Below are 72089 nucleotides of genomic sequence, written 5' to 3'. Positions count from 1 at the left end.
AAATACCATTTGAACCAGCAATCCTATTTCTGGGTATATACCCAAAGTATTATATATCACTCTACTATAAAGACACATGCACACGTATGTTTATTGCAGCACTATTCACAATAGAAAAAACTTGGAACCAACCCAAATGCTCATTAGTGACAGACTAAAGAAAATGTGGCACATATACACCATGGAATACTATGCAGCCATAAAAAAGGATGAGTTCATGTGCTTTGCAGGGACATGAATAAAGCTGGAAACCATCTTTCTCAGCAAACTAACATGGGGACAGAAAACCAAACACCACATGTTCTCATTCAAAAGTGGCAGTTGAACAATTTGAGAACACATGGACCCAGGGAGGAGAACACCACACACTGGGGCCTGTTGGGGGGTGGAGGGCTAGGGGAGGGATAGCATTAGGACAAATACCTAATGTAGGTGACAGGTTGATGGGTGCAGCAAACCACCATGGCACGTGTATACCTATGTAACACATTCTGCATATATATCCCAGAACTTAAAGTATAATAAAAATAAAAAAAGAAAAGAAAAATGCAACCTGTGTAAGCAGAGAAATTTCATAAAGGAATAGCTAAATGTGTGCCACATCTGTGTTTTAGGGAGGTTGGTTGCTTTTAAAAATAATTTGGAATCAATACTTTAAACCCTGTTTTATTATTTACCATTCTTTATCACAATCAATATATTACATATATACTTGTTTATTTGCTTTCTGTTATCTTCACTTCACTGGGATATAAGTTCCATGAAATGAAGAACTTTGGACTTGTTCACTGCTAAATCTGCAGCACATAGAACAGTGCCAACGTATAGAGGGATCTTAGAATATATTTGTTGAATGCATGAATAAGTGAACAAGTAAATTTCATTTGGCATCTTTTTTTCTTTTTACTTATCATGTTTTGAGGATTTCTCCATGTTACTAAAAAGTAAAATACCTTTTTAAGAAAGAAATCATGGTATACCTACTGATATACTTTGGCAGTGTCCCCACCCAAATTTCATCTCAAATTGTAATCACCATAATCCACATATGTAGAGAAAGGAACCCAGTGGGAGGTGACTAGATCGTGGAGGTGGTTTCCCTCATGCTGTTCTTGCGATAGTGAGTTCTCATGAGATCTGATGGTTTTATAAGAGGCTCTTCCCCATTTGCTCCTCACTCTTCTCTCTCCTGCCACCTTGTGAAGAAGGAGGTGTTTGCTTCCACTTCTGCCATGATTGTATGTTTCCTGAGGCCTCTCCAGGCATGTGAAACTGTGAGTCAATTAAACTTCTTTCCTCCATTAAAACAACAACAACAACAAGATGCTCCAAACAACTGGGGACTGTTAGGGAAAATATTCCAAGAGAAAGAAGGGTCCAAGGTGATTATTGTATTTGCCTTTTAGAAGGATAATTGGAAGCCCACTGAAATTATTTTCTATTGAAGCTGCTTTTGACTTACAAACAACTTGACTGAAAACTCAAGTTTGCAAAAAGAAAATGGCAGTTAATGTTAAGATGACTGCAAGTCTAATTCGTAGAATGACTTGAGAAAAAAGTGAGTTTTTGATATGAGTTACTGAAATGTATCTCTGGATATTATTTGGGGCTCCTTGGATTAACGGAGGGAAATGATGTAGAAATAAAACTATAGGGTTTGGCCATGAGGCTGCCTTATAGCACCTGCGTCAATTACATTTATTAATTTTATCCATCCTTCTACTTATATTCATTCATTAATTCATTCGTTTGCAAGTGTTTCAATGTGTCCTGAGAAGTATGACCATTGCAAAAACTACAATAACAAAAATAAAGTCATGAACTGTGTTTTCTTTTAATGGAAGTAAGTAATAACCATGTTTATTACAATAGGTCTCCTTGAGTTGCACTGAGTAGTTAATATTTTTAAAGTCAAATAATTCTGTTGCCATGACCTGTTTTTTCCCTCCAGATCGCTAAGAAAGCAGAAATGTGTAAATTAAATGTACCAGTATCCAAAGTTATAGTATTTATATTTTTTGAAAAGAGTAATATTATTTGTTAGAGATCTTGTTCAGTCATTTATAAATAGTCACCTTTGTAAAGCAAGAAATAACCTTGTTTAAAAAACCACTGACATTGTTGTTCTATTGTCACCTGCTGGTAATTGAAAATGTGTTTCTGTCAGTTCTACCTAAGATGGAATGTAATTCCTTCTAAGATCTTGATCTTAAATTGGTAGCAAGAAAGCCAAAAAGGAAAAGCAAGAAACCTTTGCTTGTTCTTTGCATGAGTAATTTTGTACTGCCCTTTCTGATAATGGGAGTTATTATTTTTACTGACTCTTGGAAGGCAGCAGTAAGTTTCCATTTTTTTTTTTTTTTTTTTACAGCTCTGTTTTACTCAATTGATATGGAAGTGGGTCTCTGCCTGGCATTGGAACACACATTTGTAATGTTTATTTTAAAATAAAATCCAGATTGCTTTGTTAGAACAAGCATCTATACACAGTAAATAGCTGAAGTCTTGCCACAGTCTCCTCAGCTTCGCTGCTCCCCAGGGACCACAAGCTTGTCCTGGAACATGTGTAACCTAATAGCCCAGAGTATAACAATGATGACAGGGAATCAGTCTTAGTCTCAAAATATATGGATCCAGGATAATCTTAACTGTTACCAGCCTCGATTAGATAACTACCCAAATCGAATATTTCAGAATGATCACAGTCTGCCATGCTTATCTATATTTCAAGGAATGCAAACAGAATTTTAATTACATTTGTAACACTGCCTGAGGTAATCATATCACAGAAAATACTGAAGAGCTCTTCTAAAATTCATATTTTTTTCCTGTTGGAGGAAATACAGAGGACAGCTGGAAGTTAGAGTAAAATTCTTTCTTAATCATCGGAGAATTTGAAAAATAAACAAACAAGCTGATTTGGGAGAGATGATATCTTCTCATCAACCAAGTACAAGGAGCAACTTATTCTTGGATTTGGGATAAGTTTATGAGGTCACATAGGCAATTTTTTTCACTAGAGCTCCGATTCCATCTGTATTATTTTGAATAGAGGTCGCCCTGACTCTCACCACTTCTAGAGACTGGGAATTTACTATTTAGCAATGTGGTCTGGCCCATCCCATTTCTAAAGCACTCTAAATGTTAAGACAGTTCCTTATATTGAGGCAAAAAATCAGCTTCCTCTGGAACTTCTTTTTATTGTTCTTTGTGCTGTCCTGTGGAATTAACCGAGTCCATCTAATTAACTCCTGTTTCACATGACAGTCTTTCAAATATTTGAAGATACCTACCCTGACCAGTGTTTGGTCCAGTGGTGTTAATTTTCTTTCCTTTGATTTCCTGCACGCGGCAGGGATCTAGGAATGGGGTTAACTTCTTTCTCCTTTTTTTTTTTTTTTTTTAAATCACCATAAAGGTGTTTTTCAAAAAGGCTACTCTTGCATTGCCTTTATATAGGATCTTAGCTAAATTAAGTACCATGCCTACTTTAGCCCTTCAATATATATGATATTTGATATCAAAGTGCTTATGTATTTTGATGTTTAAAATTTCTGGTCATTAGGCATATAAGCATTTGAATTTTTAAACAAAGGATCATCTTGATGATACCACTTATGAAATTAGCACACGGATTACAGTGAAGTTTAAAAATTAGAATCTTGTATGCCATAGTTTGTTGACTTATTTAAAATTAATTCATGTGGCATACAGATGTTAGAAATACAGATCTGAAGCTGAACCATCATATGTTCAACTGCTTCAAGATATTGTGATAAATAGGAAGCAGCACTTAGCGAACTCAATCTATCTGTTAGTAGAGGCAAGACAGGTAGGTGGGTGTCAGACATGTGGTATGTTTTTCCCAAGGATGAAAATAAACTTACGGTGCATGTCTGGGAAGTTTTCCTGATAAGCTCATTTGCTGAGACATTCTGACATCCACATGTTGTTGTGGATGACTACATGAATTAACTGAGCCTGCAGATGCTTCTCTGAAGCCAGAAACCCCATGCTATGCACTGATGCATCATGAAGTGGGAGAGCAGTGGCATGAACTGGGAAATGTCAAAAGGAAACTTTCCAAGTTCTAGATCTTGATGGAGGATGGACTTTCATGAGACTAACTGAATTATGGATTGCACTGTATGTAAACCGGATCTCACATGGAAAATATAGAAACCGTATCAAATAAATTGTATAGGGAACTTTCTGAAACCACACTATAATATCCAGATGTGGCTTTGTATCTTTGCAAGTGAATCCTTGCAATGTGGTTTTTCAAATGCTGGTATCTAAAGACCAAATTCTCAAAACTTTAGGAACAAGGAAAGGAGGAAACTTTAATTTATCATGGGCCTTCCACACATTCAGAGGATAAAACTTGATTCTGTGGCTGCAGTGGTGCATAAATCCCATAAAGCCAGTCAGCCATTGGCTAGTATTCTAAAATCTCTAAAGCACCAGTTAGAGCGGGAGAAAGAAGTCCCATTTAACTGGGCATCTAAGATGCTTTACTGATAAAGCAGGACCAACAACTCTATCTGAGGCGTTGCAGCAGCGAGTTCCCCTGAAACTAATGGGATCATCGTACTTTATTAGCCTTTCTTACAAAGCATCCGTTTAATGAAGCTTTGATAGGAATTAACTTTTTTTTTCCTTTATCTAGTTAAGGTCACTCCACTTAAAAGCATTTTTTCTCATTACTCAAATGAATCAACAAAATAGAAGTCTCAACTTCTTGCCTCAATAGGATGGTCCGGTCCCAAATGGGAGCACGGGACAAACAATACATGAAGAGCACATAGAAAATAGCAGAACTTTGAGTTTCCCGAAGCAACTGTAAATACAGTTTCATAAAGATGAATGATTCATAAAGATGAATGATTATGGAAAATGTTCAGTCAGATAAAGCAGGAAGCTCAAGGATGACAATTCTCATTCATACAACATTGTACATAAGTCTATAATGTTCTCTTTTTAAGTGGTATTTAAAAATGGAGTAAAAACCATATGAGCATTTCATGTTTTTAAAGGTTTACCTCAATCAGAATTTTGGAATGCATGATGAAATATTAATTTAAAACCATGATAAGTTTGGTTAATTTCAATTAACTTAAAACCATTATTATTTGTAGCTAGATGTTTTATATGGCCTCCACCTACATTTTGGAGCTAAAAAGCTAAGAAATTAAGAAATATCAAATATCAATAAAGTATCAGTCATCAAATGTGCATGTAATTGTGCAAAATAGGAAAGAAATAGTTGACAAGTTTCTTACTTCAAAGCTATTATAATCTGGTTAGGAGAATAAAATGAACACACACAGCCAACATCTAAATGATAATGAGAGAGGCATACAGTTTAATGCTAGGGGGACATAAAAGCTAAGAAGTGATGCGTCTGCATGGGCTACAGTTGTCATGGGCCATGTAATGTAGATAAGGCTCTTCAGGACCTGCAGCATGGAAAATTGGAATTGATGGGGAAGAGGAAAAAGAGCACTTTTCTATTTTCTAGATAGCTTTTTGGAATGGCAGTGATTGGGTGGGACTTGTTGATGCAGAAGAACAGGGGGAGCTATTGATAGGTTAGAGAAGAAATGTGATGGAGGCCCTAAGTGCCTCCATCCAATCCAATGTGAGAAGTAACAGACAACTTTGAGATACATTGAGCAAGGAGCAAATGGGATCGCAGTGGGTGGAGGAGGCTGGGTAGCACAGGGAAACCAGCCTGACCTACCCCTCAATCCCCAGAGTCCAGGTAGAGCTCAGTGTCTGCATATCATGACCAGGATTCCACAGGACCAGCCACATAACCCTTCCACATTGAGCAATGTGGAAAAAAAATGCAGTTGCATTTGAAGAACTAGAAACCATTACTCACATATAAGATGCTCGTGTTTTCATATGATGCTGGGAGTAGTGTTGACAGAAATAAAGGTTGCGAGGAGGTTGTTCAAAGCACTCATGTGTAAGCAGATGAGGAACAGGACCACATTTATTAATGACTCAGGATGAAACTGAGGACTTAAATATAGAAATTGGAATTACTGGGTCCTGCTGTATTCTCACTTCTGGTTTCCATCCAATGAGATAAACATCTTTCCTGCTTTATTAGTCTCAAAATATACTTCAGGTCATAAACTTGTGACTTTCCATCAGTTGGTATGTTATGTAAATGCCATTTGTTATAATTTGCTCAATTATTGCCTAGCAAAATACCACACAACTAACATTCAACAAAATGCTAATTGATAACAACTGCGATTATGTCTAAAAATAAACATTCGAATAAGGTTCTTACCATTAAAATGAGCTAAAATACCCCCCTTAATAGTAGTGAGTTAATAACACTCTAATTTTTTTGAATTTTCATTTGAGGGAGGAAAGTGAGAGATGTTTCAAATCTATGTTGCTCATCAGGCCTTGCCTAGGAAGACAGGAAGTACATTTTAAGGTTCACTTTTGCCTGATCGGCCAAGAGAATGGAGATGATAATGATAAAGCCTTATAAAAAGAAAGTGAACATTTTATCCCTAAAAGAAAACCAGCCAAGACAACTTTTTAAAAATTCCATTAGGGAAGGAAGATAAGCAAAGTCTTGTTTCAAATCTATATAAACTGCAGTCCGGCTGATAGTTGGGAGTATAATTTGATGGCCTCTGTATATTTGCACACATACTGTTAGCAGCAAAGAAAAAAAAAATCAGGTGTGTATATTTTCTGTTTATTTCAGAGAACTCTATGAATTTAAGGCTGGGAAAATCTATCACACGAGCTTGTGATAGCAATAAGAGATAAGAACACAAGTAAAGGAAGGCCTTCCTGTAAAAAGTGCCTTCGAAATTTCTCATCACACACAACTGATAAAAACTCAACATGCAGAGCACACTAAGAATGCCAAGGTCTAAAATGAGATTGCTCTGCAAGTAGAACAATATCGGGTAGAGTCAGTTTGCAACAAAGGATGAGGTGGGGTGAGTGAACAGAATAACAGGGAAATGCCCTTAGTGAAAAAAAAGACACACCGACAACAAATACCTCAGTGTCAGTGATGCGGCCCCCTCCTAGAACAGTACTGAGATGTAAACCCACTGGCAGGCCTCCTCTCTAAGCAGGACCCCAACATTTCTGTTCAAGAACCTTCCCAAGTGTCTGTTCAGCACTTCTTGGCACTTTTTCTTATGCCAACTGTATGGGTCTCATGTTGTCCCCCTGAAAGATATGTTGAGGTTTGAACCCCCGGTACCTGTGACTGTGACTTTATTTGGAAACAAAGGCTTTATTCAGCTGGGATCATATTGGAGTGGTGCAGGCCTTAATCCAATCTGACTGGGATTCTCATCAGAAGAGAAGAGATAGGGCGAGAACGCCGCGTGTCGATAAAAGCAGAGATTGATGTGGCTAGACATCAAGCATTGCCAGGACTCCAGAAGAAACGAAGAGAAGGATATGAAACAGATTCTTCCCTAGGTACTTCATTCAGAGAGAGCGTGGCTGTGCCCACACCTTTATTTCAGATGTCTTCCAGCCTCCAGAACAGCGAGAAAAGACATTTCTATTGTTTTTAGCCACCAGTTTGTAGTACTTTGTTACAGCAGCACAGCAAATGAATATACCAACCATGATTCATTATTAATAGTCTAGTGTAAAAAATCTTATTTTCTACAGTGAGATGGCAACCTCCATGAAGGCAGCATCCATGTACTATACACTTCTTCTCTGAAGCATTTAGTTCACTGTTACAATAGATACCAAGCCCTTCAGTGTAACCACTAATGCCATGCGGTGTTCTGGAGTACAAAGTTAAGACTGCTGAACAGGTGGCAAATGGGTGCTAAAACCTGCTGGATGCTAATTGCTAACTGGATGAAGCCTCTGGAGTGGATTTGTCCTAAAGCAAATTGCTGTATATTTTACTTCGTAATTGTTTTCTAATGATTTCTATGTTGCCTGCTTCCATAAAATATTTTACTTGAGTGACACGACTAACAAGCATAAAACAGGACAATTAAAACAAAATGGAAAACGTTGGGGGGAAAAAAGAAGGATCAGAAAAGACGTAGTTTCAGCAATGCAATCGTTACTACAACTGAGTGTTAACTGTACCTCTGAGCTTACTGGCAGCCAAGGAAAAAAGGTTTTATGGTTGGTTTTGGATCAAAGGGAAAACATTTAACTTCACCTGAAAAGATGAATTTTCTATTTCTCATAAAACCTGTGAAAACTTGTATGTGAAGTCTTAAAGTAAATTTTTATGGAAACAATGTATATTCAAGAAACTAAATTGTTAGTTTCTTTGACAATTATTTGTCAGAAGACTTTGATGCATTTTGCAAATGGACATGTCTTAAGTAACTCCTGGAAGGACATAGAGGATGTTTATGGATTTAGTCATTTATTCATCCCACAAACATTTTTAAGTAACTAAAATGTGTGAGGTGTAAGGTGTTAAGATCTAGGTGCAATCCCTGTCCTCAACGAACTTTTGGATTGGTGAAAATACAGTTCATAAGGTAGACATTGTAATGAAACATGGAATTACAATAACAAAAAAAATGAACAAGGCATTTAGCAACACAGAACCTCGCTCAGGCCATAGCGCTAGGATGTTATTTAAGGTAAGATTCAATGGGAGATAAAATTACACAGTCCAGTTGCATTTTGTCCCAGTAGCTGGCAGGACTATTATCATGTACTATTTTTCTTTCTGTGCCTAACTTATTTCACTAGCATAATGTTCTCCAGTTCCTTCTATGTTGTCATCGATTACAGATTGCCTTCATTTTTATGGCTGAATAATATTCCCATGTGTGTATGTACCACATTTTCTTTATCCTTCATCTGTTAATGGTCAGTTAGGTTGAATCCATAACTTGGCTATTGTAAATAGAGCTGAAATTAATTTTTTAAAGTTACATTTCTGGCTTCTTTGGAAATAGGGAAATCTGAACCATATAGCAACAATTTGCTTCATGATTTGGTCATCTAAGTTTTGGAAACCACTACCCTGGACGGTCTCCCACAATAACCAGTTGACTTGTGGTGTGTTTGTGGAGCAGGTTCACATAATTGATATGTTCTCTATGAGCTCCAGTGTTAACACTCTTGTTTCCCAAAAGTAACTTACGTCGATAGATAGAGACATTCAATTCCAGTTACATGGTTATCATTCTGTTGCAAAAATGAAAGACTAGGCTTTTATTGTAACCTGAGTGTAATGCTAAGCTACTGTCAACCACAGTGAGTTCAGAGGTACCGGAAAAATATGCATGCATTATTTTTCTCTCGAAAGAAGAGGATCAATCTGTTCTAACAACTGTTATGTTGGTGCAAAAGTAATTGCGGTTTTTGCCATTTCTTTCAGTGGCAAACCCGCTATTACTTTTGCACCAATCTTAATAAATGAACAAGTACTTCAAATTCCAAAGCTAGGCAACACCTGGCACGGCAAGTTACATAAAGTGTAGTCATGACAAAAACCACCATTTATGGAGCATATATAGTGCATCAGGCATTGCATTTCATGCTTTATCTACATTTCCTTATTTAATCTCCACAATAAACATACGTGGCCTAAGTTATTACTGTCACTCAACCAACAAAAACCCGAGGCTCCGGCAGAGATTTGGCAACTTGCCTGAGGTTTCCAAACTGGTCAACGGGCAAAGCTGGAATTCAAATCTAAGTCTGTCCGACACCAGAATCTGAGTTCTCAATTACTGGACTATTCCATTTCCAAAATCAAAGGTCTCAACACAAAACTACACTACACACAAACAAACTATACACGTACACATGCATACACTCATCTACTGTTGACTCTTGAATAATGTGAGGCTTAGGGACGCTGCTTCCCGGCTCCCACAGTGAAAAATGCCAGTCTAACTTTTGACATCCCCATAAACTTAACTACTAATTGCCTAATATTGACCAGAAATCTTACCCACACCATAAAACAGTCAATTAACACATATTTTGTATGTTATATGTATTACATTCTGTATTCCCATAAGAAAGTAAGCTAGAGAAAAGAAAATGTTATTAAGCAAATTATAAGGAAGAGAAAATATATTTACCATTCACTAAGTGGAAGTGGATTATCATAAAGGTCTTCATCCTCATCATCTTCACGTTGAGTTGGGAGAGGAGGGGTGAGAGAAGGGGTTCATCTTGCTGTCTCAGTGGTGCCACAGGTGGAAGAAAATCCATGTCTAAGTGGACCTCTGCAGTTCAAACCCATTTTGCTCAAGCATAAACTGTATATACATACTACACACACACACACACACACACACACAATAGGTACTGTGTGCCCAATATTTTAACAATTATGACAAACACATATTGTGTGAAATCTTTTTTAGAGCTGTGTTTGATGAGATATTGTGAACTAAGTGGATTTACTGGATTTTAGCTACAAAGAGCTTGACAATCTATAGGACCATCATAATGGGAAAAGGTCAAATTGTTTAGAAGACCGTATTGAGAAAGCTGATTCATTTTATTGAGAATAATAAAAATACCTATAGAAATGCAGATTAAAATAACAATGATACACTTAACAGATATTCTATTGGCAATATTAGAAAGCTGGAAAAAGCCAAGTGTTGGTAAATATGTGGAAATACAGCAGCGGTTCTCAGTCTTATTTGCATATTAGAATCTCCTGGGGAACTGTAAATAATACTGCTGTGTCTATTCTGCTCCCAGAAAGTCTGGCTTAATGAGCCCGGCTTATAGCCTAGGTGACTGGATTTTTAAAATCTCCCCAAGTGAGCCTAACATACAGCCAGGCTTTAGCACCACCAAGATAGAAAAGCTGTCATGGTTCCCAGTGCCCTTGTAGCCATTCTCGAGAACAACTGCTGTACTGGAATTATATTTACGTATACCACGTGATCCAACAATCTTGATCCTGAAGATACATCCCAGAGAAATTCTCACGATGGTCCCAAAAATACATGTATATTCAAGGATGTTCATCCTATTGTTATTCATAGTAATAGGACTGCAGACAATCTGTTTGTCCATCAAGGGGTGAATAAATGACCAGGCAGGAGACTGGATACAAGAGCCTGGCATATAGGGGAGAAGTCTGGGTATGAGTTAGAGGGTCACCAACCTATAGATGACATTTTAAGTCACAAGACCTAATGAGATCACTTAGAATGTAGATGGGTAGATGAGGCAAAGGCCAAACCTTAGATACTCCTATATTTAGGGATATGGTATAGAAAGAAGGAGCCAGCAGAGGAGATGAAGGTGGAGTGGCTGGTGAAGAGGAGGAAGACACGTAGAAATGTGGTGTCAGGAGAACCCTGAGAAGCAAGGAGTGGTCATCCATGTCACCTGATGCTGAGAAGTCAAGCAAACTCTGACTCTGATGAGAAATAGTTTTTGGTGATGTTGATAAGAGCTGTTTCAGTTTCTTGGTGGGGACAAGGGCCAATTAAAATAGATTTTTGAAGAGAATGGGAGGTAGGGAAGAGAAAGGAGTGAGTGTAGTGAGTGTTTTTGGGGAATTTTATATGAGCATAAAAGAAAAGTGGGATGATATCCAAAAATCTAGAGGGAGATGTGGGGCAGGGTGAGTGTTGCTTTAAAGGATGGTTACTATGAAGATGTGGCTGACCATCCTGGGGAAGGATCTAGTAAAGATGATTTGATTGATATTGCAGTAGAAAAAGGAAGCAAGGTCATGGGGGCGGTGCAAGGAGATGGATTCCAGGCACACATTTAGGGCAGGGAACCTGGCAGAAGATGCAAGTCTGTTGGTGGAAGTGGGGATGAGAAATGTTTGTTTCTTTTTTTCCGTAAGTATGAAATACAGCCATCAGCTGAAAATGAGAGGTGTAGGAGATGTTGGAGATTGGATAAGAGAAGACGTTGTGAAACAGTCACTTGATTTACAAGAGAACTGTTGTTGTCGGCTGGATCATTGCTGTTGTGACTGACGTCAGTTTAGATGCTATTTTCTTAAGAAATATCTTAGCTGCCCTAATAGTCAGAACGTCCCCTATTCAAGCCCTTACACATCCTGTTGTCATGGATGTTTATTAGCCTCTGTGTTCTTTCTTATCACTTCCTATGACAGAGTTTGGGTTTAGAGTTAGAAACCCAGTGCCTGGCACAATGTTCTCCACATATATTTAATTGGTAAATGAATTGTTGTTCATGTATGGAAAGATTATGTGTCAACAGAGTGATACCTATTTTAAAGCATACAGGATTATTTGCAGTGAAGTCTGAAAGTGTTCTCTTGGGGATGCAAGTAAATCAAGGCTAAGTATTTAATAATCAACAATACTACCATCTTGATTCAAGATTTAAGTATCATTCCTCCTAGAATTATCCCACATATTGTTTTCAAATAAGTGTAGCAATAATTGCACATAAACAGACACATACCGTTAAAATTCAGAAAGCTAGTATTGGGGAAATGACTCACAAGGATGCAATCTTCCCAGTCCAAATTTTGTAGGATAAAATCTCAGCAAAACCGATGCCTCTTAGCATTTTAAGTCAATGAGATCATATTGAGAGTGAAATGTGTTCAGAAATATATTACCTCGTCCTAAACCTCTATGGGCTCCATATACTCTTGATTTAGACTGCAATTTTTTCCAATAAGCTATATCCGGATTTGGAGGAATAAATTTTCATTATATGTACCAGCTAATCCTTTAATAACTGAAACCAGTGTGGGTAGCTGACACTTAGATGCCCTCAAAATTACTTTGCTCAAATGTTGGCTGTAAAACTATGTAGCTCTATGCATGAGATACACAGGAAAAAATGTTTTTACAAACCTGGATCTGTCATAAACAGTATCTTCAGGCTCTACTCTCTTCACACCAGAGATAATTTTTTAGCTATTGAAAAATATTCCAAATCACTTTCTAGGTAAAGAAGATACAATAAATAAAACATTTGTCTTTTGGGGCTTAGAATCATGTGATTATAACTAAAAAGGCCCGACTTCTTTGAGTTAAAACATGGTTGTCTTCCCTTCCTTCCTCTCTTCCTCCTTCAATCTTTCCCTGTCTGCCTCCCTCCCTCTCTTCTTTCCTTCATTTCTCCTTTCCTTCCTTTCTCTGTCCCTCCCTCTCTTTCTTGCTCTCTTTCCCTATCCTCTCTTCCTCTCCTCTTTTCTTCCTTAGTATCTTTATTTATTTATTTTAATTTTGTGTGTGTGTGTGTAGTTTTGTTTGTTTGTTTGTTTTTGTTTTTGTTTTTGTGATGCAGTCTCGCTCTGTCTCCCAGGCTAGAGTGCGGTGGAGTTATCTTGGTTCATTGCAACCTTCACCTCCCCGGTTAAAGCGATTCTCACGCCTGAGCCTCCCAGGTAGCTGGGATTACAGGCTGCTGCACCACGCCTGGCTAATTTTTGTATTTTGGTAGAACTATGTTGGCCAGGCTAGTCTCCAACTCCTGACCTCAAGTGATCCGCCCTCCTCGGCCTCCCAAAGCATTGGGATTAGGGGTGTGAGCCACCATACCTGGCCTTATTATCTTTCTTTTAAACAACTATGTATCAAGGGTCTACTCTGCACCAGGAACTGGGGATATAAAAACAAAAAAGGAGCCGGGCGCGGTGGCTAACGCCTGTAATCCCAGCACTTTGGGAGGCCGAGGCGGGCGGATCATGAGGTCAGGAGATCGAGACCATCCTGGCTAACACAGTGAAACCCCATCTCTACTAAAAATACAAAAAAATTAGCCGGGCAAGGTGGTGGGCGCCTGTAGTCCCAGCTACTCGGGAGGCTGAGGCAGGAGAATGGCGTGAACCCGGGAGGCGGAGCTTGCAGTGAGCCCAGATCGCGCCACTGCACTCCAGCCTGTGCGACAGAGCGAGACTCCATCTCAAAAATAAAAATAACAATAATTATAAAGGACTTGATGGTTACATATTCTATGCAGGTAACAAAATATCACATGTACCCCGTAAATATGTACAATATTACGTATCAAAAAAATTACAAAAATAAATGAAAGGCACTGCAGTGGGAGCAAAATTACACGAATGAACAAAACACTGAGTGATACGTGCCAAAAGAGAGAAATAAAGTTTCTCTAAGAGAACAACAGGTTAAGGAATTCATGTTTTTGAGAATAAAGACCAAGAGCTTAGTAGTACGTCAGAAAAGTCTTTAAGGAGAGAGTCACATTTGAGTCAGACTAGTGGATAGGTAAACTAGATTACAAAAGTTGGTTTAAAGAATTTCAAGGAAAATTTTCATGGATACAGTTGTGTTGTTTATTTTCCAAATATGTGAAGTTTTTGAAGATATTTTATCATTATCAATTTCTAATTTAATTCTATTATGGTTAGAGATCTTGAAATGTATTAAAACTTGCTTTACAGTCCAGCATATGGTCTATCTTGGTGAAAGTACATGTTCACCTGTAAATAAAGTGTAGCATGAAGTTGTTGGATGTATTGTACTGTAAAAGTCAATTAATTCATTGTGGTTCGTAGTGACTTTCAGATCTTCTGAAATTTTTTTCTCAATTGTCAATTACCTAGAGAGGTGGTGTTTAAAATCTCCCTCCATGACTGTTGATGTTTCTTCTTGTTCCTTTAGTTCTGTCAACTTTTACTTTATATATTTTGAAGCTCTGTTATTAAACACATATACTTATGATTGTTTTGTCTTCCTTATGAATCATTTTGAAATGTCTTTTATCTGTTTTTAAATATCTCTCTTATCTTTGAGAACAATTTTTTTCATGAAGTGTACTTTATCTCATATTAATATGTCCATGGCATCTTCTTCACAATGATTCCATAGTGTATGTTTTTCACCCTTTTACTATCAACCTGTTTCTGTCTTTATATTTAAAGTACTTTTGCTGTAAATGAAAGGATTGTATTCTTTTGTTATGGCTGAATAGTATTTCATTGTATGTATATATCAAAGTTTCTTTATCTATTCATCTGTTGTTGGACACCTAGATTGATTCCATATCTTGGCTATTGTGAACAGTGCCACAATAAACATGGGGTGAAGATGACTCTTCAACACGCTGATGTCCTTTTTTTGGGGAAAAATTCCTAGTAGTGGAATTGCTGGATCATATAGTAGTTCTATTTGTAGATTTTTGAAGAACCTCCATACTGTTGTCCACAGTGGCACTACTAGTTTACATCCCCAACAACAGCCTTTATTGTGCTGGGGCACTTTCCTTCTATATCCAATTTATTAAGATTTGTTATAAAGGAATATTAAATTTTGTCAAATGCTTTTTCTGTGCCTATTGATATAATCATTTGGTTTTTGTCCTTCGTTCTGTTAATGTATTATGTCTATTGACATGCCTGTGCTGAATCATTCTTGTATTCCTGGGATAAATCCCATTCAATCCTAGTATATTAACTTTTTGACTGCTGTCAAATTTGGTTTGCTAGTATTTTGTTGAGGATTTGTGTATCTATATTCATCAGGAATATTTGCTTATAGTTTCCTTTTTGTGTTGTGTGCTTGTCTGGTTTTGGTATCAGTGTTACTCTGGCCCTGTAAAATGAGTTTGAAAACATTCCTTTGACTTCAATTTTTGGAATATTCTGAGAAGAATTGGTATTAATTCCTTTTTAAAGGTTTGGTAGAATTCGGTGGTGAAGCCATTGGTCCCGAATTTTCCTTTGTTGGGAGACATTGTATTAATGATTTAATCTAGTGACTTGTTATTAGTCTGGTTAGGTTTTATGTTTCTTTCTGATTCAATCTTAGTGGGTTGTATTTCTCCAGAAATTCATATATTTTCTCCAGGTTTTTCAAAGTTACTGTTGTATAGTTGTTCATAATAGTCTCTAATAATCTTTTGTGTTTCTGCGGTATCTGTTGTGACGTCTGCTTTATTATTTCTCATTTTATTTATTTGGTCTTGGAAATGCATAAATTCATTTATTCCCTGTCACTATCCTTTTTGTTAGGTTGGCACGTTTATTACATTTATGCATAAATATCATATTTCAATGCTATAGTTTTTAAGTAAGTCATATATTTTAAAGAGATTAAGAGGAAAAGTTGTAATTAACATTTACTTATTGGTTTATCGTTTCTAGCACTCTTCATTTTTCCCCCAAATATAATTTTCCTTCTCTTCACTTCAGACTGAGTCACTTTATTTTCCATTTGTTTGTAGTTCAGGCTGTCACTGATGAATTCTCCTAATCCTAATTTATCTTAAAATGTCTTTATTTTTCTTTCATTCATAAAGGACTTTTTGGGGCATACAATTTTGGGTTGACAGCCTCTCCTCTACTTGCCCCAGCATTGTGGATCTAAAGTGGTATTTCTCTGTGGCTTTAGTTTGTGTTTTCCTAGTAACAAATGATGTTGAGCATCTTTTTTGTTTAAATTTCTATTCCAAATTTTTAATTTTTACCCATTTTAAGTTGGGTTGTCTTATTATTGAAGTGTAAGAGTTATTGATATATTCTGGATACAAGTCTCTTCTCAGATACATAAGTTGCAAATATTTCTCCCAATCTGTGGCTTTCTTTTCTTTCTTCATAGTACTTTTTAAAGAGCAAAAGTTTTTTTATTTTTATTTTTATTTTACTTTAAGTTCCTGGATACAAGTGCAGAATGTGCAGGTTTGTTACATAGGTATACCTGTACCATAGTGGTTTGCTGCACCTATCAACCCATCATCTAGGTTTTAAGCCCCGCATGCATTGGCTATTTCTCCTAATGCTCTCCTTCCCCTCTCTCCCCACATCCTGACTGGCCCTGCTGTGTATTGTTCCCCTCCCTGTGTCCCTGTGTTCTCATTGTTCAATGAGAGTGAGTTGAACTCTCTCTCTTATGAGTGAGAACATGTGGTGTTTGGTTTTCTGTTCCGATGTTAGTTTCCTGAGGATGATCGCTTCCAGCTTATCCATGTCCCTGCAAAGGACATGATCTCATTTCTTTTTATGGTTGCATAGTATTCCATGGAGTATATGTACCAAATTTTCTTTATCCAGTCTATCATTGATGGGCATTTGGGTTGGTTCCAAGTCTTTGCTATTGTAAATAGCACTGCAATAAAGATATGTGGCCTGTGTCTTTATGGTAGAATGATTTATATTCCTTTGGGTATATACCCAGTAATGAGATTGCTGGGTCAAATTGTATTTCTGGTTCTAGATCTTTGAGAAATAACCACACTGTCTTCCACTAATTTACATTCTCACAAACAATGTAAAAGCCTTCCTATTTCTCCATAGCTTCACCAGTATCTGTTGTTTCTTGACTTTTTAATAATCACCATACTGACTGGCATGAGATGGTATCTCCATACGATTTTGATTTGCATTTACCTAATGATCAGTGATTTTGAGCTTTTTTATGTTTGTTGGCTGCATAAATGTCTTCTTTTGAGAAGTATCTGTTCATATCCTTTGCCCACTTTTTGATGGCATTGTTTGTTTTTTCTTGTAAATTTGTTTAAGTTCCTTGTAGATTCTGGATATTAGACCTTTGTCAGATGGGTAGATTGCAAAAATTTTTCTCCCATTCTATATGTTGTCTGTTCTCTGACCATAGTTTTTTTTGCTGTGCAGAAGCTCTTTAGTTTAATTAGATCTCATTTGTCAATTTTGGTTCTGTTGCAATTGCTTTTGGCATTTTCGTCATGAAGTATTTGCCAAGGCCTATGTCCTGAATGGTTCTGCCTAGGTTTTATTCTAGGGTTTTTCTGGTTTTGGGTTTTATATTTAAGTGTTTAATCCATCTTGAGTCAATTTTCGTATAAGGTGTAAGGAAGGGGTCCAGTTTCTGTTTTCTACATACGGCTAGCCAGTTTTCCCAGCACCAATTATTAAATAGGGAATCCTTTCCCCATTGCTTGTTTTTGTCAGGTTTGCCGAAGATCAGATGGTTGCAGATGTGTGGTGTTATTTCTGAGGTCTCTGTTGTGTTCCATTGATCTATGTGTCTGTTTTGGTAGTAGTACCATGCTGTTTTGCTTACTGTGGCCTTGTAATATAGTTTGAAGTCAGGTAGTGTGGTGCCTCCAGCTTTGTTCTTTTTGCTTAGCATTTTCTTGGCTATACAGGCTATTTTTTGGTTCCATATGAAATTTGAAGTAGTTTTTTCTAGTTCTATGAAGAATGTCAATGGTAGTTTGATGGGAATAGCATTGAATCTACAAATTACTTTGGACAGTATTGCCATTTTCATGATGTCAATTCTTCCTATCCATGAGGATAGAATGTTTTCCATTTGTTTGTATCCTCTTTTATTTCCTTGAGCAGTGGTTTGTAGTTCTCCTTGAAGATGTCCTTCACATCCCTCGTCAGCTGTATTCCTATGTATTTTACTCTCTTTGTAGCAATTGTGAATGGAAGTCCATTCATGATTTGACTCTCTGCTTGTCTTATTGTTGCTGTATAGAAATGCTGGTGATTTAAAAAATGCAAAAGTTTTAATGTGTGATTTAGCAATAGTTTTCTTTTATTGGTTGCAATTTGGGTGTCATATCTAAGATATTTTGCCTAACTCTAGGTTATGAAGATTTACCCTCTTTTTTTCCTAAGAGTCTGAGTTCTCATATTTAGTTATATGATCCATTTAATTTAATTTGTGTGTAATGCATTAGGTAAGGCTCTAAAATTTTTTTTGTTTGCATGCATATACATATCCAATTGTCTCAGTATAATTTGTTGAAAAGACTATCCTTTCTTCATTGAATTGCCTTGGTATATTTGTTGAAAGTCAATTGACCATAAAAGTAAGGGTTTATTCCTGAACACTAAATTCTATTCCATTGGCGTAGATGTTCATTCTCATGTCAGTAATACACTCTTTTGATTATTTTAACTTTTTAGTAAGTCTTGAAATCAGGAACAGACTTAAAGTCCTCCAAATTTGTTCTTTTTTTGGTTCTTTAAAAAAAAAAAAAGCTTCTATTCCTCTCCTGGTATTTCCTATTTGTTTATCATGATTGTATTTTTCTTTATGTTCTTGAGCATAATTATATTAGCTGCTTTAAAACTCTTGTCTGCTAATTCCAGCATCTCCATGTTGGTCTACATGATTTCCTTTTCTCTTGTGTATAAGTCCCATTTTCTGTTTCTTTGTATGTTAGCTAATTTTGAACTATAGTCTAGACTTTGTGCATGCTATATTGTAGAGACTCTGGATCCTGTTATTATTGTTCAGTTTCAAAGATTATCTTGCAATAAGTGGAGAAATAATGATGAAATTAGATGATCACTTCTTAAAATTCCTAATAAGCAATTGATTTAGGTACCAATCACCAATGGATGATATATCAATTGAAACTGGATAGTTGTTTGTGTATAGCTATTTAAAAACATACAATAGATTGTTGCTAATTATAATCACTCTATAGCTCTATAGAGGACTATAACTTATTCCTTCTATCTGGCTGTGCTTTGCCTCCATTAACCAAACTTTGGCTATCTTCTCCTCCTAAAATAAAGTTTTAAAGCAAAATAATAACATGAAATTTGCATAGAGAAGATTACATGATGTTAGAGTTTTTAAAAATGTTACCAAGTGTGATAATGTTCATTTTTTATAGAGAAAGGTGCTTTTTTTAAGGAGATGCTGACTGAAGAATGTAGAAGTGAAATGTCCTAATTCCTATAACCCACTTTCAAGTTTTAGGTTCAGGAAAACAGAGATTAGACATCTACATAAATAAATCATATGTGATCATGAGAATGCATGCTGAATCTAGGTGATGAGTACATACGTGCTCATCGTATTATTTCAATTTTACTATATGTTTGAAAATTTTCATAATAAAATATCAACAAAAAAATCTCTTTCAGCATTTTCCCATCCAATAGCTATCGGGTTTCTGGGTAAGAACTGATCCCAACACACTTTTGCTATTCTGTCTCCTACCAGGGCTTTGTCACTTATTTTCCCCTGGAAAGAATGCAAGACAATTTCTAGGCCAGTATCTGCCTCTATCACTCATACCTGAGAAGTAATTCTTTCTTTATTCAGGTATAACATTGGACAAAAGAAAAGAAACTGAGACCAGAGGAAAGAAGTTTCTGTTGTCTCTGAGGCCTTCCATAAGAGCGAATGATGAACTGACCTTATTTCTCAGATCTGGATGTAAACATGCCATCTTTCTGCCTGCTGCATCTGTGACCTCACCATGCCCAGCATAAGCTTATGCTGACCCCAGAGTGTGGCAGTATTATTCCAACTCAGTGGTTTGAGGAGAGCTTCCTTTGAGGGTATTCTGTCAATGATTCCATCTTTCCACTACCCAGGAAGGTCCTTCTCCACCCCCACCTCTTCATTCCTGAAATAAAAGCCATTGAATAGTTCAATCAGCTTCATTAGTTGGCTAGTGTCAAGGGCCATTACAATCTCTCCTGTGATTTGATGATATCTCTTCACTTTGTTATTTTTCAGCTCCTAATTGCACCCTATACTTTTGACATCTCTATTGGACTGATGTTAATGTCAAGTTGTTCTGATTTATGTGCTTCATTGAAATCTGGTACTGAGGCAGCTGATACATGAATTGGTTGAGGACTTTTTGAAGTGCTCTAGCTACAAGCCTTTCTTTTTGACTTCTGTAGCACCTAGAAGTAGTTTTATTTTTGAGAAAAGAATAAATGCATATGAGTTTGAAATTGCACATGATGTTAAAAGTGCATCAACTTATGTTCAAATTAGAAAGGGAAGATATTAATAATACTTAATATTATGCAATTTTTTGGAAAAATTAAAATAACTTAAAAAAAAGCTTTATAAAAGCAATACATGCTCATGGCCAGAAAACACACACATACACGTTCCCCGAATCCAAAATACAGAAGATCAAAGAAGAAAATAAAAATTAACCACAAACACGTTCACATTCCTTAGATTTTTGCTGTACAATTTGAGTTTTTCTTTGTGTAAAAATATCCACTTATTCATTTTTTATTAAAAAATGCAAGAGACAATGGACATTTGATTCAAACCTGTGTTCTATATACTGTATGCCGCAGACTTGTTTTCATGCCAGTAAATATAGATATTTATAATTTTTACAGTTTTGTTACATTTCATTCATCAGTAATTAAACAATTTCATTTGTATGAACATTTATATCATTTGAAAACTTTTCCTTATCGTGTATATGAAACTATCTTGATCCCCACCTAAACCAACCACACAGTCAGTCATTTTTCTAGTCCTGCTTTGTGAGAGTCCAGCCCATTTCCTACCAAAATGATTTCTATGACAAATCCTTCAACACGTAAATTTGGGAAACACTAATAACAAAGTCAAGCAGTCTTAATTACTCATGGGATTCTTGGGGTTCTTAATACTATACTAATCCCTGTGAGTCAACAAGAGGGAGATACGGCAATCATCATTTCCCAAATCCATTTCCTCACAGAGCATGTCAAGGACTTAATGTTCCATGGAAAACAATTTTAGAAATAGTATTCTGATGCCATGTCATCCTTGTTTATATTCCTTTCTATTTGGGTGTCTCGATGCCAACTGAAGTTCAAACTTTCCTTTTATAATAGATTTATCATTTTTTAAATTACTAAATAATGAAAAAAGTTCACTTCAATTAAAGATGCATTTATTGGGTATATACTTTGTGCCATGTATTGTGTAAAGTAGTGGAGATAAAAAGCATTCATAAGAAACTAAATTTATATAATAGAGGAGCTCCTAGTGGAGCCTAATGATTCCTTAAGAACTTTAGTAGGTTTGGATTTGTGTCCCCATCCGTGTCTCATGTTGAAATGTAATCTCCGGTGCTGCTGAAGGGGCCTGGTGGGAGATGATTGGATCATGAGGGTGGTTTAGCACCATCCCCCTAGTGCTATTCTTGTGATAGAGTTCTCATGAGATCTGGTTGTTTAAAAGTGTGTAGTACCTTCCCACTCTCTCTCTTTCTCTGCTCCCAGCCATGTGAAGTGCCAACTCCCCTTTCACCTTCCATGATGATTCTAAGTATCCTGAGGCCTCCCCAGAAGCCTAGCAGATACCAGAATAATGTTTCCTGTACAGCCTGCAGAACCATAGGTGAATTAAACCTCTTTTCTTTCTAAATTACCCAGTCCCAGGTATTTCTTTTTTGCAATGCAAGAACAAACTAATACAGTGGACATTTAGTGTTTTGATGTCCCAGGTCTGGCCAATCAGACAGTCATAGTGTCTTGTACACAGAGACTCAAAGTCAATCAGATGTAACTGGGGCTGTTGTTGTCACTGCCGATAAAGAGATACACACTTTTTCCTCTGTATTTGAACCTGGGAGAAGCTGGCTAAGGGCTTGCTGACAGTGATTGTGTCCCAACCCAAAGACTGAGAGTCAAGTCAAATGGACAAGCGCTGAACCAAAAGATGGAGGGTGAGCCCTGATGAGTTCAATCCAACTGGTTTTGATTCATGTGGAATTCAGTTACATGAGCCAATTTTGGTTGGGTTTTCTGTGACTTGCATCCAAGACAGTCCTCACTAATATAATACTATTTCTTTGCTTGCTAAAAATCATTCAAAATGTGTTAGGAAATTTTGTTGGCTGAGGATGAATATAATTAGGTATAAAGTCAAGTCCTTTTTGATGATTTAGAAAAATGTAGTGTGAATTCTAAAAGTTTTTTTTTAACTCAATCTTTGATCTCAGCTTGTTTTCTTACAACTGACCTATTTTTTCCTAAAAGTGGAAGCACAATGAATTATGATGAAAGGTTTTGTTTAGGTTTGATTTTAGTTGACAGAAACTTTACTGTATATAACCATCTCAGTAAATGACCAAATAACCTAGATAAGTTTAAGTAATATTTACTCATTTCTCTTAAATTGAGAAAGTATTGTTACATGATCCCACATGAGCCAGGTTTCACCAAAGCCTGAAGGTGTCCACTTCAAAAAGGGTTTACACAAGAGAAGTCTCTGATTCTGAGCTCCCCACATATTCTACATTAAACTAGAGCCCCTCAATAACCCTAACTTACTAGATTTTTATTAACCATTTATTCTATGCATCACATTTTGAGGGTCCTTCTGAATGAGAACCCACTTCCCCCTGTCAACTCTGCCAAATTTCCATCTGAGTAGTTGACTGTATTTTTAATCTCATTTGTGGTGTGAGTTTTTCCGCCTCCCTGCTGAAGGCTGAAACCCTCAGGCTTTATCTCCCAAGTTCTAACTCAGTATCTCTAGCGCCAACGTACCATTTGTCCATTGAAGCCTGGAGTGGTCTTTTGCAGGCAGATTGGTGTAGAAAGTTTTCAATAATAAATAATGATAAGTTGTGCTATTTGTCATCTCAAGTGAAACTGCCCTGCAAGTTTTAATTGTATTATTCAAATAACTGGAATAAATACATAATTACATGATCTAACTCTATAATACTAGCTGGATAGGTCACATCTTTCTAGATACAACAAACAGGTGGGACTGCACTTCCTGGTGACTATCAATGACTTCCCCTGGAATGTGCCAGGAGAGGGTCTCAATGCCAAGTGTATTTTTCTGAGACAGGGTCTCACTCTGTCACCCAGGCTGGAGTCCTGTGGTGTGATCATGGCTCACTGTAGCCTTAACCTCCCGGGCTCAGATGATCCTCCTACCTCCACCTCCCCAGTAGCTGGGACTACAGGCGCTCGCCACCATGTCTGGCTAATTTTTTTGTAGAGACAGGGTTTTTCTATGTTGTCTAGGCTGGTCTTGAACTCCTGGCCTCAAGCAATCTGCCCACCTCAGCCTCTCAAAGTGCTGGGATTACAGACATGAGCCACCATACCCAGAGCAAAGTGTATTTTTCTTTATACTTAGTGGGCTATTCCTCGAAGGCAGAATTTCCCAAGGTACACTGTATGTGATATTAGCTTTTGGTCTGGTCAAGAGTGAAAAGGAATAATAATACCTATAAAATAGGGACAAAGTATAACCTGTAATAAAAGAATGACGGCAGAGCAAATGGAATAAAGAAATACAAAAGGAGGTACTCAGGAGCCACTTAAGAAATTTTAACAATAACTTTTCTTCCTTTGAGAAATTTGACAATACACAAATTTAGCCTTGGCTTTATTATTCCTTGCAAGTTGTATTTTTAGGACAGTGTTAGACGCAGTGTAACTTCAAAAGCAGAGATTGTAGAAACACAATTCTTATCAAGATTAATCAGCTAACTTTTCCAACAATGTTGTCCCTGTTTCCATTTTATAAACATAAAACGTTTGACCTTGTATAAGCAGTCTGAAATTCTTTTAAAAACTGAGTATAAATAAATTTCATAAATGTGACACTAGTCTATTTTGTTTTAAAAAACAAATGTTAAAGAAATATTACACATTACAACATCACCAATTAACACTTTAATTTACTCATCTGCAATTTCCAAGACATTATTTATTGAAAATTAATAGGCTGACAAAAAGCAGAACTAATGCACAGCAGGCACAACCAGTGACAAATCTGAATGAATACTGATCAATCCAATTAATACCTGGGAAACTAAAATTAAATTAGTAAAATGCCTACTTGAGCTGGTTTATATAAGTTGGATAAGGTTATTTGGAATTCATCAGTATCTGTTTTTCTTACAAATCATGAGCTTATTTTTAGTGTCTGTCCTTAGGCCACTGAAGAGATGGAAGTGGCTGTGTGAATTGCAAAGCATGCATTGAATGTATGCATGGGCAAGCGATTAGGAGAAACTGTCTCATTTTAGAAGGAAAGCACGTGAAGTGCTTGTCATACTTCATGAGACATTGTACCTAGAATGGTAGAAGATGCTGGTATTAGAATTTGACTGGAATAATTTCAAGTCATATGCTTGACTGGCTCTAATTCGATGAGTCTGATCTATCATTTAGTTTCCTTGGACTTGAGATAAATGACTTACGGTGTATCAGAAGGTTTTGGCCATGGTTGTGCTTTCAAACGTAAATAACACTGCATGGAAGCTTTTCTTGAAGTCTGATTTTATACCACTTCATTCCTAAGCATTAACTAGATCTCTCTTACCCTTATGCTTAAGGCCTCCTTCTTCTGGGTTATGGATGATAAGACATATCACAATGGGAGGCCTGCTAGCTTCTGATCAGTTACTAAGAAAATTGATGTGTTTTAGTAGAAGGAGCATGGAGTTTCTTTCTCTTTGACTTAATTCAGACTGGGCACCTCTCAGTCCTCTTTCTGACAAGGCTCTAATCTTGGGCTCTGCCCTTGGCCCAGTTATTCCAGTTTTAGCAAGAATCCTGCTGAGTCAGCTTAGCAAAAATCCCCACCCTCGGTCTGACCACCCTTGATACCGAATCACCCTGGCCTGCCTTCAGCAAAAATCCTGTGAGGTCACTTGAGCAATCGCCCTTCCTCTTAGTAATTTTCCATCCTCCGATACACTACCCTGCTCCTTGGCCATAAATCCCTAGTTTTCCTTATTGTTTTTGGACCTGAGCCCAGCATCTCTCTCTTACTCTAATAGAAAGCCCCATTGTGGTAGTCCTTCTTGGATAAAGTCTTCCTTACCATCTTTAATAAGTGTCACCAATAATTTTTCCTTTAACAAAAACAAGGCATATTTCCATGGAGAGGCTGCCAGCTTCTGATTAATTACTGAGAAAATCAGCGTGTTTTAGTAAAAGAACATAAAGTTTGTGATTGTAAGAACTGAACGTACAAACTTTTCAATTAGGCAAGTCACTTAACTAGAGCTTCGGGTTTCTTGTGCATAGATTTGGGCTAATGGTAACATTCTTCCAGGTTTTGTAAGGATTAAAGTAAGTCATGCATGTAAAATTTCTTTGTGAACTGGGAAGTAAGTCATACATTTTTGTTACTGTTAGTTAAAGCACTTTAACTTGTTTATCACTCATAGACATTTACATGTCACATACTTCAAGATAAAATAAGTTGCTTAAAGTCGACTAACGCAATACCCAAATTAAATTTAAACGTAACCCTCAATATTTCAAATACTTGAATACATTATTGAATTATATGTTATAGAAGCAAGAAAAAGAAACAACATATTGGTGAAATGTGAGATGCAGGTTTAGAGTTTGTTTCTCTTTTTTTTTTTTTTTGAGATGGAGTCTCACTCTGTCGGCTGGGCTGGAGTACAGTGGTGCGATCTTGGTTCACTGCAACCTCTGCCTCCTGGGTTCAAGAAATTCTCCTGTATCAGCCTCCTGAGTAGCTGGGATTACAGGCACACACCATGACGCTCAGTTAATTTTTGTATTTTTAGTAGAGACGGGGTTTCACCATATTGGTCAGGCTGGTCTTTAACTCCTGACCTCAGGTGATCCACTCACTTCAGCCTCTCAAAGTGCTGGGATTACAGGCATGAGCCACCGCGCCCGGCCTAGAGTTTGTTCTTACATCTTAACAAAATAGTTGCTAAATCCAGGAAGGCCTGAGGAGAGGAGTTATCTCACTGTGAGCACCTTTTTTGGAAAAGGCACAAAATGCTCAGAATTTATATAGTTTTATAAAAGCTTAATGATTTAAAACTTTGCCATAGTTGATAAACAGCCATATTTAGAGACTACTCCTCTGACATTAAACCTATTTCCTTTTTCCTACCCCCTGCAAAAGAAGATATTTAGTGGTTTTTAAGAGGTTTCCCTGGTTGAAATCTTCCATACAATACTTGCTTAATGAGCTGATTAACAACTGTTACTGAGAATTAATGAATCAAATCACAGTGGTAATCACGATATTGCAAATCACTGTGTTGTATTAGGTCATGATGGAGCCATACATTTTACAGTGATGACTGTTTCATACAATGAAGGCATCTGAACAGATTGTATCTCAGGTCTCATTGAAAGAATTTGACAATATTTGGGATATAGGAAAGCTTTTTGGAATTCCCTAAGCAGGAGGCAACAAAAGATTCTATTAGTCGAATATTATTCCATTATGCCTACAGAGCATTTTGATTTAAGTAATTATTCAGAGTGCTTTCGAAATCTATGTGAGTTTTATGTATTTGTCATAATCCAAACGTATAGAAATCTTGCCATCTAATTAGACATCTGCTTTAACATGATTTGCAGCAGAATGGCGAATAAAACATAAATGGCTACTGCAAGGGGATTTCAGTTTTCAGAATTGGCTGTACTGCCAGATAGCTCTCAGTTCAGAATATTTTAAAAAATCAATTTTTGCATTTAAGATAGTTCTTGAACTTTTAGTCTTGAGTTTCGAATTCTGTTAGAGAGTGCTCTAATAATGATCAGTTATCTCAATAAAACTGTTATAAAAATGAATTGATGATTATGATTCTGTTATATAAGCAGCAAATAATGTGTTGCCCTATGCTAATATTGAAATTATAGGTATAACTATATTTCATATAGTATACATAAAGGTATAACTATATAATTGATCTGGTGTAGTAGATTTTTAAAATATATAGTTAAAAAAATTACTCATTAGCCTTACTAAGTTACAACATTTTTCTTTTGCTATATAACTTCATGGTTCAAGCATTTAAGAAGGTAATTCAAAATGATTTATTGGTTTCATGTGGGAAAAATGGCTGATTGAATTAAAATATTTTTCCTTAATTAATGTAAGCAAACCAGGTATGCAAATTCAGAGTATCTTAAGCAAATTTAACATTTATAATTTATTCTAATAAACAAATACTGTTATATAATAAAAACTGCACAGAACGCTGGATCTCAACTTGAATTTACTGGGAAAGACCCAAGTACAAAAAAGTTTTCCAATTGAAGGTCAATTCATTTTAGTGTCTAAAATTCTTATCTGCACAGATTTTTAAACAACTATACTTTTTATATAGATACAGACATTACAGGAATGTGTTCAGTATTATTTGATTAATTTATTGTGAATATGTGTCAGTTTTTCTTCATCTTTACTCAACACAAATTAACTTAGCCACTCACTGCCGTCTAAACAGACTATGCATATCTTTTCCAGGGAGCAGAGTGTAGAAGATGGGTAGAGATTATGGAGCCACATTACTTGAATTCAAATGCTAGTTCTACCATTTACTTACTGTGTGACCCAGGGCACGTTACTGAATTTCTCTATGCCTCAGTTTCTTCACCTACAAAGAATTAGACTTTTTCTCAATGAGATTTACGTAGAGACAATGAGCCAATGTAGATTTACTGTTTGAAAATACTCAATGTTAAATAAGTGTTCAATAAAAGCTAGTTGTAACAAAAGGAATGCGAAGCTAGTATACGGCAATATTATGCCTATCACATTGTTTCTAATTCTTACAAGAATGCTGTAAAGTAGGAAGTATCCCATTTGACAGGTGTAGAAACTGAGTTTCAGAAAGAGTAATAATTTGTTCATAGTCACTCACTGTCACAGGTTCTAGAAGTCAGAGCAGGGATTCAAAGCAAGGTGAGTTCAAAGCTTCTTCACTTTCCTCCAGTGGTTTTGAACTCTGGCTGCGTATTAGAATCATCTGGAGAGATTTTAAAAGCAACTGATGCAAACTTATGGTTTCAGCTCCAACATGGAAAGAGCTTGGATAATACCACTCCAATCTTAACAACAAGAAAAATCTGAATAAACCAAAAGTCAATGACTTTCTTGAGGTTACAGGGCAAACCACCACCCTGAAATCTGGAGAGAGAGGCCAATCCAGTGAGTTGCAGCTAAGATCCACTTACCTAAAGCAGAAGCACTTGGAGCCCATAAACTGGCAGGAATGCTGCTCTGATTTGAATGTGTCCCACAGAGTTTTTGTGTTGAAAACTCACTACCCAATGCCACAGTGTTAAGAGGCAGGACCTTTAAAAGGTGATTAAATCGTGAGGGCTCTGCCCTCAAGAATGAATTAATGTCAATGTCTTGGGAATGGGTTTACTATCATGACAGTGGGCTTATTATAAAAGTGAGTTCAGCCCTCTCTTGTCTTTCTCTCTGTCTTACACACCCTCTTGCCCATATGCCTTCCACTATGAATAATGCAACAAGAAGGCTCCCATGAGATGTGGACCCCCTTGACCTTGAACTTCTCAGCCTCCAGAACTGTAAGAAATACATCTGTTTCTTGTAAGTTACCCAGACTTAGGTATTCTATTATAGTAGCACAAATGGACTGAGACAAATGCTTCAATAGTGATTTTGATGGATTGCTGGTGTGAGAGTGAGACGCTCCTGGGGCTGCAGTTTTGGGTGGGAGACTTTCACAAATTCTTCACAAGTTTCACCAGGTGAAGAGCAGAGAAAGATTTCCTCCTTGTTCTTGCAAAGGAAGGGAAGGGTAATTATCCTGAAATGCAACTGGGGCATTCTCTGTAACAAAAACGTACTGGAGGAGGGTTTTATCAGAGCCTTATACTACTTGGAAGAAGAGCATTTCTTCCACTCCAGCCCCATTTAGCCTTCCTATCTTATCTCAAAGGGATGGAGGGTGTGGAGAACATTGTGAAGGCCACAGCCCAGAGAAACAGGGTCACTAAAAGATTGAGACTTAGTCAGAAGATTATAGAGCACCTCCCTTTCCTCGCCACATCAATAGAACGGTACTATAATCACAGTGGATTATGGCTGAAACCGGTAAAATGTGCAGATTCTCTCTGAAGAGGAATACTTAGGTTAGCCCAAAGTCAACAGGTTAGACAAAAGCAAGGACACTAATTTGAAGCCACGGCACCTATAACTACAGCAAACAACACAGCCTTAGCTCCTAGCCAGTTAACATAAAATCTCACACTAAAGGCCTATTTACCCCCATTTCTATTACTCAACAAATTGTTTATGGTTTTCAACAGAAATTACAAGGAAGCTAAAAAGCTGAAGAGATAAGGCAAATATCAGAACTAAACTCAGATATTACACAGATATTTGAAGTATCAGACAGGGAATTAAAAATAACTGTAATTAATATGAGCTCCAATGGAAAAAGGAAACAGCATGCAAGAACAGATGGATAATATAAGCAGAGAAATGGAAACTCTAAGAAAGAATCAGAATGAAATCAGAATGATTCTTTCTGTTAGTTTTTCTGGAAAAAAAACTAACAGAAATGAAGAATGCACATAATGGTGCATTTTAATGAATAAACAGTGGACAGCCCAGTGAAAGAATCAGTGAGCTTGATGACAAGGTATAAGGTACTTGGAAATGCTTTGGTAAAGGAATAGGCTGAGGTGGATATCCAGGCCTGCATGACTCAACAAGTTTAGAGCGCAGGTGTGTAACTTCACCTGTTGTCACAGCTACGTAGCCATAACATGGGAAGGTCACCCCTTGGCCTTGAGTCACTGTTGTCTGTAAAAGGTTTAACTGTCCTGCTGATGCTGTGCATGGGGCTTGGTTTGGCTCGGCTCGGCTCAACATGCCTTGACATGGCAGGCATGTTGGTGCCCAGAGAAAGAGAGCCAAAGCTGTCCACTTTGCAGATGGACAGGAGGGAAGTAGGACACAGCCCAGCTTGCTCATGCCCAGAGAGAGGAACAGCTAAGCTGCTGACCCTGGAGGCAGAGGAGAGTCAGCCATGCAGCTGTAGGTATGGGGATGGCAGGAGCCACAGAGCCAGAGCAAATAGCCGAGATAAAGGTAGACAGTGTAAGAAAAGCTGCTCATGAGAAAGCTAATTTGAGAAAGCTGTGTAAGAGAGCTGCTGCCGAATAAAACCATATTCACCTGCCTGTGGTCTCCCAAGTGTTCTTTCTGCCCATCCACACACTCCCCTCAGACTTCAGCATGGGCTGGATCCAGACCCCAGGGTCTGACACAGGCTAATATCGATTTCCAAAAATGAAATTTAAAGAGAAGAAAAGAGTAAAAAATCAGAACAGGCATCCAAGAACTGCAAGACAATTTCAAAAGGTATATCAGATGCATAATTGAAATCTAGAAGGAAAACAAAGAGAAAACAGGGAAAAATATTTTAAACAATAATGGTCAAGAATTTTGCAAAATTAATGACAGACACCAAACCACAGATTCGGGAAGTTAAAAGAACACAAAGCAGGATAAATAGCCTCCCCTAAAAAGCAAACAACCAATCAACCCCCACCAAACCTACATCTATATTCAATCTGCAAAAAAAAAAAACAAACAAACAGCAAAGAGAATTTTGCCAGAAAGAAAAAATATCTTACCTATAGTGGAACAAAAATATGAATTACAGCAGACTTCTAGTCAGAAACTGTCAAAGAATGAAGAAAGTGGAGTAAAATAATCAAACTGTTGAGAGAAACAAAACATCAATTTAGAAGTCTATATCCAATGAAAATATTCTTCAAAAATGGCAGAGAAAAAAGACTTCGCTAGACAAATGAAAACTGAGAGAATGTATTGCCAGCAGAACTGCTTAGCAGAAATGTTAAAAGAAGTTAGTTATTCAGGAAGAACTATAAAGAAAGGAAGAGTGTTGGAGAAGGAATACATGAAGGTAAAATAATTTTTTAAATTTTTCTTATTCTTAATTGATTTAAAAGATAACTGTTTAAAGTAATTATAGTTAACAATGTATTGGATGACTGTAACATAGGTATAAGGGAAATGAATGACCAAAGTATCACAAAAGATGGGAGGGAGGAATTGGGAATGCTATTATAAGGTCCCTGCTTTGCACAGAATGTGGTATAGTGTTGTTTGGAAGTCAACTTGGATTAGTTAAAAAATACATATTATAAACTCTAGGGCAACTATTCAATAAAATTTTCAAAACTGTAATTGATATGCTACAGAGGAGATAAAATGGAATCATAAAATGCCTGATGAAAATTAGAGAAAGTCAACAAAAAGAGGAAAAAAGAATAAATGAACAGAAAAATTATAAACATGATAGATATTAATTTATCCATATCAACAATTATTTGAAATGTGAATAGTTTAACGTACCAACACAAAGAGAGACATTGTATGATTATATAAAAAGAATAAAAAGACCCCACTTTATTTTGTCTACAAGAAACATGTTTCTCAGGCTTTATTTTCTTTGGGTGACCTGTCACGGTTTTGAGAGTACTGGTCAGCTATTTTGTAGAATGTTCGTCAATTTGGATTTGTCTGATGCTGTTCTCATGATTAGACTGGGGTATGGGTTTAGAAGACCAAAGAGGTAGTGCTATCAGAGTGAATTGAGGGCACGTTCTAGCAACATGACTTAGTGCTGTTGATGCCAACTTGAATTTCCTGCCTGGTTGTGGTGATTTCAACAAGCAGCCAGGGTGCTGCCTTGTGGATCTTACTTCCCCAAATGATTTTGATTGTCTCAAAATCACTAGATTTTTGCCTACAGCCTCCATGGACCTACGGGCCTGTGGGCCTGTGGACTGGAATTTTAGCCCCACCCTTCCCAGACTCTCTCCTCTGGCTGTCATTAACAGGGTTACATAGCCTGAGACCCAGAATTTATCACATGTAGCTAGAAAGACATCTGTATCTGTGTCAGCATATATTTTTTCATTGTACACCTGTCATATTATAGTTCTACTACCTTATTTTTTGATATGCTGACTTAAGGACTTAACCAGTATTTTTTGCCTTGTTTCTAAAAGAACATTTTGTCCAAGTTCCAACACATTTCCAAGTTAACTTTTGAAATAGCCCCATTGTAAACTAGAAACTCTCTGTACTCACCAACCCCAAACTATACAAAGAACAGGAGGCAAATATATGACCCAATATTCAACATGAGAAAATATTCCATTGGTGAGTCGTGTGCCTCTGTGAGGTGGCCACCTACCTGATTGAGCCCCGTGACTGGGAAATGAGGAGGAAACAGAGTCCTTCAAGGACACTTTGCGGCAGTCTCAGAAGTACGGCGTAACTGTCATTAACTGGGAGGCAACCCAAGCGGACGGGCCGTGCTGGTGCCCAGCAATCACCCATAGGGTGGCTGGGTACCCACAACAGCATCACGCTGATCATGCAGCAAGAATGAAGAGCCACAAGTGACTGGGAGTGGCAACAGCCCTTAACCAAGCAACTGACAATATCCAAATCAGTATGAGGGGTGGCAGGTCACAGGCAATCTTCAGAAACCATTCCTTATCTGGGGAGAAATAACATCAGCCATTCACTGGTTTCTCTGTGTAAGAGACGACTTTATGCACCATGATTTTTTTTTTTTTAAAGGATAATTTAGGATCCACTGCCCCTTTCGTAGCTATGCAAGTTATAAATTACAGTGTTAGAAAACACAGCCGTTTTCATTCCCAGTGGGTCTTGTTCTTTGTGTGTACATTTATCCAATTGTCTGATTCACTTAAGTTTGTAACTATAGGGTCTTGCTCTGGGTTTTAAAAATGAATAGTTCTAAAAGGTCCAAGCAACAATCAATTCTTTAAAACCCAGATTTGCCCTGCTTGGAGTAATATAAGGATAGCCGCATGATTATCCAAAACAGCACTGATCTAGAGGCAAAAGACCTCGGTGACTCCCTATAGCAACGGGATTCTGATTTTTCTTTTTGCTTTAGTGGCGCCCAGTCAGTCAGGGAATACCTGTCCCCGGTGCTATTGATCTCCTGGGCCTTGTTCAAAAGTAAGATGATGAGTGTCTATTTTGGATGATAGGTAGATAAGGGTTATAAATTCACCTTGAGAAACAATAAAAATAGCTCGTCTGAACCTTTATTTATCTATCTCTGACAATTAGAGAAAGTTAACCTACTTTATATGACACAATCTTTTTTCCTGCTCAGGCATTAGGATGACTGATAAACCTCAAAAAATCACCAATCTTTTTTTATTATTACTAAATCTGCCTCCGTCTGTACTAAAAATCATCACTGCAAACTTCTGAGAGAAGAGGCCGTATAAGCTTTGCAACTAAGGCCCAACTTGATATTTACAATAAAGCCTCCTGCACCGTCCAAATTCCTAAACAGCTGCCACATCATCCTACTTTCCATTGGTGAATTACAAGCTAATAACACAAATTCAATCTAACATTTACAGACTGCATATAAAGAATGCCTACAAATCTGGGCTGCAATAAAATAAGAATCTTAGTAAACACTATGAATTTGGTCATCACTTGGCCTCTCAAAATAGCCAGCTAGTTGGGTTATTTGCTGGCTTGTGGCTGCACATGTTTATTGAACATCTGTTATGTGCCAAGCACTTGCCAGAGTCTTGGAATTGTCTTAGGACATGGTCTCTCCCCTCTTCCAGGTGATTTATGGCTGATGAGAGAGAATCCTGCAGGCAATTGGGGTGCTGTCTGACATATGCTTTGAAAAAGTAAGATCAGGATATTCTAGAAGCACAAGGAAAGAGCACCACTCACTATGTGTTGGTCAAGGAAGGCCTCTGGAGCCCAATGTGTCATGGGAACTAGAATCAGTTCACCAGACTTCAGGTGCCTGAAACTCAACAGGAAGAATAATTATTCCCTGGGCTTATGCCTCTAAAAAAAAAATCGTAGTGAAAAAACAAACAAGGTACAGATTAGAGGGAGACCTCTCTGCTCTAATTTTTTAAGTTTTTGTGAATCTATAATTATTTCAAAATGAAAAGTTAAAAAACACAAAGTAACATTAAAAGGTAGTTCTTAAGGAATATTCATGAAACAGCCTGTTGTCTAGGCCTGACTTCTTGGCCCTGTGACCTGCAGTCCCATAGTGCCTTGCTTAGAAGGCTTTGGCAGTTGGTTTAATGCTCCACTGCCACCATCTTGAAATTCTTGAGACTTTTAACAAGGAACCCCACATATGCATTTTGCACCAGACCCCACAAATTATGTAGCTGGAACTGCTATTTTCAGTAAGTTTCTTGTGTTTATTTATTTATTTTTAAAAGAAAGGGGTATTTAATTAAGAAGATTTCTTAGCAGGAGGCTTGAGGTGTGGGAGAAGAGATGAAGAAAGAATTCAGAAAAGGGAGACACTAGGTACCTAAAACACACTTTTTTTTTTTTTTTTTTTTAATCTTCTTCAGTTGTGTCTAAGGCTAACTCTTTTAGTGCAGAAATATTTTAAAAAGAGACTGGGAAAAACTGTATTACTTCTCATAATGATTACCTGTGACTTGTTTTTGTAATACATATTTTACCTTTATGGCTGCACAAAATATTATATGATGATTGGTTTATCAATAAGACAGAAATAACTATATTCTATTGTTCTGATCACAGTCACATGCCTCTTTTGCATATTTTGTGTGTTGTTTCTTCTTAGAGATGGAAGTGATTTTGTATGAAGAGGAGGCACATAAGGAATGGAGAATAATGATGGGAAAAGTGAAGGGATGAGGGAGAAGAAGAGGAGGAAAAGACAGAGAAGGTGGGGAGACATAGAAGGAGATGAGGTCATTAGGGCAACTTCTCAGTGAGGGTGACATTCGAGCACAGACCTGAATAAGGAAGCAAATTTTAAGTCCCTGAGAATACAGCAGCAGAGAATCCAGCCTGCCTGGACATGTGAACCTGTGGGTGGATGGTGGGGAATGAGATCAGAGAAGTGTCATAAGAGACCAGAGGGAGTATGGCTTTGTTTAATTTGAGTGTTGAGACATGAGAATGTAGGTATGTATTTCTGAGTTATCAGCTCTAGTAAGATACATGCCTTCTCCCTTGAACTAGCAGGTCTTAAACCCTGGAGCCAGTAAATACTACTTTCTAAGAAAAAAAGTGTTTCTGCAGATGTGAATAAATTAAGGATCTTGAGATGAAGAGATTATCTGGGATTATTTTGGGAGACACTAAAGTCCATCACCAGTGTCCTTGTAAGAGGCAGAGGGAAGTTCTCACTCACAGAAGAGGAGAAGGCAACGTGACTCCAGAGGCAGGGCTTGCAGTGATGCAGCCACAAGCTAAGGAATGCTGATGACCCCAGAAGCCGAATGAAAAACAAACAGCTTTTTCCCTAGTGCCTCCTTAGATAGGGCAACCCTACTGACATCTTGATTTCAGTCCAATGATACTGACGTTGGACTTCTGGGCTCCAGAACAGTAAGGGAATACATTTCCGCTGCTTTAAGCCATCAAGTTTGTGGCAATTTATGACAGCAGCATACAAAACCAATGCATTAGCCCATGGATGATATTTAAGGACGTGTACAAGATAAGTTCACCAAGGGATTAAATGGAGGTGGAGGAGGGAAGGTGTCGGAAGGAGAGCTCTGGGTCTCTGACACTGAGGAATGGGAAGGGAAGAACCGAGCTGTCCACAAATGACTTCTGGGTGTGCAGCACTGTATGTGTAGAGTGGGAAAATGGTAAAATAGAAGAAATTTGCCAAAACAGAGGTGACCACCAAATCCTAACTTTTCTAGGTGTTTGCCGAGTTCTTAGGAAGTACATAGACCTTTCTCATAACTTATGAATGGTAACATGTAACCAATCTCTTCTGTATGTGCTGTAATCAATATCATATATATGGTAAAGGGCAGGTGATTCTAGCTAACATCTAGGTGACACAAATGTGGTCATTATTGTGTTTGTGTTTGTAACACGTGTGTGTATGTGTAATATATTAAATAAAAAATCATTCATATCAAATTTTTTAAAAAGACAGTATAAGTAAAATGATTGATTAAATTCTGATTCTATGTCAAGAATTAATCAGAGCCTATAGAATATGTTTTAAAATACTGGGTTTCAGTCACAGCTTACAATGGGAAATAATATGATGTCATGGATTTGATAGCCTGTGCCTGTCATAGTCTGATTTATGGTTGAGCAGGCAGTAATCTCTGACAAATTTAATCTTCACCACAAAAATATGAGTCTTTTGCCTGAGTCAATGGAGACTTCCTTAAAGTTGGATGATGCATTATGTCATTTTCATTAATTTGGGTTAATATTTTCTTTGTGCAAAGCAAAATTAAATGATGAAATATGCAGTCCTTGTATGAAAGAATGTGCTCAGGAGCAAAAATACCATTAATAAAAATGGAATGAGTAGAAAGCTCTTGAAGAAAAGTCAGATTACTTCAACTGAAGTGGGGAGAATAGGGTGATGGGGGTATTGGGCATGTCCATATGAGCAAAACCGAATTTCTTCTTTAAGGTAATCAGTAACTTACGAAGCAGGAGAGCCACACAGATTTATGGTAACAAAATAATAGAATCAAAACAGAGACCCATGGGGGAATAGCCTGCTGGATCTGTGTAGCAATTTCAAGTTATTATTATTATTTTGCTTATTTTTTCCATCCCCACTTCTCTTCTTCTATTTCTTTCTCCAAGAAGATCCTGTTAGCACAGACAAATGAGGCAAGTCAATAACATCCACCCAAATAGACAGGATATATTGAGCCAATTCAAAGGTGGGTGAACAGCAGCTGTAGTCTTGCCTGTGAAATTAGCTCAGAGGTGGCTTCTGCACAGTGAAGCATCAGAACTCTTTCATTTCTACTTTCCTATAAACATTGAAAAAATGTGGATTTAGATAAAAACCTATTGGCTGAGGTTTTAGAGTCTAAGTCTATGCACGTATGTATGCAAGAAAAAGGAAGACAAAAGGAGAGAAAGCCGATATTTTCCAGTCACTAAAAAATTTTTTAAAGCAGACAGCCATGAGGCGGACTGATCTTTTATTGCTTCTGAATTGAGGAAAGCTTCCTCTCTTTAAAGCTTCAGTTATGTTGCAGAGTTGCTGTTGTGTTTTTTTTTAATGATTTTGGAAGAAACTACCATAACTTAGGCAATGAACCCAAAAAGGCTGTTGGATGTATAGAACTGTGTACCATAAGCCTTTACAGTTTTATCAGTCTGACATCAGAAATTACTCAATTACAATGTTTTTAGCTTAATTTTCCAAATGCAATTAGAGTGCAAAGCTAACAGGAAATACTGGATCTAACGGAAAGAAAAACAAAACAGGTATATATAAATTATAGACTGATTCACTTGGAATTCTTTCTTTTCAAATTTGGAGAAAAACTTCAGAGTTTTATCTGACATGGAGCCATTTATAATTCTATTGGTGGTGTTCACATTTCAGGAAAGATTTTGTTGCCTAAAAATGATGTTGTCTTATTGGTTGTGGAAAATTATTTTATGACATGGAAGTGTTCATAATAAGGTTGGAGTGGGAAAAGAGATTATAAAAACAGTAGGTATTATGTAATATACGAATCCAGTTTTACTTATATATACTTCTGTATATATATACATATATATATGACAGAAATAAAAATGTTAGCAGTAGTTACCTATGAATGTTAGAATTACAAATGATTTCCTCTTTTCTGTTTGTTTTTCCAAATGTTTTACTATGTACCTTTTATTTGGCAGTATGAAATCTAAAACACATAAACACAAATTCATTTTAAAAGAAGATAATAACTTCAAGTTCTGGCTATATATAAATACTGGAATAGGGCTTACCTACCTTTACAAAATTCTACAAAACTGAACAGCATGTATGAAACAATCATTTTCAGGCAGTCAGGTTGTGATTTTTGAAAAAATGAAAATGCGAAAGATGTGCTCAACATTGACTACAGATTTTCTTCTGGGGGTTCTTTTAAAACCCAGCACAAGAAATTGAACCCAAATCGAGAACAACGGTCTCTCTGGACAGAGGAAGTAGAGCATGGTATTGAGGTAGATGAGGTGGCTATTGAAGGCAAGTTCCTAGAGAGAAGGATGTTGTGGGGAAAGGAACCCAAGAAAATGTCATGAAATTTTTTGAGTCTTTGGCCAGATACTAAGTTGAGCATGTTGTGGAATGCTGATGTCTAGTAGGGAACAAGTGTTTGGGGCTATGAACTGAAAAAAAACCATAAAGAGTTTGGATAATGCTGACAGACAAATGCTTCCAAAAGAGTAGCCAGAGTGGAGAATGAGATCAACAAAAAGTTATAACTTAAGAGTAGGACTATGTTAGCCCTACATACGGTATACTAAAGGCCCCAAGTAAATTTCAAGAGAATAAAGCATGCCATAAAAAGACTACATTCTTTAAATGAAAACAATATAATGCAGAACTTTAAATATATAGCACCAACAATATTCCACATATTCCACATTCTTAAAATTTCTAGTTGTTTACAAAGAAGCAGAAATAAAGAAGTAAAGGAAAATAGGAAATAAACAAATAGGGAGGAAATCCCAAGCAAGAAATAAAACTCATGACAATTGAAATTTTAGCATTTCAATATACAAAATATGAAATAAAAATTGCACTGGGTGGATTTAACACCAGATTGAATACCAGTGAAGAAAGATTAATGAACTTGAAAACAGGTGTATCAGTCAGTCTAGTGAAAAGACAGAAATCAATAGAAGACTATAAAGTGTAAAATAATTCTAAAAGGTCACCTAGGACTGAGGGAAGGTAGAGAAAAAAAGGACAAATTTGAAAGGCAGAGCTTTCCTGGAAGCTGAGGTTTAGATGTTGTTGGAAAAGGTAGAGGTGCAGCCTGATCTGGATAGCAGATCAGTTTTCTGGGTTTCCTAGGCCAAAACTGGTCCACAGTCACCAAGCAACTGGGAAGCAACCATCTAGAATGCAGGTAACCCACAGCTGGTGAGAAGGTGCTTACAGTAAATCTGGCGTCTTAATCTGGAGAGCTATGGGAAATACACCTCTAGAGGATAAGTGAGCTGTAGCAGTGAGCTGATGCACAGAGGAAATTGGGATGCTTCTGCGGTTGGATGGCCTTGAGTATGCAGTATCTGCATTGAGAAGTTCACAGAAATAAACTTCTGAAGTCGGGGAAAGATACAGGGGAAGGCACACAGAAGGAGTCAGGTTGTGATGCAGTTGAAAGTTTGGAGCATAGTGGAAAGGCTATGGGAAGGTGATAACCACGCTGAGCTGGGATTGCAAAATTACTGATAGATTGCATGTTTTGGGTACATGGCTAGGGCAGAGCACAACATTTGCACCCCTGACCAATTGTGCAGCAATCAAACCAACAAGAGAAGGCCCTGACATGGTTTGGCTATATCCCCACCCAAATCTCAACTTGATTTGTATCTACCAGAATTCCCATGTGTTGTGGGAGGGACCCAACTGGAGGTAATTGAATCATGGGGGCCAGTCTTTCCCGTGCTATTCTCGTGATCGTGAATAAGTCTTACAAAATCTGATGGGTTTATCAGGGGTTTCCCCTTTTGCTTCTTCCTCATATTTTCTTGGTGCCACCATGTAAGAAGAGCCTTTTGCCTCCCACCATGATTCTGAAACCTCCCCAGCCATGTGGAACTGTAAGTCCAGTTAAACCTCTTTTTCTTCCCAACTCGCATATGTCTTTATCAGCAGCATGAAAACGGACTAATACAGCCCCTTACTTCTGAGTGCCCTTTAAGCACCATTTACTGAGAAGCTTAATAATATCCTAAGTGAGAAATGCTTACAAGACTTCCATCCATTTTTACAAAGTGGCTATTAAGACGTAAATTTAAATCTGGGAGGCAATACATTGATAACTGTAACAACAGGGCAATAGAAATTATGCAAATTGAGGTTTTACAAATTATCAGTTATACAAATTTTACAAATTTGAAATGATACAAATTATTCAGAGAGAGAGAAAAAAGCCTTTACATAATAGACTGAAATCCAGTAGCCTGTAGTATATTATAAAGTGGTCTAACTTGTATGAAACTAAAATTCTAAAAGACAAGAAAGTGCAATTGGAGTGGAAAAATTATTTGAAGAATAATGACAAAAGTTTGTCCAAATTCAAAGGAAACCTCAAAACCCCATAATCTAAGAAAGTCAATGATCTTTAGCAGGAAATACACAAAGAAAATAGCACCGAAGCACATCATAATCAAATTTTTAAAACCAAAGATAAAGAGAAAAACTTAAAGGCAGTCTGAGAAGAAGGCATAATGTGCATATAGGGGAACAGCAATCAGAAAAATGGCCAGTAGTATATAACACACAAGTGAGGCCTGAAGACAATGTGTAAGGCGTAGGAAAAAATAGTCATTGTGAATTCTATATGAAGCAATACTCTTTTTCAAGATCTGAGAATGAAATAAAGATACTTTCAGAGAGACAAAAGTTGAGTGAATGTCACAAGTAGATCTGCACTATGTAAAATGCAAAAAAAAAATTTTAGACGGAAAGAAAATGATACTAAATAGAAGCTGAGAACTACAAGATTAAATTTAAAAAAAGGCAAATATTGTGATAAATATAAAATAATTATTTTCATTTTGATCATATCTTTAAAAGGTGATTGATTGTTAATATAGAAACATGACAATGAATTTAGGATTTTCCACAAACGTAGAAGTAAAACATTAATATATATGACAATAGGAGCATACCAAAGAACAGAGGGGTCAATAAAATTACACAACTGCAAGGTTTTTACACAGGAATAAAGGAACTCTCTTATATACTTTATGAAAGAATATGATATTATTTGAAAATAGAACATGATAAGTTAAAAATATATAATGTAATTCCTAAAGGAACATTACAATAAATTTGAAAAAAAGAAAAAATACGTAACTAAAAAGTCAGTAAGAGATTAAATGAAATAATAAAAATAAATGAATTATCCCAAAGAAGGTAGGAAAGGAGTAACAAAAGAACTAAAGACAGAGGGGATAAGTTGAAAACAAACAGCAAGATGGTAGACTTAAACCTGTCAACAATTACATTATATGTAAATGTAATAAATAAACTGATATAAAGGCACAGACAGCGTGGATTAAAAAATATCAAAATCCAGCTGTATGCTATTTGTAAGAGGAATGGTTTAATACTAAGATGGTTTAAAGTAAATGGATAGAGGCTGGGCGTGGTGGCTCATGCCTGTAATCCCAGCACTTTGGGAGGTCAAGGTGGGTGGATCATGAGGTCAGGAGATTGAGACCATCCTGGCTAACACAGTGAAAACCCGTCTCTACTAAAAATACAAAAAATTAGCAGACGTGGTGGCGGGCGTCTGTAGTCCCAGCTACTTGGGAGGCTGAGGCAGGAGAATGGCGTGAACCTGGGAAGTGGAGCTTGCAGTGAGCTGAGATCGTACCACTGCACTCCAGCCTGGGCGACAGAGCAAGACTCTGTCTCAAAAAAAAAAAAAAAAAAAGTAAGTAAATGAATAGAAAAAGAACACCAATAGTAAAAATGTTAAAGTGCCTATGTTAATATCAGATAAATTACACATCAAAAAATGTTATAGACAAACATAAATATTTCATACATGACAGAAATAGATATTTTATGATGCTCAGGAATTTAAAAAACAAGAAATATTCCATAAAGTTCAGTGATAAGGAGGAATTTTTAAAATAATAAAATAATAAATTTATCATAATGACATCACAATCTTAAAACTTAACAACAGAGATTCAAAAAGGAAGAAAAAATGAGATTAAAAAGGTAGGAATGAACCAACAATTACAGTTGAAGTTAATACTCCTCTTCCAGGCAATGACAGAACAAATGGACAACATTTAGAAACAATGTAACAGGCTTGAACAGCACTATAAACCGATTAACATAATTTACATATTTTGAACTCTGTACCCAAGAACTACAGAAGGCACATTCTTTCCAGGTATAATGCAAATAGAACATTCGCTAAATTAATACAAATGATAACACCAAAGGATTTCAGTGTCCCTCAATAAGTTTTCTATTTCAACCAGAATTTAATTAGAAATCAATCACAAAAATATATCAGGAAAATCCTAGATATTTGGAGTTTAAGAAACACATTTTAAATAACACATGGCACTAAGAATATATCCCAATATTATTTAGAAAATATTTTATACTGAATTATAGTGAAATTTTTGGGATACAGCTAAAGCAATGATTAGTTGGGCCTTGATAGCTTTAAAGACTTACATTCCAAAAGAATAAAACCTTAAAGTCAACAATCTAAGTTATCAACATGATAAATTAGAAAAAGGAATACAAATTAGAAATAAAGTAAGCAGAGGAATGGCATAATTAAGATTTTGCTCTTAGCAAAAATCAGTGAAATAGTGAAATAGAAAATGGACAAATAATAGAGAAAAGCAACAAAAACAAAAGTTAATGCTTGGAAAATAATTTTTCAAATGATAAGCCCATAGCAAAACTGGTCAAGAAAGAGAGAGAAGGAGAGGAGAAAGGGAGGGGAGAGGTCAAAAGAAAGAGTTTGTAAAGAGAAAGGGAGAACAACAGATTACAATATCAGAATGAACAGGTATGTTTCTATGGAGCCCACAGAGATTAAAGAATATTTAGGGGAATGTGAACAACTTTATACCAATAAATTGATAACTTGGTAAAAATTGGTAAATACCTTGAGAGTCACAAATTACCAAAACTGACACAAGAAGAAAGAGAAGCTTTGAACACACCTATATTTGTTAGAATGTTGAGTTCATAATTAAAAACCTTCCTACATAGAATATTCCAAGCCAAACATTTAAGGAAGAAATAATCACAATCATACACAAACTCACTCAGAAAATAAAGGGTGAGATAAGCATAAACCTCATAATAAAACAGGATAAACATAGTACAAGACCAATATCCATCATAAAAATGAGTATAAAAGTTCTTAACAAAATATGAGTAATCAAATATAGTCTAATAAAAAGAATAATATATTATGATAAATTAGTATTCATCCAAGGACAGCAAGGTTAATTTAACATTCAAAAATCAATTAATATAATTTGTTACATTATCAGAATTTTTAAAAAGTCATGATATCATCTCAGATGACAAAGAAGTATTTGATAATATTTAATACCCCTTCATGATTAAAAAAACCCTCTCTATTTTGATTTCCTTTCTTTTGTTTTTTTGGATTTGAGAAAGTTTATCTGGAAATGAATTAAAATGTTACTCTACTCTTAAATCTGTGAGGACTTACAAAATATGCACATTTCCATATTATACAGGAAGAGGTTACATGTATCTAAACGCAATGCATTAAATGGCATTTGCTACATTCATATAGTTTCAGAACATTTGGAAATCATGATTAAATTCTCAGTAATCTGATATTTTCTTGCCAAAAACACCCCTCAGCAAACCAGAATAGAAGGTGACTTCCTCAATTTAATTTTTAAAATGTGAAAAGCCTACAGCCTGACATTAACAAAATGGTCAAACAATGAACGCTTTCCTCAGGAGTAGGAGTAACGCAAGGATGTACATTTCCACCAATTATGATATATCCAACATTAAACAGTTGACTCTAACCTGTGCAGTGAAGCAGAAACAAAATAAATAAAAGGCGCATACATCAAAAAGGAAAAAGCAAAACTGTCTTTGTTCACAGACTGGTTTGGTGAGAAGAAAATCCTAATAAATATATGAATTTAACAAAGTCACAGGATACAAAACCTAAAGGCAAATTTCAATGTATTTCTACAGAGCAATTAATGAGCATTGCAAAATGAAATTTAAAATATCATTTACAATAGAGTGAAAAATATAAAATAATTTAAAAATATTCAATATGCGTGCATGCAATACTGTAATACTAAATCTACAATTAATGCTGAAATTTTAAAAGATGTAAATTGATGAAGAGTTATTCCATGTTCATGGATTGGAAGACTCAATAAGATGTGAATTCTTTGCTAATTGAAGTATAATGCCTGTTATACTTTCACCAGGCTTTGGTAGATATTGAAAAGTTGATTCTAAAATTTATATGCAGAAACAATCAAGAATAGTCAAAACTATGCTCAGAAAGAATAACAAAATTGTACAGTTTATACTATCCCATTTCAAGACTTACTGTACAATTACTGTAATTTAGACAGTGTGATTTTGGTGAATTGATAACCAATTGATTATTGGATCAAAATAGGGTTCCGAAATAAACATAGAGGACCTATTAATTTTTGCTCATATACAGGAGCCATTAATTTTTTACCAAGATGCAAAAGTAAATTAATGGAGAAAGGACAAATGAATGCTGACTTATGAATATCAAAAGGGTAATGGGTTCAGAGATTCATAAGTCATAGCTTTCCTTTGTGAAGTATCTATCTATATGTGGAAAGATATTCCACAAAGGAAAGTGATGTGGTTTGGCTGTTTCCCCATATTAGGAGGATTATAATCCTCATAATCCTCATATGTCAAGAGCAGGATCAGGTGGAGGTAATTGGATCATGGGGGCAGTTTCACCCGTGCTGTTCTCGTGACAGTGAGTCTCATGAGATCTGATAGTTTTATAAGTGTGTGCCATTTCCCCTGCTTGCACTCACTTCATTTTGCTGCCCTGTGAAGAAGGTGCCTGCTTCTCCTTTGCCTTCTGCCATGATTGTAAGTTTCCTAAGGCCTCCCCAACAATGTGGAACTGAATCACTTAAAACTCTTTCTTTTATAAATTACTCAGTCTTGGGTATTTCTTCATAGCAGTGTGGGAATGGACTAATACAGAAAGCATGCGATATCAAAGTGGTGATGAGATCAATTAATGCTAAAAGTATTAGGTGAGAAATTTATGATGTATGGGATATTTACGTAGTCTCAAAGTATCTCCCATAAATAGTTTACTTAACAAGGAAAATAGTACCTTTATAGAGGAGACACTTGTCAGTTACCGCTTGAACTGGGCAATAAAAGTTATTGTCAACAATGTGGGGACAAATTGACATCACATGGCTCCTGATATTATTCAATAAGAAGAACACAACATTTCAGTGGCAGTCCTGAGGAAAAGATATAATCAAAATGTAATAGTGAGGAAATATGAAATAAACCTAGATTGAAGCATATTCTACACAATATCTGTATGATATACTTCAAAACATTAAGGTCATGACAGAGGCTGAGGAACTGTAGATGTAATGCATGCTCTTCAGTTAGATCCTGGACTGGTAAATGTGTATACATAATATCTATTGTAAAAATATGTATGTGTATGTATATTCATGTCTCTCTACAAAAGATACTATTGGGAAGATTGACAAATTTAAAAATGCACTGTGGATTAGAAAATGTATTGTATTAGCATTAAATTATATTTTCTGATTTTGATAATTACACTTTCCTTATTGAAGAGATCTCATGTTCCTTAGAAAGTAAAGTATAGGGGGTGGTGGTAAAAGGTCCTAATATTTCTTATTTCAAAAGGAGAGAACCAGAAGGTGAAGGAAGGGGAAGAATAAGAGAGAAAGGAGCAAAGTAAGAGGAAAATGGGTCAACAGATACACAATTATTGAATCTGGGTAAAAGTCCTATGGGAATTCCATGTATTATTCTTGCAACTTTTTTATAAGCCTGAAATTATAAAAAAAAATTTAAAAGTCAAGGGGAAAAATCGCGAAAAGACTTGGATAGATACTTCACAAAGCAAAGCATACAAGTTTATTGTGTAATAAATTAATTAGCATAGTAATCATATTGTACCCCATAAACATGTATGATTATTATGTATCAATTCTGAAAAACAAACATAAGGAAAACATGAATGTGCAGGTTTGTTTCCTGGAGGATCTTTGTGGTCTGAGGCAGTGCAGAGGGCGATAGGAACCTAACCCAAGGCAGCTTTGTGGTGGACTTCAGGGCCATCAGGGACTGTGGACTACCTCAGACTTATGCTCAGTGTTCTTCAAAAAATCTACACAAGTTGTGGCTACATGGCCTGAAATCATGAGTACCACTCCTAGTATCTGTGCATTTTCTTGGTTAATGATGGCACTGTAAAACATGGAAATTGTATTGAGCTCTTTCTTTTCTGGAACAGAAGTTTCATTCAGTTAAAGTCTACTGTATGGAGAGAGTAAGGAGGAAAAAAGCTTGCTATATAGCTTGCTATACAGCTTGCTATACAAGTTTGACTAAATGGAAGGAAAATATACAGTTCTTTAAAGGTTTAGCCATGTTAAAAGAGATCTGGTGTCTTAAAATCATCTTTAGAAGATGCCAGATATTTAGAGTCAGCAGGCTGGAGGCCACCAATGAACAGCTCACCAGATCCAACTGTGCTCTTCACAGGGAGTAGATTCTAGACAAAAAAAGAACTGAAAGGAGAAATCTAAATGTCAGAACTAGATGAACTGATTACCCACATTATAAGAAGGATGAAGTCCCAAGAACAAAACTGAATATTCATTAAATTACTAGTCGCTTTTCCCAGTAGAGCGTTGGTCAGAGAGGAATCCCTGTAAGATGCTTCTCCTAAGGGTTGGCCTTCGTGTGAAAAAAGAAGCTTTTAATCCTCTAACGCAGATTCTGTCACTTCTTCCTTCAAGTCAGTGTCTCCTATTGCTGGAATCAAGGCACATATCCTGACATGACAACTTCCTTTTCCTCCTATTCCTACAGAAAGCATATAGATTGTTCTGAGGATACTTTCTGCCAACGGATTATTTTGGATATCACAGCTGTCAATAGTAATTAATAAAAAAACAATTCCTCTACACCAAAGATGTTCCTGACTCCCCCATATATCTGCTTTTCACCTAGTCCTGACAAATCCCCACACTGTGAAAAAATAATAATGAGTGGGTTGGGTTGATCCACCTTCAAACAAACATGCTACTGAAGGCAAACGTTGGGGTCAAGGTTCACTGAAAATCACTGACAAGAGGAAGATCGACTAATAGGAGAAAAGACATACAAATTTATTTCATGTGTATATATGGCAGCCTTCAAAATGAAGACCCAACTTCCCAGTGAGGTACAGAAATTGATATACTATCTTGAGGTTACAGAAAGAATGAAGGCTTTGGATTCTGGCAGAACAGGTTTTGGGAGGGTGGGAAGAGGAATTCTACTGATGTGCAATAAATGATTACTAGGGAAAATAACTGGAACAGAAATTAACTTGTAAATAATTCTCTTTGGAATTTAAATAATCATTCAAGACAGTCATTATCCTGAAAAAGGGTCTGTTCAAGTGTGCTTACATTTTGGTCTTCTTTCCTGTAGTGAATAATGAGATACTAGGGAGAGGAACAAGAACAATTGTTCTCCTGGGTGAGTCAGTCCTGTCTTTATGTTGATAGGGGAAAACTCTCCTCTAGTGCTTATTGATCTCTATGAAGTTTTAACTTAAAAGACTCAGATTGCCATATTTTGGGGTGAAATATTTTGAGTTCCCTCACAAGGAACCTGAGACTCCTCTCTCTTCAAAAATATTCTCTCTTATTTTTAGCTTAGAGAGCTGCTATTTCTTGGGAGATTACATTTGTGCCCAAATGGAAGCTTTATAGACTTATAACTCTTAGAATAGTGGTTTATAAATAAAATGTATATAAATGTTTTCTTTAAAAATATTGATATCACATGGAGGAGTGTGATGAGATCTTGTGTGATTTTTACTTCCATCGAATTTTTGCAGAAGTTTTTAGGCCCACATGGCGACATTACTCAGGCCAAACCTGGCGTTTCAATGTGAATGAGGAAGAATTGGCTCTAGTTTGATGTATAAAAGTACAGAGAAATAACTCCTCTTGTGTGTAATTTCTGCAGTGGAACCAGTGCTCTTGCCAGTTTCCTGTGCTGATTCCACATATATGTTCTCCACTTGTCAATGGTGATTTGTATCCCTGTGGTGCTGGATCTAAGGAATACAAAAGGACAAATTAGAACTGACTCATTCATGAGAAGCAGCAGCAAGTTAACCTATTTAGTGTAAGACTAGGCATCGGAAGACAGTTGTCTTTCAAATTGTGTCACTATGGTAGCCATTTCTCTCTCTGTGTGTGTATATATGTGTCTGTGTATGAATTGTTGCATGATTTAGTTTTCTTTTGTCAACAAAAGGTCAAACTGTGAAATATTTAAAGAGGTTATTCTGAGACAAATACAAGTAACCATAACTGTGCCTGAGGCACAGTTTCAAGATATCATGAGAACATGTGGCCAAGGCGGTTGGTTTGCAGCTTGGTTTTATACATTTTAAGGAGACAAAAGACATCAATCAATACATGTGAGGTATCCTTTGGTTTGGTCTAGAAAGACAGAACAGCTGGAAGTGGGGGCGGGCTTACAGGTCATAGGTAGGTTCCAAGATTTTCTGATTGGCAATTGGTTGAGAGTTAAGTTATTATCTAAAGACCTGGAATCAGTAGAAAGGAGTGTCTGGATTAAGATAAGGGGTCGTAGAGGACAAGGTTCTTATTACGGAGATGAAGTCTCACATGTGACTACCTTTAATAACAATATATGGCAAATGTTTTCTATTCAGACCTTGAAAAGGCACTCTAGTCTCTCAGCTAATCTCATCAGGAACAGAAAAAGATCTAGAAAGGGAAGGGGATTCTCTACAGAATGTAAATTTCCTCCACAAGAGACAGCTTTGCAGGGCCATTAAAAATATGTCAAATACATATATTTTGCGGTAAAACATTTTGATTTGTTTTCAGGGCCTTCTATCTGTCATGTGATCCTGTACTAGAGCCAGGTTGGAATTTGGTATATTATTGCTACGAAGAGTCTGTTTTGTTATTCTTAAGATCTCTGTTTTAATATTAATACCGGTCAGTTGTACCTGAATTCTAAAGGTATGAGAATAATGACGCACATCCCACCCACAGCCCTTCCCATCATGATCTGAACCAGTTTTATTTTAGGTTTCTTTGAAATTCCCTATGCCAAGAAAAGGGGACCATTCAATTAGATGGGGGGCTTAGAATTTTATTTTTGGTTTATACTTTTGTAAATTATTTTACCTATATTTGGTTTCCCCCAACAGTTTGAAATAAATTGAAATTGAATACAGGTCTCTCTATATAATTTTAAGAGAGGATTATGTGAATTAAATAAGTTACTCATTTAATTCATTCCACCAAAATGAGTTAAATTAATATATGTAAAGTGCAAGAAGATGTAGCACTTAATAAGGGGAATAAAGCCATATTATGATTACTCAAAAGGGAACAATTTAAACAACTTAGAGTTTTCCCAAGGAAAATAAATACTCCATGAGTACAATTGTGTTATTTCTTGTGATTATTAAAATTTATCCCTGGTTCTGAGTTAGGAGTGGGAAGGACAACAACTGTAAATTAGAAAGGGCTTAGAAAACATGCTAGCAAATGTGAACAAAAATAATTTTTAGGAAGAATATGGTGGGGAAGATAATGGATAAGATCATTTCCCGTGCCAGCTTTCAGGTGGCGCTATTATCCCTTAAAAGCTAAGTTCCTACCCACCTGGTGGAACTCCTCCAGCCCAGAGGGTGCAAGGGTAAAAAAGGAACAGGTGTAATTAGCGGAGGGAAAAGGTAGGAAGTATTCATCTGGTAGGAGATATTAATAAAGTGTATGTCTGAAACTTAGAATGTCGGTAAACAGAAAGAGGAAACGTAAAACATCTAAAGAGAGAGGAGTTCTATAAATTGTATTACGGAAGTAGTGTTTTTTATGTTTGTTTAAAGCAAAATGGGTTGGGTTTTTGGAAAGGAATTCCTGGTGGTGTTTTTCTGATGTTTCATGTATTTGATCTGGCATGTTGAGCTCAGTGAGCAAAATAACGTATGATTGATTGAATTTATATGCTTACATGTTTAAGTAACACTGGCTAACTCACCTCTCTCTGGCCTTCTATTTGCAAGCCAATATTGCAAACAAATTAATATATAACCACACAAAAAGGTTCTTATTTCTCTGTTGTCTTAGCATCCATTTACCTGTCCTGAAAAGAAGAATAGATCAGCCATTTTTAAAAATCCATTTCAAGGGAGATTATAACAATTACCTATGCAGTCAGTCTGTGTCATTAAGTATAAATGAGTCTGTGATGAGAAAAGTCAAAGCTCCATTTTATTAGTCTTAATTTTAGTTTTTCTTTTTAGATACCTAATTTGCTTTCACATTTGATACCTTAGACAAAAGCATAGTCAACTGCTGCTCTCTTGCTTTTCCCTGCCGTGCATGTAATTGGACACTCTCTTAGCGAGGGCACAACTGTTCACATAGATACCACAAAGCAATGAAGACTGCGAGATTAAAAAGAAATCTTTTAATATATTTGTGATTAACTGGCAACTATACTAAGGAGTTGCAGGGAAATAGAAATAAACAGAAAAGGTTAACAAGGTAGGACACAGAGATGATTATTTGCATGGGAGGAAGAAAGGCAAAAGAACACCCAGAGCTTTCTATCTGACATCAACCTGTTTGATAAATAAGTAATGGGGAAAAAGAATTTCTGCCCTCAGATGTACACATTTTGCACTCTTCTAGCTGTGACCTTTGTACATGGCCACAAATTCTATGCTAAAGAGCAGGTCTATGAATTATGTAAAACAAGAGAGGATTCAGAAGATTTGTGTTAGAAATATGTAGCTTTACTTTCTTTACTGCCGTCGAGGACGGAGAGCTCTTCCTAGTGTGTTTTCTTCCCCCATAGAGTTTTGAGTATATGTTTTTTATTTTCTTGACAACTTTCTTACTTATCATCCAAAAGACTGCCCAAAAGATGGTCCAAAAGAAAGTCATTCTGTCCAAAGAATAGCAGATCTAATTGTTAGAATAAAAATTATTGAGATTGCAATCTATCATGGTTAATATCATAAGATTAAACTTTAGGTTTGTATCTTTGAGGGCAAGTGCTAGATAAATGATGGCCTAAAACAACACTGTGTTGGCCCATTTCCAATGGTGACTGCAGGAAAGTGTCAGTAATGTTGACAAGGCCAGGGAGATGTGATTCTTGACCAGGTGCTTAATATCAAAACAGAGAAGAAGATGGCAAGCAATTGACCAAAACAGAATCTGGGTGATGGGCACAATGATTTCTGGTAGCTGACTTCAATTATGTGAAAGAAAAAGAAAGGAAGATCTAGCTAAACTTACTAAAGGGGAATGAAAGACTGAAAATAAGAGGTGTGGTAATAAAATAGCTACTACTCCTCTGAAATACAAGGCCTCAAAGCAATCTGCAACTGGCCTGAAGGAGGTGAATTACTCTTACTTCTGGGGAAGGAAAGGACATAACGAAAGTGTGTCTTGTTAGGCTGAACACTCTGTTTCTTTAATTATAACACTATTGGGTTTGTTTATTTTATTTTATTTTATTTTTTTTTAGCATTTAATGGGCCAGACGCCAAGCTTTATACACGATTATATATAATCTTTCTGACAACCCAGTGAGATACAGATGAGAAAACCACAAAGCACTGAAATAACATCCTCAAGGTCAATGAGAGTTGGAGTTGGAATTCACACCCTGGCTGAACCCAGAACTAACAACCAATGTGCCCCATTGCCTTCACGCCTGGTGTCCCAAGACAGCTAAGTTTCACAACGTGATCCAGAATACATGCTTTTCTAACGTGCAGTCATTCATATTGCAATTTAAGAAGACCATCTTTTTAGCATCGTAGTACTGCTTTATTCTCAGAATAATGCCGACAATTATTATTATTATTTTTTTGGTCACTGCAAGGTGGTTACTACGATTTCTTCTTCTTTTTTTTTTTTTTGTTTCTTTACCTGAGACCTTTATTGACAACATGTTTCCACTACTCTAGCTGGTATTCAAATCCTCTCTGCATCAGACTTTTATTATGTCTGTGCCGCCTCATTGCCTTCAGCCCTCACCTGGTAGAAAACACCCCTGGCCTGCAAAGATACATGGATTTGCACTAACTCCATGACACTTAATCTGTTTATTTCTTTGGCCTTTAAAGCATAGCTTTATTAGATTTGTTTAGGGGTCAGACTTTGATTATGTACCCTGAAGAAGTCAAAACCTATAATTAGACCAAAATAAAACTGGGAAGTTTCTAAGTCTGTACGGAAAAGACCACAAATCTATTCACTTGCTCCACTTAGTTTGAATGAGCTGGCAATATTTATAGAGAAGTCAGTATGCTCACAAAACTGTCTATCAGGAGCCTAAATCATGATTCATAATAAAAACGTGCTTCAAATACTCTAAGATCTATAAGAACAACCAGGTGATTTCAAAATATTAAGAAGTATTTATTGGAACAAAATGGGGAATATTGGACATTTCTTTCCTATATATTAATATCACGCTCTTACAGCATAGCCAAAAAAAATCAATGAGAGTTGTATTATATTGAACTTTCTTCTTTGCTTGTATAATTATGAGTTACCTAGCAACACATAAATCAGAAATATTCCCTGTTTGGATACTGGCTGTGAAACTCCAGGACGAGCAGACTCAGCAAAGTCTCCAGGCCTTGGTACCAAAGTTGTAGCAGTTGGTCTTTTGGCGCATCAAAACAGTGTTTCTACTTTACTTTTGAATGGGTTTTTTTTTTTTTTTTTTTTTTCTTTGAGATGGAGTTTCGCACTTGTTGCCCAGGCTGGAGTACGATGGCACGATCTCGGCTCACTGCAACCTCCGCCTCCCGGATTCAGGCAATTCTCCTGCCTCTGCCTTACTCAGTAACTGGAATTGCAGGCATGTGTCACCACATCAGGCTACTTTTGTATTTTTAGTAGAGATAGAGTTTCTCCATGTTGGTCACACCGGTCTCGAACTTCTGACCTCAGATGATCCGCCCTCCTTGGCCTCCCAAAGTGAGCCACCACGCCCGGCTGAATGGAGTTCTAAAGAACTTGGGGCCTGTAGACAAAAATTGAGAACAAAGATAATACTAGAGAAAAAATATTTTGGGGTTTTCCACCAGTAAACTTACATCTATTATTGCATTATGTGTATTCGGGTATGGCTCTATTTGATAATAGGCACCACTCCATGAGAGAATTGTTAAGTACACTCAATTTATCAGCAAGGTCTCTACCTTGTTCCCAGTCTTTCTCCTTTCCTTGGAGCACATCACCAAATTAGTCATTTTCTTTGTTGCGATAATGGTGTCAAAATAAGCAACATGCTTTTTAATAAGCTTACTGCCTAAACAAGTTTAAACACTGTATTATGTTTTATATTATACGTTATATAATGTTATCGTCTTCTTAGACCACTTTGTGCTACTATAACAGAAAACCCAAGACTGGGTAATCTATAATGAAGAGAAATTTATTGACTCATAGTTCTAAAGGCTGGGACATCCAAGATCAAGGGGCTGGCATCGTACAAGGCCTTCTTGCTGTGTGATCCTATGGGAGAAGGCAGAAGGGCGAGAGAGGGTAGGAGAGAGAGTTAAAAGAGGACTGAACTTGTCCTTTTATAAAGAACTCATTCCTGCAATAATAAACCCATCTCTGAGTTAATGGCATCAATTCATTCACGAAAGGTGAGCCTTCATGGCCTAGTTACTCTTAAAGTTTTCATCTGTTAATACTGTTACAATGGCAATTAAATTTCAAGATATGCTTCTTGCAAGACATATTCAATCCTGGCACCCAAAACATGTGCTCTTCTCCATACAAAATATAACCATTCTATCCCAATAGCCTCAAAGTCTTAACTCCTTCCTTAATCAACTAAAAAAAAAAAAAAAAAAAATCCAAAGTCTCATCTAAATCAGATATGGATGAGCCTCAAGGCATTCATCTGGAGGTAAATACTGCTTCAGCTGTAAGCCTGTGAAATCAAACGCATCATGTGCTTTCAAAATAAGATGGTGGGACAGGCATAGGATTGGAATTCCCATTCCAAAAGGGAGAAATGGGCAAGAAGTAAGGAGTAACTGGTCCCAAGTAAGTCCAAAAGCCAACAGGGCAAACAACATCACATCTTGAGACTCCAGAATAATCTTTTAGTGTCCATGTGCCACCTTCTGGGCACTCGGCACTGGGCACCTACATCCTCAAGTAGCCCCACCTTTATGATTTTGCTCAGCTCACTCAGCAGCTGCCACAGATCGGAGTCTCATGCCTGCATCTGTCTCAGGCTGGCGTTGCACACTGGTGGCTTTACAGTTCTGGGGTCTTGGGGATGGCCCCACTCCCATGGCTTTACTGGACATTGCCCTAGTGTGGATTGTCTGCAGCGGCTCCACCCATTTGCCACATTTCTGCCAGGGTCCCTAGGCTGTCTGTGCCATCTTTTGAAGTCCAGGTGGAGGTAGCTGTGCCTCCACAGCTCTTGCATTCTGCGTGACTGCAAACTATAATCGACATGGACGTTTTCAAGGTTTACGACTTGTGCCCTCCAGAGCAGCAACTTGAGCTGTATCTAGGGCCACTTGAGCCACAGCTGGGGTGGCCAAGGAGCACTGCATGAGAATGCCGGGAGCCCCAGGCAGCAAGCCTGTGGAGGGTATCCCAGGCCTTTCCTACAAAACCATTCTGCCTTCCTGAGGCTCTGGCAAGGGGAGCAGACTCTTAAGTTCTCCAAAATGCCTTTGCTGTCATTCTCTCATTGTCTCAATGGATAGTACCTGCCTCCCTTCCATCCATACTCATCTCCTTATCAAATAGTTGCTTGGCTACCCCCTCGATATTCTCTCCTGAACATGGGTTTTTATCTTCACATGATCAGGTTAGGGATATTCCACATTTTTACATTCTGATTCCCCCCTTTAATTATAAATTCTGTGTTTAAATTATTTTTATTTTCTCTCATTTTATTGCATGCAGTTAAAAGAAGCCACGCAGTTCCTACAGATGTTTCTTCTGCCAGATAGTCTAATTGATCACTCCTAAATTCTGCCTTTCGCAAAGATCTCAGGCATGGATGCAATTCAGCCAAGTTTTCTGCCACTCCATAACAAGGATGGCTTTTACTCTAGTTTCCGATTCCTTGTTCTGCATTTTCATCTGAGACCTTATCAGAATGGCCTTTACCACTCATATTTCTACCACCAGTCTGATCAGGAGCACGTAAATACTCTCTAAGAAGCTCAGACTTTCCCTTCAGCTCTTTTGTTCCTCTGAGCCCTCAACACTGTTGAGTATTTGTGCTGGAGACTTTTCTCCTGTGGGTGGCTTGTCCCACATGCCTGTCCTTATAGTTGCACTGTGTTCAGTTTCACTGGACTCATTTTCCCTGTGCTCATTGAGACTTCTGGCTCCTACCAGTTGCTTTTCTCTTGATTTTGAATCTCAAGACCATTTTTTTCATTAGCTACCTGACCAGCAGGGACCGGTCTCAGTCTCCTTCCTGTTCTAGGAATCATACCATTGCTTTCATGTCAATTCCTGTGGTGGACTTCTCTCTGGTCACAGGTTTCTTTGGGTCTTCCTATCCCATGAGCTACACTAATGATTATGGCCTCAGACAGCCCAGCCACTGGCTGTGATTTGTCCTGGTTCTTAGGATGCATTGAGAAAGTTACCCAACAACTAAGAGAGAGGGTAGAGGACTGCTGCAAGGTTTTTGAGTAGGGAGAATAATTTCTATGATAATTACCCTCTGGAATACTGTCCTCCAAGAACAAACAGGCAATTTTTTTTCTATAAGGTTTTTTTCATGATGACCCTTAGAAGTATATAAAACTGTCTCTCAAGGAACAAAATGGTTGAACTCCATAAGCAAAAGCTGCCTCAGACATAAAACTGCTGCCTTCCCAGGCAAAATCATGTGCTTCTGAGCATTTTCGCCTCAGGTGGCTCCCTCCCGCCTCACTGCATGCACGTTACATCCGTGCTTGCGATCATTCGCCCTCACTTCTGTCTGTACTCAGCAGCTTGAATGCCCTTTGTGTTAGTTCGTTTCGAAACCTTCTCTTTTTGAGTGACTGAATTGTTATCAGTTTAACTTGCTTCACATGCAAGATCTGAGAAAAGCATCACAGGTAGTTAAGCACTTAATAAATGCTTGTTGATAGTGATGAATATATACTGAAATATTAATCAGCTTTAGGTTTTCATAGGCTCAGAAAGTTCTTTATGCACGATAATACAAATAAAACCAGTAATTAGGTTAAATAAATAATAGCCTCCTATAAGACTGGGGTAAAATCTAACAAATTTATTTGCTTGCTGTCTCCCACTCTGCATTTCTGTTACCTTACAGTTCATTCCTTCCTTCAGCTACAAACAAAGTCAATGTTAAGTGCAGCTCCGTATCTCTGCGCTGAGGCCTTTGTGATGTCTGGGTCTCACTGTGGAAACATTCCGACTGTGGACTTCAGCTGACACACAGCTGGGATGGGCCACTCTGCCTGCACATCACTGACCACCTCCCACCTGCTCTGGGTTCTACCATTTGAGGAGACACCTGCATAGGTCAAAGGCTGAGTGGCTAAGACAGCTGATGGTGCTCCTGTTCTCTGGGCCTGGCATGAGAAGACATTGGTGGGAATGGCTGAAAGAAGGGCTCATCCATCCCTTGAGGAGGAACAAATGAATCCCTGGAGTCTCCAATGCCCAGAGACTCCTCTCCTGGCCTTAGCCTTGTCTGCATTTGGACATGAACTTTGATGTAATGTCAAAATTCTGGCAAAAGGACTAGTCCTGAAAGTAAGTCTGCTGAGGTGGTGGAATCCTGGGTCTCAGTTACAAGCTCCATTCTAAAACCAGAGAAAGCAAGAGGAAGGAGGAGGAGGAGGAAGAGAGAAGGAGAAGGAGATGGAGGAGACCAACAAGGAAGAGACAAGTCTCTTCTCATGAAAGTCAGTGGATTCTGGAACTGCAGTTAGTGCGATATCCCTTGCGTATGAGACACTGACTTGTTTAAGAATGAAAATGGCACCTACTGGTTGGTCGAATCACTCTTCACTTTGTTGTCACGTCATTTGCACTTTAATATGGCAGAGGAATCAGAAAGACAGTTTTTGTAGAGGACGGAGAAATAATTGGAGTCACTGGAAACTGGAACGGTGAGCGGAGGAGGAACAGAATGAAATGGGCAGGACAAGGTTACCCAAAGAGTCCCCTACTTATTTCCCTCGCCAGGCCTTAGCGTCATCCCCTCAATGTCCACACCTCCTCCTCACCAGCACTGGCCGTGCCGCAACAGCAGCCACCCCCTGCAGCATTCCAGATTGGGGCTGCCTTGCTTTTCCTTGTCCTTAACTCTCTCCTTTGTCTACACACTTCTCACATTGACAGATGCCCAACAGTACACTAGGGGTGGGGGTAGAACAGTGGTGGCCTTTGGAGACTGACAGACCCAGACTTGAGTAAAAGCTTTGTCAATTACTAGTTATGATGTGAGTACTGTCATTTTTTAAACAGATGCCAATTTAACAGGTGACAAATCGTATGTCACTGTTTTAACTGGAGTTCTTTGATTACTAAGATGTAAAAAGTCTTTGAAAATGATTATTTGCCATTGTACTTAAGCACTCCAAGCCCCCGTTTGCCCATCTGTTTGTTTCATGCTTGGGTCTGTCTTACGGGGGAAGTTGGAGGAACTTACGCACCTAGAGTGCTTAGCACATAGAAAGACCCTGCAAATGTTCACTGTTATTTGTATAATGCAGGAATCAAGAAGCAAAATAAATACAGTTCATGAAAGAGTACTTTCCCCCCCATTTTCCAAATGAAATACGGCCCTTGGATGTGGAATCCTCCTGAGTCACTAACTCAGCGTGAGCCTGAACAAGTGTTTTTTTTCTCTATAGGTCTCCTCTGGTGCTTCATCTATGAAATGAAGGGGTTACGCTCTATGGTTTATAAGGCCTAGTCCACCTTTAACACTCTATCACACTCTAATCCCACTTATTCCTCTCCTAAAGATATACATTGCTTCCAAATGGCAAACAGAGGACAACAAAGTTGCACAATATGATGAAAGTGTCAGTAACCTGTGTTAAAATTGTTAGAATAATTACAAAGATACACGCTCCTGTATATTCACTGCAGCATTAATACAATAGCAAAGACATAGAATCAACCGAAATGCCCATCAATGATAGGCTGAGTAAAGAATATGTGGTCCATGTACACTGCGGAATAATATGCAGCCACAAAAAGGAATGAGATCATGTCCTTCGCAGGGGCCATGGATGGAGCTAGAAGTCATTATCCTTAGCAAATTAACTCAGGAACCGAAAACCAGAACTGCATGCTCTCACTTATAAGTGGGAGCTGAACAATGAGACACATGGACCCAGTGGGGGAACAACACACGCACCAGGGCCTGTTGGCAGGCGGTGGGGGGAGAGCATCAGGGAAAACAGCTAATGCCTGCTGGGCTTAATACCTAGATGATGGGTTGATAGGTTCAGCAAACCACCATGGCACACATTTACCTATGTAACAAACCTGCACATCCTGTACATGTATCCCGGAACTTTAAATTAAATTAAATTAAATTAAATTAAATTAAATTAAAAACTGTTAGAATATAGACTCATACTAGAACATAAGCTCCAGGAGAGAAGAGATTTTCGTCTGTTTTGTTCATTAATGTGTTCCCAACACTTCAAACAGTGTGTGGCACATAGTAGATGTTCAAGACGTATTTGCTGAATGAAACATATTAATACCTTGTATAAAAAGAAGCATTTCACACAGGAGGAAAGTGACTGCAAATCGTTATTTTCAAAGACCATTTTTATTTTAGTAATCAAAGAAATGATGACATATGATTTGTCAACTGTTAAATTGGCAGATGTTAACGAAATAACAATACATCACCAGTAAATGATGGAGAAATTATCACTTTTACCCTGTTACAGAACAATCTTCCTGGAATTCAGTGTGACATTACTTATCAAAAGGCTTAGAAATATGCACACGCTTTGACCCAGAAATTACACACCCGGAAAAGTATTTTAAGGAAAGAATTAAGAATATGTAAAGATTTAGCTGTAAGAATTCTGTTTATAGTAGTGAAATTTGGAAATAACCAAAAGGTCTAACCATGGGCAATTTGGTAAACAAAGGATGATATAGTCTTTGAATGAAATACTAACTAGCTATTAAAGACATTACACATGAATATTTATTTTTAAAACACGATGAATGTCCTAAAGAGGCAGTTTATGAGATAGCATGTATAGTATAATGCCATATAGAAATTCATCTAGAGCTAAATAAAAGATTTCCATAGCATACAGATGACAAATTATATCTGGTTATATCTGGGTAGTGGAGTTATATAATACTTCTGTACCTTTTTTCCTTTTTGCTAAATTTATCATTTATTTCCACAATGGCCATACATTGCATTTAAAATGAAATAATAAATCATTTTAATTTAAACACTTACCTTTTAGCTGTAACAAATGTAGACTTTTTGATAGTCTTTTGTACTTTTCCCGGTGGCATCTGAGCCATGTTCTTTGCTCACCCAGCTTTTCTTGCTGTATCATTAGCGTGGCTAAATTAATCAGATTTTAAGCTCCCTACGGGCAGGTTTACATTTTTTCGTTATTCTTTAACGTATCTTGCACCCCTTCTGGCTGCTAAATAAAAATCTGCTTCCCTGAAATTCAGTCAAGTGCAATTTCAATTTCTGCTCTCATTAAATGTCCCCTATAAATCCATTTAAACAGTTCTAGTAATAAGTGTATCCCCCAAGGTTTTCTTTTTTCCTTTGTATTGTAAGCCAATTCCTCACGATTCCTGGCACTACGGGAGAAGAGACTAGTATGATAGTGGCATATGTGTAGAAGCAGAAAGATATTTGTTTTGTGTTGCCCCAGGGTAGCTGAGCTAAGTAACAGGAAAGTGAATTCAGCTTGGCTAAGGAAGAACTTTCTAATCATTAAAGATGGGCATCAATAGGAGGTGACTGTATAAGTTTGTAAACTCCCTTTCATGAGGGACACCTAAGCTGAAGATAGAAAACAGCATTGCATGTGGGTGTCACCAATGAGTTAGAAGTTGGACTAGGTAAACTTTGACCATTTTTCCAAGTGTAAATGTACCGTATTTCTCTAAGGTCTCATCTGCTGCTAATGAATCAAGAGCTAGGGGAAGGTAAAGTGTGCAGATGAATGCTTTGTTTTGGCTTGATGTTCCACATCGCTTACCCTTGGAATCCAGACTCAAAAACCCCTTCCCAAGGCACTGTGCCATCTCCTACCCCTTTCATTTACTCCTGTCCATCTTGCTATGCACCTGTGAAGAATACTTCTCTTCCTTCTTCTGGCATCTGAGATAACATGAGCTGCCATTTATTAAACAATTTTTGAATGATTATTTTTTGGCTAAGCATTATGGTAAATACTTGACGGGAATTGCTTCACCTCATATTCCCAACATAACCCAAAAAGTTAGGATTGTAACATTCAGAAAACCAAGGCTGATAAACTTCAAAGTATATAATAATATGGCATAGTGACTGATGAAATGTCAGGATTTTCATGGACAACAGCATTTTCAGAGACTACATCTCTGCCTGCTTCTCTATTCCATCCATCCCTTTCTGGCCTCCTCTCTGTCCCAGCCCCTGATTCTCCTTCTTGCTACATTGCCACCCTTCTTGCCCCAGTCCTCAGTGGACTCCTTCTAATCCCCAGAAGTATCCACAGTTGTCCAAATCATAGTGTCTCTCTGAGAGGCACTTGGAGCTCAGGCTCATGGGCTAGTGATAGGATTTACGGTTAACTTTATATGTCCACTTTACTGAGCTAAGGGATGCCCAGATAGTTGGTAAAACACGATTTGTAGGGGTGTCTGTGAGGGTGTTTCCAGAAGAGATTAGTGTTTGAATCAATAGATGGTAAAGAAGATCCACCCTCATCACTGTGGTTGGGCACCATCCAATCCAATCCATTGAGGGCCCTAATATAACAAAAAGGCAGAGGAAGGGTAAATTTTTTCCTTCTCTCTGTTTAAACTGAGACATTCATCTTCTCCTGCCCTTGGGCATGGGAGCTCCTGGTTCTCAGGCTGAATTACACCGTCAGCTTTCCTGGTTCTCTGTCTCGAAGGCAGCCATATGATGACTTCTCGGCCTCCATCATTGCATGAGTAAATGCCCATAATAAACTTATCTATGGTTTTTATCATTTCTATCTATCTATCTATCTATCTCCTATCTCTCTCTTTATCATTTATCTATCTTTCTTCTAACTACCTATCACCTATCATATGTATGTATATATGTATGTATCTATCTATCTATCTAATCTATCTATCTATCTCGTCTATCTGCATTTCTATCTACCTATGTATCATTTATCCTATCTATCATCTATCTATCTAATCTATCATTTATTATCTATCTATCTATCTATCTATCTATCTATCTATCTATCATCTATCATCTATCTATCATCTCTTTCTATCTATCTATACCTTGGTTCTGTTTCACCAGAGAACCCTGACTAACACAATAGGGCTCTCAATGCTGCACCTTTGTGCCTTCTCCCAGAGCAACCTCTCTATGTTAGAAGTTTCAACATACCTCCAAACCAGCCTTCGGCAACACCTTTCACAGAGCCTCTGTGTAGGTCTTTGGAGTCATCTTAATGCTTTCTGAGTCAGGAGCCCCTCCTTTGAGTTACTCTGCAATTCACTTCCTTTGGTGTGAATGGAATTAATTTTTGGTCCCCATAATTCTTGTATTCATTTATCAGCTAGATACACTGTAGTTGTCCCTCATTTCCTCCCACTTTTACAACTGCTGGCTGGAAATTCTCCATTCTGCTATGCAAGTGTTATGTGATCTTCAGTGGGACTGCTTGGCTGTATTCTACTGTGGACTTCCGCTCTTTCTTTCACTCTGTATGCAGTCCCAGAATCCCAGGTCACAGCACAGAAAGGTATCTACCACAGCCAGAGGAGCCTGGGGCGCACTTATTTCATAGCTAATGTTAGGAGGATAAAGTTGTTTATAAATATGGATGGATACTAATGTCCTGTTATTGGGTACTCTAAAAAAGACTGCATCGCCACCCTCTAGATTTTTTTATTTTATAGTAATATCAGGAAATTAATGCAACAAATTCCCTTTAATAATGATTATACCCATACTGCAAACTATAAAGAAAAATATCCAAAGAACACCTTTAAGAAGCATGAAGCCAAAAAGTAACTTAAGGAATTCTAATTCAGTTTGGCTACCATTTTATGGTACATACATGTGCAACCCTTTCTTCTCTTATTTCTTTAACTGATGTACTTCTGCAGTGTTGTTTCTCAGTTTTTAGGCCTATCCATATTCGTGTTGGTCCCTGGGATCAGCATGTCATATGCAATGATTTCTTGCACAATGTCGTGTTCAGATACATGTGGAAGATATGTTTTTGCAATTTCAGTTGATTAGTAGATATCTTTTTGGTTTTGTGGCAAGGGGAATGGTTAATACATATGTCTTTCCCTGAATATCAGTGCCTGATATTACATAATACATCTAACTATTTATCTGCTTATCATTTTCTCTCCCTACCCCACACTGGAATGTAACTTTATAAGTACAGACACTGACTGTTTAATTCACTGTATAAACTTATTGCCAAGAAAAGCAGAATATCATGAACAAGTTATGTTCATCGCAAGAGCTTAAGAGTTGTTTCACATTGGAAAATGTATTAATGTAATTCACCACATTAATGAATAAAAGAGAAAAACCATATGATTATTGCTTTAGCTGCATAAAGAACATTAGGTACAATTTAACTTCCATTCATGATAAAAGACATCTATCAAAGTAGGATAGAAAGGAATCTGAAGCTGATATAGGTTACCTAGAAGAAAAATAAAGTGTAGCATATATAAAACTTTATTTAAAGACAGTCAATAAAAAGAGAGGGATCATCTTTGTTCACACAGCGGGACTCGGTTTTGTTAATGTGTCCGTTGCCCTCAATTGATATCTAGATTCAATGTAATTGCAGTGAAAACCCCAACAAAGGTTTTCATGCTTCAAAAGCAGATTCTAACATACATGGGGAAGGGCAAAAGGACCAATAATAGTAAAAACTACTCTTGGAAAGAAAAAGATAAGGGAATTTGGCTTAGCAGATATCAAAACTATATACAAGGCAGTGATGATGAAGACAATGAGATATTTATGTAGGAAAAACAGAGTCACATACGTGAGTATGAGGTGATAACGTAATACAGAAGTGGCATTGGAGATAAGTGGCTAAAGATGGATCATCTTATAAATGGTGCTTATTCCTAAGTAAACAAACAAAATAGGATCCTTCTTTGCAACATGAATGAAGCTAAATTCCAGAAAAATTATATATCTATATGTGAAGAGCAAAATATTCAAAGTTTTAAGTATAGTATAGAAATATATCTTTATATTCCCACGGTAGAGATTTCTTAATTTGAAAGGCGGTATCCATAAAAAATTGATAAATTCAACTTTGTTAAAATTAAGAACTTTTTGACACACAAATATCTGTCAAATTTAGTGTCCAAAATATACAAGTTCTAAAAATTGAAAAAATTGTTTAAAATAGATGGACCTAAGGAGGAGGGAAAATGCAAATGCTTAACAAGTTTATATAAATATGCTTTCTGTCTCATTAGCAACTGGAGAAATACAATAAATGTTTTAAAACACCATGTAATAGATTGGCAAAAGTTTAAAACTTTCACAATATAATGACGATACTGGGCAAAGGACCTTGTATCCTCTATTGATGAAAATTTAAACAAAGCCAACCACTTAAGAAGACAATTTATCATTGCCTTGCAACTTTAAACAGGTATCAGCTTCATGTAGTAGAGACGTCAGGGCCCTACCCCATCCTCTTGGCCAACCCTGTTGCTGACTGCAGGTGAGATGAACAGGCTCCATATGCGCTGATAGCTTCTTAAGCATCTGCCAGGATTTGCTTGGCCTGACAGTGCCAGAGCATGAAATACCCCCAGAGCCACCCGACACATTGAGTGGTAAGAAGTGATGGATAAACAGCCCAGCTTTCTTTCTCCTGAGAGGGACAATTCTGAGATAGGTTTAACAGTCTCTTGAATGTTTCCAGTGGAATTGGTTCCAGCTGCCTACAGCAGTAATCACACATGAATATACCATTTATTGGCATTTCTTCCTTCCCTGCTGTGTTTCCCCACTCCCTCACTTTGCTTCCTGCAATAACCTTCCAAAGAAAACCTCCCATGCACATAATTATTTGTCTCAGGACCTGGATTTTGCGGAATCCAAGCTAAAATACTCTGCGTTCTAGCAGATCCCCTCCTGGATAAATACCCTAGAGCAATTCTTGCTCGCCTACCCCCAGAAGAAATTATGACACTGTTAATAGCAGCGTGTGATAAGAAAATATATCTAGAAACAATTAAATGCCCATTCATGAAAAAATGGATAGATTGTGATGTAGTCATTTAATAAAATACTGTACATGTGCAAATATTAGTGATCTACAGATGTATTAATTGACCTCAATACATTTTAGAAGCATAATGTTGAGTGGAAGAAGATGCTGAGAATACATGCAGTATATTTTTATTAAATTCAGAAACAAGTTGAACAATATACTGGCATTGGTTCTATTATATTTCTAGGGTAGGTGGTAGGTTCATGGGTTTTTGTTTTAATACCATGCTTCATGGCTCATATATTTATTAATGAAAAATGAAAAAAAAGGACACATCTCAGATACAATAAAAACATTTATTACATCTCATGTTTTACTTTCTGGAAAGTTTGTGATGCCGTGTACTAAAATACATCAGTCAAGGGATATGATTATTATACCTAAAGGCTTTATATATTTTCATGGGTTTTCTGGTTCATGTTTTAAATATTGCAAAATCTGTGAGATTTATGAAGACTCTTGCATAGAGAAAATCCACTTTAAACATTTCTATGGTTTCGCTAGGTATCTTCAAATAGAATAGAATTTCAGTGTGATAAATTAGACTCCTTAGTTCCATAGCTGACATATAGCTGGCATACCCCGTTGATGTTCTAATATGTGATATGTTCAAATATGTGATAACACATTTTGATTTCTTATAATGCTTAGTCCCATATGATCCTAAACGATTACAAGCTTTGTCATGCTTGGGATTTGTGGAAATTTCACTGTGGTAAAGGTTGTGACATTACACACTGTATTACTAAAATCATGCAGCACAAAATAATTTGCACATGAAAAGTGCACCTTGGCACTGAATTTCCTCTTTTTTTCTTTTTTTTGAGACGGAGTCTCGCTCTGTCGCCCAGGCTGGAGTGCAGTGGCCGGATCTCAGCTCACTGCAAGCTCCGCCTCCCGGGTTCACGCCATTCTCTGGCCTCAGCCTCCCGAGTAGCTGGGACTACAGGCGCCCGCCACCTCGCCCGGCTAGTTTTTTGTATTTCTTAATAGAGACGGGGTTTCACCGTGTTAGCCAGGATGGTCTCGATCTCCTGACCTCGTGATCCGCCCGTCTCGGCCTCCCAAAGTGCTAAAGTATATGGTCTTAGAATAAGCATTTATATGCTTTACATAGACTAACAAAATCTATTCTTTTACCACATTTATGAATTATTGAGTCATATTTAACAAAAAGACTGGTCTAACTTTCTAAGTTTAAGTCAATTTTAAAATCTGAAATTCTCTATATATGATGAAAATGAGACCCCATTCAGTATCAAAAACAGGTGGTCAAAGTCATAAGGGAATTAAACGGAAAGGATAGACATGATGTAAAGAAAGACATGTGTTCTCTTCCAAAATACTATCACTACTAATAAAAAGCCATTGAGCAAGCCAATAAAATATATTAAACTATCTGTTTTGAAGTATGTATTTATAATAATGAGATTCAACAATACATAAAATAAAAAGAGATATAAACTGGAACTCTACCCAGGTAACTTCCTGGTTTCTGTAACTGAATGTGCAAATAATTAATTTAAAATGATTCAGTGGAGGATTAAAATGGATTGTAAATCCTGGATTTGTGATGTGAATAGTGATGATGGAGCCAAGAATGTTGTTTAGAAGGAACAGATACCCTACGCTAACTTGCACAGAGTACTAATCACTGTGTACCTTGCCCTGTCTAATTCCTATAAGTATGGAAAATGAAAACATGGCCAGTATCTGCAAAAATAGAGATGTATGAACACTTTGGGACATGCACACACAGGGCTAAAGACTGCACTGGATGAATCAGAACACATTTCCAATCCTTTCCTTTGTTTTCCAAATGCATACAGTCTTATTTTTGTCCAAGAAAAAGAGAGAGGAGCTTTGGATTTGGTATTTCTTTTCTACCATGTTTATGAATTTTCAAAAGGATACTTTTGATGTTAGATAAGAAAGACAAAACAAAGAGAAAAAAGTTGCTTTGAGGTAGAAAAATTCTTTGTTTGACATGCCATATCTGTGCTAATAAATGATGAAAAGTTTGGAAAGTGATGAGAAGGATGACTTTTATTGTGTATTTATTTATGCCAGGTATTGTGAGACAATGACTAAATTTCTTTTCTCTTTCTAAAACTCTTTTGTAAAAGTTGGAATCCGGAAGCAACACAATATTAACAACAATCTCTCACATTCACATAAAGCTTTATAATTTATGAAGCAGTGCTTCTTACCTAGGGAGAAGGAAACTTTATTTAGTGTATGCTGACTACATGCAGAAGCATGGAGGTTTTATGCATTAAAAAATTTACTCATGATATATTCAAGAGACGGGTATTATTTCTGCCATATTCCGGATGACAAAGCAGAGATGGTACAAAATGTAAGTGGACTGTTCAAAGTCACAACCAGCAAGTTGTTGAAGTTGAGTTTCAAATTCAGAACTTCTGAATCTGCTGGAGAGGCTTTTCTGGTGTGGGCCGTGGCTAAGCCAGGAAGTAGCTATCAAGATACCTAATATCTGCAACTTACAAACCGGCAGCACTGCAGGGTTTTGTTGTTTCTGCGTTTGGCGTCAAAAGTATTCAATAAACTTGATTCACTCCGTTTCATGTGTGCCCACAGTAAAGGTGTTCATAAAAATTGCCAATGTGGGCTGGGCACGGTGGCTCACACCTGTAATCCCAGCACTTCGGGAGGCCGAGGCAGGCAGATCACTTGAGGCCGAGTTCGAGACCAGCCTGGCCAACATGGTGAAAACCCATGTCTACTAAAAATACAAATACATATATATATATATATATATATATATATATATGTGGGCGTGGTGGCTGGCACCTGTAATCCCAGCTACTCGCGGGGGTGGCTGAGGCAGGAGAATCGCTTGAACTTAGGGAGGCAGAGGTTTCAGTGAGCTGAGATAATGTCACCTGACTTCAGCCCGGGTGACAGAGGGAGATTCTATCTCAAAATAAATAAATAAATAAATATTGTCTTTGTGATTTTTAAGAAGAAAATGTCCTTTGTTTTCAATTATTTTGCAAATGAGATTTCTGCCTCTTTGGGTAATAATAGTGACTAACAGTAAATCTGTTTCAACCTGTTTAAAAGTCCACATTTATAGAAACAGCGACTTGGCCTAAAAGAGAAAAACCCACAATAAGGAGAAAGAGATGACAGAGACTCTTACTTAAAATATTGAGTGATTTGAGACAAATGGAATTCAGAGTTCCCTTTTAAATAACAACTGGAAACTCATGAGTCTAGAAAAATAAAGGACAAGGCTTTGATGTTTCAGAAATCACGTCTCGCATCTTGCTGAGGAATTCTGCTCATACTCTCAAATGTGAACCATAACGAGCTTCGAGAAGATTCTAACCACTTACCCAAACACTATTCATACTCTGCTTAATTTGGCACAATTCAAAGACTATTTCCTGTGTAAAAATAGAAAACGAAAGGAAAAAAAAAATGTCCTTTTTCACAAGACTGTACCACTAAAATATGTCATGTTGGAGAAATCCTGCCACAGACAATGTCTACTTGTTTCTGGGATGCACTTAGTTTTCCCAGGTAGTAGTATTGATTCTTTCTCTTTATCCATTTGATTTTTCCTAATGCAGAAGTGTCTAGGAAGTAATCAGACTGTGATTTTAAAAATATCCCCTTTCACATTTCTCTGAATTTAACTTCAGGATATACAGGATGGCCAAAACAAAACAAAACAAAACCAAACAAAACAAAAACCCCAGTTCACATAAGTACTTGAATGTTACCTGCTCTATTAAGTATGTACCACATTTGAAAGAAGCAACTGGCATATTTCTTTGCTCATGTGTTTGATGAACCGTACTTCGACTGAAGAAGATGGAGTGGGATGAAATGATGAAAAACAGGAACCACAGAGGCTGAAAAGTGACCTAGAAATCTTACTTTTAGCAATCATAGCTGTGTCTGAATTTAAGTTTACAGCAGCAGGGGTGAAATTCTAGTACAAATTACCATGCTAGGCCAGAGAAATTATTCTCTGCTGCATGGTTATTAAGTGATAGATAAATAAATAACACTGTAGGACTGATTGACAAAATGTAAGTGACCTAAAAGCTAAAAGGGGCACCATGCAAATAGTACTGTGTAATCACAAGGCATTTTAAAACTGAAATGAGATTTGTCACGGCAGAGAAATCTTAAAATGGTATCTGCTTGAGCCATCACTAAAGTCATTCATAGGAGTCCTGAATCTCAAGGATCTTGCAACCCAACGGCCACATATTACTATTTATTTTTATTTTGGAAAAAGGCCACAAGTGAGTCATGGTGAATACAGCATGGACCTTAGTTGTTTTCAAATGCCATATTTCAGCAATTTTCAAGGACTTTTTTTCACATCTTAACATCTCTGATATACGGTGATTTCTTAGATTTGATTAAATGTGGTAGTAATGACAGATGTACATGAGTTCTTCCGTATCTTCTCTCTTGCTTGTTAAAAGCATGGATAAGTCCACTAGCATTAAAGATAAAATTTACACCATCAAAAGCTGTGTCCACATGTTGCACTTGGCATTAACTTTCTTGGGCTTTGTTAGCTGACAGAACTCCCTGGCCCTAAACAACCTCGGAATGCAATGAGATGAGAAACCGTGGTAGGAAACAGGACCAGTGTAGCCACTCCACTGGGTGGTAAGGATAACCACTTGAGGAAGCACCCAGTCAGTGCTGTTGAACAATTTGTTTCCTTTTTAAATTTGAGAGTCTCAATATTGTCCAGTGATACTAAATCTGATTCACATAGAGGATCTGGCTTTTGAATTTTACCACTGAACGTTTGGTTTAGTTTATTGATGAACAGATGTTTGGGTCCTTGGAAGCTGTAATATCCTCTGATATATTTGTTCTTCCAGGGCTAAATAAGATAGGGACACAAGACTTACTCTTACGTATTCAAAATTATACAGCATTTACAAAGGGACAATTGGCGTGGTGGCCCACACCTGTAATCCCAGCACTTTGGGAGGCCAAGAAGGGTGAATCACTTGAGGTCAGGAGTTTGAGGCCAGCCTGCCAATATGGTGAAACCCCATCTCTACTAAAAACACACAATTAGTGGGGCATGGTGGCAGGCACCTGTAATCCCAGTTCCTCAGGAGGCTGAGGCTGGAGAATCACTTGACCCGGGAGGCGGAGGTTGCAATGAGCCAAGATCTCGCTGCTGCCTGCAGGACAGAGTGAGACTCTGCCTCAAAAAAAAAAAAAAAAGAAAAAAAGAAAAAAAAGAAGTAATAAATCAAAGTTTAGTCATCTGGCCTATAGAATGAGGACATTTAATAAATCAAAGCCTTTGTAATGACTTTCTCTCAGAGCTGAAACTTCCACTTCTGGTGCAAGCATTGAAGCTTATATCATATGACTTTGCCTCCGGAATGAGGACCAGTAGGAGATGGTTGTCAAATTGGGAGGTTCCAAGAGGTCAAACTTACAAGCTGCACTAACTTTAATAAAATACTAATTTTTGATTTAAAAAATTTTGAAGGTCAAGATATAGTATAAAATCATATTTGTTGAGTCTTCTTCGCTAACTACTGACTACAGATTATCTTCCATAATCTAGTTTAGTTTTCCTTTCTCTGCTCCCAAGGACAAGCACATTTACAGATAAGAATACACATGTCTAAAGTAAACAGCAGGCCTAAGACCGTGTCAAGGTGCATGAAAGGAAGGACGCCTGATTCCAGGTCCAGTACTTTTGATGATGGTATCCATTTGGGATCTGAAAATGCCTATCTGTTCAGTTCACATGCGAAAAATGTGGAATATCTGACAACTTGTGCGTTTGTTCTCTTTGTGCTACTTCTTGTATGATCAAGAATAGATTTTAGTAATTTATAACTTTTGGCCTCACTTTAATCCCTTCTATTATTTTATATTATCTACTAACAAATTGTCCTCTCAACAAAATGTTTAGTGCATTCTCTTAGAACATTATAGCTCATTATCAATGTTAACATCTCCTCCTCTCCAGCAAAATGTTCAATTTGCTATTAGAAATGACACAATTTACTGCAAGTTCAGAAAACCCATAATGATGGATAATGCTTCAGAGGACAGCCCTAGAGCAGCAGTTTGCCCCTTGGGGAGTGTGTATCTGACATTCGACACACAGGCTGGCCTGGGCATATTTTTGGCCTTGAAATACTACACTTAACTTGCTTGTCTAATGTTAAAATCTGGATTTATACAAAAAGTTGGTTTTAAAACAGATCTTGAGAAAAAGTCTTAGTAAAACTTAGAAACTAGTTGAGGATTATCTTGGGTTCTAACTGCTTCTACCTAATGTTTGAGTTCCCTTTCTCCTTTTTTCTTTGCTTTTTAGTAACCCTATTCCTATCAAATACCCAGTTCATTCATTCTTCCTGTGATTTATCCAGTTTACTACTATACTGGACAAGACCATCCCTCATATCAATGCTCAGAAATTATTCGCCTTGTTCTCTCAGAGGTTTGATTTTCTACTTGCTGACTGGATGAATTCAACAGTGATAATAGCATAACATCTACTAACTGACTGACTCTTTCACACTCTGGTTGCACTTGAACTAGAGGCTACCTGTCACATTTTAGGTTTGGGTCCACAGAGCCGATACTTACTTAGAAGACCTTGATTTCTGTCAAGTGCAAACTGCTTCCCTGCAGATGACACTCTAGGACATGGCATTTGGTTTAAGAAGTGGATTTAATGAAGAGTCTCCATGGTATGCTTAAGTCTGTAAGCACGATGGCAGTGAGCCATGACACATTTTGGAATCCTCCATCCCACCATGTAAGCAGCTAAAGGACCACAGGACTGGGAAGTAGATAAAGAAAGGATGTATTAGACTAAACACAAAGATTCAAGTTGTATAAGACTTAGTTCATGGGTTTCAATAACTCCGTCTTCTATACTTTGCAAACATTTTCTTTTTAAATATTATGTTTTATAATATTTACAAGTCACGTAAGTGTCACAGAAAATTGAATATTTTTAGCATCCTTTTAACAGTTCCAGTCTGGCCCTTACATCTGAAAGTTTATTTACTTGTTTATGTGTGTATCAAAGCAATACAAGCCTATAGTTTAAAAAGAAAGAAAGAAAACAAATTGTATTCAAATCTTATAAGAAATGTAAACTATTCCCTGCTTCACCCTTTCTCAATCTTATTTCCTGGAAGCATGTTTCTAATACCATTTGTTATTTCATAATCTATTTACTTTAGATGTTGCTTACTGACTACTTATTTTAAGAGAAGAGGGGAAATATCCTCTCTCCAGTTAC

This window comes from Theropithecus gelada, chromosome 4, assembly GCF_003255815.1.
Source record: "Theropithecus gelada isolate Dixy chromosome 4, Tgel_1.0, whole genome shotgun sequence".
NCBI lineage: Eukaryota > Metazoa > Chordata > Mammalia > Primates > Cercopithecidae > Theropithecus > Theropithecus gelada.
Note: the sequence above shows the minus strand (reverse complement) of the source record.